The sequence below is a fragment of the Colossoma macropomum genome, unplaced genomic scaffold (assembly GCF_904425465.1).
Source record: "Colossoma macropomum unplaced genomic scaffold, Colossoma_macropomum, whole genome shotgun sequence".
NCBI lineage: Eukaryota > Metazoa > Chordata > Actinopteri > Characiformes > Serrasalmidae > Colossoma > Colossoma macropomum.
The window spans coordinates 33,460,165-33,530,102 of record NW_023494805.1 but is presented as its reverse complement, the minus strand read 5'-3'; the positions used below and the strand labels follow the sequence as shown (position 1 = coordinate 33,530,102).

The 69,938-nt window shown below is 36.7% G+C and overlaps 2 protein-coding genes and 1 gene segment (V, D, J or C); all 3 read right to left on the bottom strand.

The window, feature by feature from the left end:
• Positions 1-30,049: 30,049 nt before the first annotated feature.
• Positions 30,050-37,545, bottom strand: LOC118825414. The gene is made up of 11 exons (XM_036595999.1): positions 37,469-37,545; positions 36,876-37,244; positions 36,553-36,597; positions 36,193-36,294; positions 36,015-36,049; positions 35,759-35,857; positions 31,191-31,527; positions 30,868-30,912; positions 30,508-30,609; positions 30,330-30,364; positions 30,050-30,172 (listed from the first exon to the last, which is right to left on the bottom strand). The coding sequence occupies exons 1-11, from the start codon at positions 37,515-37,517 to the stop codon at positions 30,050-30,052; spliced, it is 1,341 nt and encodes a 446-aa protein (XP_036451892.1). The 5' UTR covers positions 37,518-37,545.
• A 3,896-nt stretch (positions 37,546-41,441) lies between these two features.
• On the bottom strand, positions 41,442-43,236 carry LOC118825413. Its single transcript, XM_036595998.1, has 6 exons — positions 43,158-43,236; positions 42,565-42,933; positions 42,242-42,286; positions 41,882-41,983; positions 41,704-41,738; positions 41,442-41,546 (listed from the first exon to the last, which is right to left on the bottom strand). Exons 1-6 carry the CDS (start codon positions 43,204-43,206, stop codon positions 41,442-41,444), a joined length of 705 nt encoding a protein of 234 aa, XP_036451891.1. The 5' UTR covers positions 43,207-43,236.
• A 4,131-nt stretch (positions 43,237-47,367) lies between these two features.
• Positions 47,368-48,915, bottom strand: LOC118825412. The segment is given in 5 exon segments: positions 47,368-47,417; positions 47,561-47,662; positions 47,921-47,965; positions 48,244-48,612; positions 48,837-48,915. Coding segments are annotated over 5 exon segments (615 nt in total).
• Positions 48,916-69,938: the final 21,023 nt, after the last annotated feature.

Genomic DNA, 69,938 nt, shown 5'->3' with positions numbered 1-69,938 from the left:
AGGTGCAGCTTGCTGCTTCTGGTGTAAATCAGTGTAAATATAAAGGCTATAACTGCAGCGCCATATATTTCATTCTCATAGAGGCCTCTGGTGGAGAGAAAGCAACAACACAGACCTAATGCTACATTTTAACATCAATTCTAAATTCATCTGAAAACAATGGCAGTGAAGTACTTCATGATCCAGCTTTGTGTTGAAGAAATGTGTCAGTTTTGCTGCAAGTTATAACTCCTCTTGGTGTCGTACAGCTCCATATATGACTTTAGTGTCCAAATTGGTCCTCTTCTGCATTGTCCTCCTCTGTTTGTTGCCAAAGGTCAGAGCAGCGTAGTTGACTTCTGCTGTCTTCTGTTATAAAAAGAGCAATAACATGTTAAATGTTCTCATCCTTTAATCATTCATTAGGAATCTTTTTTTGTAATTTAATATTTATTTGGATTTTACATAGAGAGTAAACATAGGCGAGGATACAATCAAGAATATCAAACATGATACAAATGTGTGTCCATCCCCCCAACCTGTTCCCATTCCACCCCGCCACTACATATTGCGCAGTTTCTTTAAAAGAAAAAAATATGCTGACTGTTACGTTAAAAGTCATTACATTTTCAATCCCAATCAGCCATATCCTAAGTGAAGATGGTTCAGCTTGATGAAAAGAGAATTCTTGGCCAAAGTGAATTCCAAATAAAAGATATCTAACAAGGTTTTCAGTTTTAGGAAGTGTATTAGTTCGGAGGGGTAGCTAGAGAGCAATTTTCATAACTTTTATATTTGAAATGTGATTTATTTCATTAATCCACATGTAACTAGCACCTACTTTGTCACTTGCAGTGCTGACCTCATCTGCTACTCCTGTGAAAACATACACATTACTGGGTAACACGTCTGTTACTGGGATGTAGATCAGTTACATTTGGTGATAAATGTGGAGTGTTAATGATTTTCCATTGTGTTTTTTTCAATATGTGGGTAATTATGTAGTGTTTTCTTTTCTATAGCAACATTTTCACACAGTTGTTCTTACGTGATCTTTTCTTCTTAAAGAGATGGATGAGTAAAATGATTAGAAAAATCGATGCCACATTAGTTGCTGCTAATACTGGAACCAAGTATTCAAACAGCTTTCCTAGCATCACAAGAGAAAGTAATTTAGTGTAAGTTTTAACTAAAATGTCACACTGTATTAAAAAAAGATCCCATATAAAACTATACTTGTTATCTTTAAATTATCTGACCATAATATTTGTATTATGGTACAATACATTGTACATTCAGAACTGTAAATAATAAATCAGGTGGTATGAATTTTCAGCAAGACAACTTTAGAACAAATGACTACAGATCAAAATACATTTTTGTTGAATGAAAGGCACTAATGATCACATCACGCTCACCATTTTTCTCTTCAATCTTTTCGTTGCTGTTGATTGGTGTGTTCGGTGAAACGTCTGTATAAGAGAGTTACTATGTTCAAAAGTCATAAAGTCATCTTTAGTTTTCTTTGAAAATTGGCAAAAGACTCTGATTGACATAATTAGATAAGTCTTAAAGAAAATCTTAAAGAAGGATGCAAACAATATGATCCTAAATGTATGTTAGGTTTATTTATATAAGTTTTTTCTGCATTTGTAAAGCCACTCTGTTATTATACAGTAAGACAATTCCAATGTTCTTTACAAAGCTAAATTATTCTCAAAAATGATCTGTCACTTCTCTCAAAAAAATGTCTGAATTCCAGCTGTTTCATACTCACCATCAGCATGTTCTTCAAGGATCAGCTTACTCCCGTTTCCAAAGAAAAGATGTTTATACCTAAACATCCCACAATAGTATGTTCCAACATCTGTGTGTTCCACTGATGAAAATGACAAATTGAAGGTCTTTTGGTCCCATGTGACTTTGATTCTGGAATGGTTTTCGAATTGTTCACACATTTCCACATGATTCACTAATGATTTAGCTGTAGCTATACAGACTGGAGCTTCATTATGAGGAATTTTTATCCAGGATATTGAAAAGCGACCTTCTAGCTGAACGTGGCACTCAAGACTGGTGGAGAGTCCAGGCTGGACCCTCACTGTTGGCTTCAGCTGTGAGACAAAGCTTCCAACAGCACATCCACCTTAAAATGGCAGGATGCACAAATGCAGAGATACTATATTAACCCTCATAAAGTGAACTTAAGGTCATATAATAAATGACTGAATTTAGAATGCGCAACTTCATAGCCCTACACTGTAAACTCTAAATCTGTCAATTTCTGTTCTTTTACAGGTTAAACATTTTCTTTTGTATTCCAAGCTTATAGAACAAAGTTTTCAAAGGATTAGATAAATGAGTTAAAGGTATGTACTCACACTGGGTCATTACTAGAAAAGTTAGATATAATAGTCCAGTCATATTCAGGTTGGCTTAGAGAAGACCTTCCTCTCCTCTACTGTAAATTCATCTTAAATGCAAACTCTGGTAAGACAAAGGACAGGAGGTGGGCGGAGCGTTGTCCTTTTTAAATTCAGCAAAATGATTGGCCAGTTGGGTTACATTTACATTAGATGTAATCACTAAGATACATATGCTACAGGGCAGTAGAGCTTTACCCAGTGAATTCTAAGCCTTCTTGTCGATTGTAATGATCAGGCAGCTTAACATTATTATGTTAAGCTATTATTATTATGAGTATGCTACAGTATGATAACCTAGTCAAAATATCACAGTTTCTCAGAATCACATTATCAATCACAATTATGTAAGCATTTAAAAACACAGAGGGAGGTAGTTAAATATTACTTTTCTACTATTTCTTTATCCTTTAAACCAAACATTATTTATTTCTGTATTGTTTTTTTGGGGAATTATCTGTGTAACTACAAAACATCACTGAATATCCCTATGTATGAAACTAAAAAAAACTAAAAAATAATGAAAACAAAGAAACTGGATCACCATCCACATATAAAGAGTTGGCCCAATTATCTAGTGTTTCTCTGAAGTTTTTTAGGACACAATGTTGTTCAAAGCATGATTCTCATAGACAGTCATGGATTTTTGACAAAAAAACAAAGCTAATTTGATAATTATGGCTGGATGTTGATTGAAATTTCTTGTTACCAATCTGATACCATGAATTCAATATCAGTAACAAAATTAAATACCTGCTTAGTAATTGTGACAAAACAGAAATGTGAGAAAGAAATGTAATTTATTAATAATAAAAATTCTTCCCTTCCTCTTGGCCTTTAAGACGGATCACTTCACCTTGATGCTGTAGTTAAAAATCTTTTGATCTACCGTGGTGAGGTATAATGTCAGTTATTATCACTGATTTGATAATAACCTGACTGTAGAATCTAAAAACACTTAAGCGCTAAATATAATCATGCAATAGAGGAAAAAAACACCTGTTTAGCTAGTTAGTCCACCTAAACCAGGGAGCTTAAACAGTCATAAAAGGCTGTAACAGTTCTTAATGATAAGTTTGGTTACTGCTCTGACATTCATCCCCCTCATAATGAATGATGTGGTTTCCTTGTGGATGACCACATTAATTAGAGAAGAGCTGATCCCTAGCAAGGTCAAAGCAAGGTCAAAAGACATGAAAACTACATGTCCTAGTTAATAGGACTCCTTCATGAAACCCTCAAAAAATGATTTAGTATGTACACTCCTGGGCAAAAACATGGGCTCAAGCCCAAAATATAATGATTTTTACTGATGGTTTTGGCCTGGTCAGAGTCTAGAATTAAACCCTACAGAGAATATTTGGAGTTACATTTAACACTAACTAGCCTGGCAATGTTTTTCAACTGTTTAAAGCCATCAGTACTCGGTGGAAGAATACTGCTTCTTCTCTCTGTAAAAAGTTGTCTGCAAATTTACACACAAAATGTCAACATTTAAAGAAATCAAAGGAAAAAGGTGTAAGACATTTAAGAGCCCATGTTTTTTGGCCCAGGACCGTTGTGTAGTTCAGTCTGGCAGCTGGCTGACCAGCTAATAAAAGCTAGTTTTTGTGCTAGTTGAATCCAGACATGCTTGCCACCCAAACAAACGCCACCATAGTTAACTTTTTCTTGCAAAGTTCTGAAATGAACTGTTGTTTTACCTGCTGATATGTCCTCACTGAAAACATTTGTGTCTGTGTTTGGTTGTGGTATATTTCTCCAGTGGGCATGCAGTAATGTTAGTGCTGCTCTTCTTGCAGTTTTCTTCACAGACATTATTTTTTTTTCAAATGCTTTATCAGTAAAGCATTTACTTCGCAAAGAGCTGCTCTCATTTAACATTAACTTACTTTTATGTGATATCATTCTGTGTGTTGTCGATTTCTGTTTTTACTCTCCGTGCATCTGCGAACCAGTCAGACTCAGATATTGCCTGATGTGATTTTAATAATAATTTATGATGTACTTTTAATTTTCAGTACTCAGTAAAGTGTTTGTCAGTGCCTTTTAGTCCTACTGACAGTATATTTTTGAGAATTACTTTTCAGTAAAATCTCCCAGCCAACTGAAATCCCATTGAAGGCAAGTCTCTCACCATCGCGGCTTGATATTCTGTGATTATAAGCTAAGTATGTTAAAACCTTGAGTAACGTATACATGTTACATCATTCAGAATGAATGAGCTGCAAAAGAGCTGACAAATGTTCGCAAAGTTGCAGTTTGGTTAATTTATGGCCAACAATGCTGTGTTTTTGTCCATGTGTGTGATATTACTAAGTCCATCTTCACTGCACTTGGAGAAATGTGAAGAAGAGCTCTAGAACAGTCGTCCTGAAAATGGTCCTCAGGGCTGACTAGACAGCCAACATTTTTGCTCCAACTCAACTTGCAACACATAGAGACAGAGCAAAACCACTTGGTACTGTGAACTGTCTGGTAGTTCCTGAGGACCAGTATGAGAACCACTGCTCAAGAGCATTTCATAGTGAGTTGAAAGGGAGAGGGTCATAGCTCAAATCCGCTCTCAGGAAAAGAGGTACTAAACTGTCTCTGGGGTGGTACCCCTTTTGTAGCTGTTGTGGTACTATCAAGGGTACGTCCTCAGTACCTTTTATTTAAGGAATGTAATTGTACCATATTCCATTGGAGTTATGCTTTTTAAGTTGTATTGACTCCACACACGCAGCAATTAATCGACTTAGTCGACTAAAATCGGTGACCAAATTAGTTGGCAGCTAATTTAATAGATTAGTTGGTCATGTCATTGTGCATGTTTCTTGCGCTTGCTAGGAATGTTTTGCCATTACCGCTGACTGGAGAGTCAACAAAAGAGTGATGGCAGCCTCAAGAACAAACAGTGGGGGGGGTCACACTTAACCCTGAAAAAACGTTTTCAGTTGTGCTATTTGTAAAGCCGACCTTAGCTGGCACAGGAGCACATCCACCATGTTGGAGCATCTGAAGAGGAAACACATCGGCTCACTGGATGAAGAAGATACATCTCAGTGAGATAGTTGTTCTAACTAGCTAGTTAGCTAATGCTGATGTTAAAAGCTGTCCTAGTTCATGTTGTGAGTTGTAACATCATCTATTCCGAAATGCATGTTCTCTGAAATCGTTAATGGAGCTTGAACATAGGAGAACATTTCTAAACAGTTGCAAACAGTTTTTTGTTTGCTTTGAGTTCTGCTCAAATGTTTGCCACCACTCGCAAACAGTTTCAGGTAGTAGTTCTCTGCAAACATACAGGGGAGCTGGACGAAGGGTTACTGTTGAAATGGAATGTTTAAACAAAATCCCTCACATTTAACTGTTCATAGAGAACAAGTTTGCCACAAAAATTTGACACTGCTTGCCGAATTTGAACAAAACTAACGTTTGTGGCTGGAGACGTGTTGCTCATAGATATACATACATAGATGCTGCGTCGGCTTCAGCCAGGCATGTCAACGGCGCTGCCATTTTGGGGTGGTCAAATTCGCTTCAGTACCATTACAGAGCAGCAGTTTAAGAAAGAAATTATACTATTTCAAGAATGTTGCACTCAGAAAGCAGAATAGGATTATATAATGGAGAGAACGCAGCGATCCACGCTAATGTTTGTGTGATGCTTATTGTTTGAGTGATGTTAATGCGTAGATATGGCCATGTGGTTGGTGAAGCACAGAGAACCTGTTGGTGTGATTAAGGAAATACTGATTTAGTTTTGTTAAATTTTATTGCTGCTTATTTTGACAAACATATTGTTTTATTTATCTTTTGTATTAGCGGGAAAGTTCATTAAAACAGTGAATTTTTAAACAAGGTATTCATCTTTATTGTCTCCATTGCTAGTTAACAAATGCATACAACAACCTCAAGCTAAACGTAATAGCTGATAGCTACACGAGTTATTTAGTAATTGAGCAGTTCATAATCTGAATAATCAATTATTCATTTCAGTAATTGATACATTATTCGACTATCAAAATAGTTGTTTGTTGCAGCCCTAGTTTTGACCCTAGTAGGGAATAATCCATCTAACACCTTATATTTAGCTAACATCTCTCTCTCTCTTTTTTTCTGTAATTTGATGATTGATGCACTATTTGAGACACAATTCAGCAGGGCCTGTGGCAGCCTATGGCCTCCATATTTGACAGGGGCCTCCACACCATGAGTAAAAGAGTATTATTTTCTCACTGGATACATTGATTGGTTGTCACTGGTCATAAAACCATATAATCTCCTTATTCAAGTTGGGCCCCACCCTCTTAATATATAAAGAGTTCTCCCCGTCCCTCCAACCATGGGGCAAACATTACTGGTGCGCCTACAGAGTGGGTAAATTTAATGATAAATTAAACACACTCAAACTAAAAATGCTGCATTTCATGCAGTGATGTTCCTAAATCAGTTAAAACAAAATTACAAATCTATATATTTTTTTTCTTGATCAGATAAGTCGGGGATTCTGGAAACAATACATTAAACATGCATTTGTTGTATATTATGGTTTGTGGAAAAGGGGTATGAATGAAATATCTGTTTTTCAAAGGAAACTCATTTTCAAATATTAAGCTAATTCTAGATATTAGCAAAATCTAAGTCAGAGGAAATTAAACCTAGGGAAAACTTGAATTGAAATCTGCTACATAACATTTATATACAATAGCCACAAACATGCCATGGCTGATGTATATGCTGCTGTGAGCTGTCTGGACAGACTTTGTTTAGTAATAAAACTGTGTCTTGTTGTCATTAGCGGTAATTGTCATGACATGTCGTAATGTTTGATGCTTTGAAAGCTTATGTCAGTATTTGTGCTTATGTTTGAAATGGGTAATCAAGTTGATGCAATGGCATCAAATATTAACAAAAATGTTACTGAAACCTACAGGTTGTAACTAGAATGCCATACATTTCATTCTCATAGAGGCCTATGGTGGAGACAGAGCAACAACACAGACAAAATGCTACATACCAACATCAGTTCTAAACTCATCTGAAAACAATAAAACAAAGGCTTTTATTTCAGTGTTTAAATTGCCCTGTAAAATATTATATAAAAAGAAATGGCTTTACTCATGAATCAGTGCTTAAACAATGCTGGGTGGGTGGGTTGGGGGTTATAAAGCATTACGAATGGAGCCCCTGCGCTTTACAATAAAGATATGTGTTTTGCTGCAAGTTATGAGTCCTCTTGGTGTTGTACAGCTCCATATATCACTGTGTCAACCCTGGTCCTCTTCTGTACAGTTCTCCTCTGCTTGTTGCCAAAGGTCAGAGCAGCATAGTTAACTTCATCTGTCTTCTATTTTAAAAAGAGTAGTCACATGTCAAACGTTTTCATTTAAATGCTTTTCAGAAACCATCTTAATTCTACAGTATCTAAAAGCACTGTGAAAATTTCTGAAATTAGAGATTTTAAATGTTATGTGTTTCATCATTTAACTACCACTTACATTGTCACCTGCATCGAAGACTTCAGCTGTTACACCTGCGAAAACATACACATATACAGTTGTGTGCAAAAGACTGGGTACTCTTTGTCAAATTTCACATTTTGTTGATTTGCGAAGTGAAAAGTTAACCCCACCTTTGCACTTGAACTTAAATATTATGTATGTCCTAATATAATATTTCTGCAAATTTCAATGGACACATTATTTATTTGCTATATTTAACATATTAGAAAAAAGAAAACACAAAATGTAACATCGGTACTTAGCACTTAAATCTTTTGGCTGAAATCACAGCATCCAAAAGTTTCTGTAGCCAGCTAGCAGTCTTTCTATTCTTTTTTTTTTTTGACATTCCACATTTCCTTTTTTTCCACTTCTTCCTTGACTGTGGGACAGTAGCTTCCAGGATTTATAGATATTTACAATCTTTTCTGCCCTCTATTCCCACAACATTTCCCGTGCCACTGACTGCTACACAAACCAAAAGCATAATACATCTACCCCTATGTTTAGCAGTTGGCAAAGTGTTATTTTTTTTCTCCTTTTTTCTCCAAACTTTGGTGATTGTAATTTTCAATTTTTGTTTCATCTTACTACAGCACTTGATTCCAGAATGCCTCTGATGTTGACTTATGCAATATTTATCCAGCAACCCTGCATAGTGTGCCAGTGCATAACTATTCTCATGCCAGCCATGTTTTCCTGTTGGTCTTAGGCAGTGATGTGGGGGTTTTGCTTTGCACACCTGACAGGTCTATGAGCAGTTCTGGGAGGGGGTTTTCTTGGTCTTCCAGAACTTGTCTTAGAAAGTGAAAACTGTAAGCAGGTAGTGTCTTCTCTACCTTTATTTTTAACTTCTGGCCCTCAGTTAGCCGCTTAGATGAGCCCTTGGATGTTGAGTGTATGCTAGGTTTTAAAGGTCACAGAATTTATTATGATCTGTAATTGTCTAGATATGATTTTAATTAAGACCTAATGGGTTAAATAAACTCTTAGACCTTAGAAAGCACTCTAGTGGGTATGTATTATATATGACAGATGTTATATGTTAAATTAAGCCAATAAACAATAATTGTGCAGTAACATTTGCAGAACTAAGCCATGTTCACATTTGTTCTATGCAGAGATGGCATTAACTTTTTTTTCTTTTTACTCAGAATATCAGCAAAATATGTACTTTTAACAGTCATCTGTATAATGCACACTGTAAATCACATTTGTGACCGTGATTACTGGCAATATATTTCATATATTACATTATTTTTTTATGTTGGAAATTAAAAAAATTACCACGTTTTATGAGATGTATTTTTTAAAAAGGTACTAAATTTTGAATGTTCACACTCTTTAATAAAAAAAATTCTCCAATTTTTTTTCAATATGTGGATAAATATGAAATATGAGATGCTTCTCTATAACAGCATTTTTACACAGTCATTCTTACCTAATTGTTTCTTCTTTAAGAGGTAACAGAGCCACATGATGAACAATATGGAGCCCACATTAGTTACTGCTAATGCTGGCACTAGGTATTCATACTGTAACACTTTTCCTTGTGTGACAAGAGAAAATGATTTAGGGGTTAAGTTTTAACTTGAATATTTCACAAACAAAAATCATCTCATTTAAAACTAAATATATTACTTTTATAATTGTGCAACTGTATTTTACACTGTAAATAATAAGTAAGTGGTACTAATTTTCAGCAGAAGAATTTTGAAACAAAAAAGCACAGATAATTATAGACAATGATGATGAGAGCTAAGAGTCAGATCACACTCACCATGATTCTCTTCATTGTCTTTTATAGTTGTGTTTGGTGAAACTGTAGCTGTAGAAGAGGTATACATTCACAAATAAGAAACTTTTGAAAACTGAACAAATTAACTTTGAAAACTTGTCAAAATAGCCTGATTGATAGAAATGGGTACATTTAAAAAATCTTAGTAATTAGTAATGAGTTATAGACTCATGCAGGTGCTGCATTTGAAAATATTGAAGGTAAAATGTATAGACTGCAAATGATGGTACTCAAGAGTCAATAAAGAAAACTAAAGTTAAATCTGTAAATTGTTTCTTTAAATTGTGACAAAGCTAAATTATCACCAAAAATTCAGTTGTTCTTTGTTGATGACAAATCTAAAGTAATACCAAAACTGATCTGTCACTTCGCGCAATAATGATGTCTTAAATCCAAATGTTTAATACTCACCATCAGCATGTTCTTCAAGGATCAGCTTACTCCCATTTCCAAAAAACAAATGTCCATAACTATACATTCCACAAAAGTATGTTGCAACATCTGTTTGTTCCACTGATGAAAATGACAAACTAAATATCTTTTTTTTCCATGTGACTTTGATTCTGGAATGGTTTTCGAATTGTTTACACATTGTCACATCCACATATGTTTGAGCTGTAGCTACACAGACTGGAGTTTCATTGAGAGGAATTTTTATCCAGAATATTGAAAAGCTGCCTCCTATCTGAGCCTGGCATGCAAGACTGGTGGAGTGCCTTGGCTGGACCCTCACTGTTGACTCGAGCTGTGAGACAAATCTTTCAGTAGCACATCCACCTTAAAAGGACAGGATGCACAAATAGAGAACTTAAGATCACATCATGAACTACTAAATTTGAAACTTTTGTAACTTCACATACTTCAAAACTCTAAGCTCTAAATATGTTATTTTCAATTCTTTTACAGGTTAAACTTTTTGTTTTGTATTCCAAACTAGTACAAAGGTAATAAGCATGTATACTTACACTGGATCATGACCAGACAAGTAAAATATAATAGTCCAGACATTTTCTGATTGGCTTAAAGAAGACCTTCCTCTGCTCTACTGTAAATTCATCTAAAATGCAAACTCTGGTAAGATAAAGGAAAGGGATGGGGTGGAGCAAATGGGGTGGCTAAATGCAGCTGGATGATTGGCCAGCTGGGTTTCACTTACATAAGATTTGTTCACTAAGATACATATGTTACTCATACAATGTAGTAGAGCTTTACTCAGTAAATGCTAAATCTTTTACGTCAATTTTAACATCATGGTTCCAGCAAATTAATCATGAATTGTTTAGAATAAGGAATGTAAGTTTAAGGTCCATAATAACATTGAAAACTGTAGTTTTTTGTTATACTCAGGAAAAAAATTGGGTGTGATAAATTTCCTGTGTAATATGTGTACCATACTGAAAGGATAAAAGTTATAAGATGAGGGAACTTTTAGATGTAACATTTGTTTATTTGATGTTAGTAACCCGTTTAGAGGGTGACGGTGAAACAAGTTTGTTCATTGAACCGACCCTCCTGTTGATGCTACTGCTGCACAGACTCAGAACTATTTAATCATAGCCATTATTCTATGCTTATATTACTCTTCTTATTGTTTGCTATTCAGTGTCGACCAGAGGAGGATGCGTCCCCTTTTTGAGTCTTGCTTCCTGTCAAGATTTCTTCCTCTTACTCTTAGGGAGTTTTTCCTTGCCACTTTTCCTTGCCAGTGTGACTTGACTTCATTTGATGTTCACTAATAACACCTTTAGAGGGCAGCAGTGAGTGATGTTTCTTTATTTGATGTATGGTAACAACACCTTTAAAGGCTGATGGTGAGCAATGTTTGTTTATTTGATGTTTGGTTATAACACCTTTAGAGGGTGGCAGTGAGTGATGTTTGTTTGTTTGGTATTCGGTAATAACAACTTTAAAGGGGCGGTGGTGAGCAATGTTTGTTTATTTGATGTTTGGTTGTAATGCCTTTAGAGGGTGGCAGTGAGTAATATTTGTTTATTTGATGTTTGCTAAAACACCTTCAGAAGGCAGCGATGAGTGATGTTTGTTTACTTGATGTTTGTTAATAAGACCTGTAGAGGGCAGCGGTGAGTAATGTGATGTTCGTAACACCTTTAAAGGCCGGTGGTGAGTAATGTTTGTTTATTTGATGCTTGTTAGTAACACCTTTAGAGGGCAACAGTGATGTATGTTTGTTCATTTGATGTTTGATAATAACACCTTTAAAGGGTAGTGTGTGTAAAGCAGGGTTTGAATAGCTACTGAAAAATTAGTAGTTAGCTACTTTGTAGCTACTTTCCCAAAATTTGTAGCTAGCTACAATTTAGCTACTTTTTCAGAAAAAAAGTAGTGGCTACTTTTTAGCTACTTTCAAAGCATGATTGTCAGAATGTTTGTGAATCTCCACCTGACACACCAAACAAGCCTAACTGAAAATGTCACCAAGACACTGCATTTAATCATGTACCAGAAAGAAACATACAACTGAAAAGCTGCAAATATACAAAAGAAATTACTAAAAAATAAGTTTAAGTGTAACCAACAATCAGACTTACACTACCAAAGGCGTGATATCCAACAAAAATTTAAACTAAGTAAAGTCAATCATTCCAGGGTTTTACTTACAAAAAGCAACAAAAATAACCAAACACATACAAACCAAACAATTTTGTGCAAAGTGTTGTCAACTGTTGAAATATAAGTGCTCCAATTTAAACATTTCAGCAAGACCCAGACAGACATGACATTCAGAGTCCTTTAAACTTCAGCAACACTTTAGCCTCAAAACTCTCACCAGTGACCCTGGCTCTGCGCAGTACTGTTAGTAATAGTCTATCACAAAAATGTTTTTCTGCTTTAGCTAAGTCAGTGGTCGGCAACACGCGGCTCTTTCACTGCCCTGTTGTGGATCCACAGCTGAACTAGATTTAACTAACTAACTAAAAGTTTCGCTGATTGTTAAAATATACAGTTCTATCACGGTTTTCACCTTTAACCCTGAAGATTGATGTGCAGACTACTGGTCACAGCCACGCAGATAACAGTTTTGCCTAGCTAGTAGCTAACGAAATGGCAAAGAGAAAGATGTAAGACGAAGATCGATAATTAGCTAATTTGATAACTATGGCTGGCTATAGATTGAAATTCCTTGATACCAATCTGATACCCTGAATTCAATAGGAATAACAAAATGATACTTTTTTCAAAACCAGCTTAGTAATTGTGACAAACAAGACAGAAATGTGAGAAGGAAATGTAATTTATTAATAATAATAAATAACAATTCCATCTTCCCCTCCTCTTGGCCTTCCACATGAATCACTTCGCTAATGCTGTAGGTAATAAAAATACATCTTAGATCTCCTGTGGTGAGGTATAATCATTACCACCGATTTAACCTAATAACCTCACTGTAGAATCTCATAAATACTTAACCACTAAATATAGTCATTCAAACAGAGGAAAATCACCTCTTCAGCTAGTTAGCCCACATAACCAGGGAGCTTAAACAGTTGACAAAGGCTGTAATAGTTCTTAATGATATGGCATTTACATGTCTTAGAAAATAGGGCTCCTTCATGAAACCCTCAAAAATGATTTTGTATGTACACCCCCGGACAAAGAAAATGGGCCAAGCCCAAAATATAATGGTTTTTATAAATGGTTTTGGCCTGGTCAGAGTCTAGATTTACTAGTTTGACAATGTTTTTCAACTGTTTCAACACTTTTTGTAAATGTTTGTAAATTTACATTTATTTACAATTTATATTTATTTAAAAGCTTCCCATATTAAGTTACTTTATCTATTTGTTTAAAGATTTGTTGTTAAGACCCATAAAAGACATTTTTTTGTGCAGGAGTGTGTGTGTAGTTCAGTCTGGCTGCTGGCTGACTAGCTGATAAATGCTAGCTTTGGTACTAGTTGAGTACAGATGTGTTTGCCACAGCAACAAATGCCACAGTAGTTAACTTTTTTTTGTTTTTTTGCAAAGATCAGAAGCCAGCCCGATAAACTTTAATTTAACCTGCTGATATGTCATCACTGAAAACAGTTGTGTCTGTGTTTGGTTGTAGTATGTTTCTCCATCGGGAAAGCATTAATGTTAGTGCTGCTCTTCATGCAGTTTTCTTCACAGAGATTAAACCTGTTTTTTTATCAAATGCGTTATCAGATTTGACACATTTCTTGTCTTGGCAGCTACTAGTTTAAAGCATTTACTCCACAAAGAGCTGTTCTCATCTAACATTAGCTTACTTTTTGAAGTACCATTCTGTGTGTTGTAGTTGTCTCTTTTTACACTCTGTGCATCCGTGAACCAGTCAGACTCAGGTATTGCCTGATGTTTTTTCACTTTTCTTTTTTTCTTCTGTCAAATTTTTGCAAAGTTGCTGTTTGGATTATTTATGGCCAGCAATGCTGTGTTTTTCTGTGCTTGGTAGCCACGTGTGTGATATTACTATCTATCAGTGTTGTGTCCCAGTGCTGTGAATTCCATCTCCCCTGCACTTGGAGAAATGTGAAGAAGCAGCTCTAGAGCAGTCTTTCTCAAACTCTTCCTCCGGGACCCCTAGACAGTCCACATTTTTGCTGTCTGGACTGCCTGGTGGTCCCTAAGGACTGATTTGCACTGCTGTAAAGTGACTCAAAAGGGAGAGGGTCACAGCTAAAACACACTGTCAGGAAAAGAGGTACTAAACTGTCTCTGGGGTGGTACCCCTCTTGTGGCTGTGCTGGTACCCCCAAGGGTACGTCTTTAGGACCTTTAATTTGGGAACGTAATTGTACCATATTCCATTGCAATTATATTTTTAAGTTGTATTGACTCACACACTCTTTTTTGTCTAGCCGTTTTATTTTATTGTTTTATCATATTGTTCTGTATTTTGGAACAGTCAACAGTGAGGTAACGGTCTGATCATACACCATGGCTAACCGTGTAACTGTGACACTGTAATGACCCCAGTAGGAAATAAACCATCTAACACCTTATTCAAATAAAATCTCTCTGTCTTTTTCCTGTAACTTGAAGACTGATGCACCATTTAAAACACCATTCGGCAGGGCCTGTGGCAGCTAATGGTGGAATAGGCGATTGCCTATGGCCTTCACATTTGACAGGGGCCTCCACACCATGAGTAAATGAATATTATTTTACTGGATAGATTGATTGGTTGTCACTGGTCATAAAACCATAAAATCTGTCTCACGTATTCAAGTTGGGCCCACATTCCTAATATATGAAGCGATCTGATAGGCCCACATAGAGCATGTCCCCTCCACTCCCTGCCCCTCCAACCACAGGGCAAAGATTACTGCTGTGTCTACAGAGTGGGAACATTTAATGATAAACACCCTCAAACTACACCCTCAAACCACCCCCAAAGTGCTGCATTGCATGGCAGGATGTTCCTAAATCAGTTAAAACAAAATTACAAATCTATTAATTTTATTTAATTTTATCAGATGAGTAAGGAGTTCTGGAAACAATACATTAAACATGCATTCATTGTATATTATGGTTTGTGAAATAGAGGTGTGAGTGAGATGTCTGTCCTTCAAAGGAAACTCATTTTCAAATATTAGGATTAAACTAATCCTAGATATTAGCAAAATATAAGTCAGAGTAAATGAAACATAGGAAACACTTTAATTGAACTCTGCTACATAAAATTGACATAACATGCCATGGCTGATGTATTTGCTGTCATGAGCTGTCTTGACAGACTTTGTTTAGTAATAAAGCAGTGGTTTGTCACCATTAGCTGTAATTGCCATTACGTGTCGTAACGTTTGATGTCTTGAAAGCTTAAGTATTTGTGCTTATGTTTGATATGCGTAATTAAGCTGCCATGGCATCAAACGTTAACAAAAAGTTACTGAAACCTACAGGTTGTAACTAGAATGCCATACATTTCATTCTTATAGTGGTCTCTGGTGGAGACAGAGCAACAGCACAGACAAAATGCTAAATGCCAACATCAGTTCTGAACTCATCTAAAAAACATTGAAACAAAGCTTATATTTCAAAGCTAAATTGTCTTGTAACATATTCTGTATAAAGAAAATCTGGTTTAATCTGGAGCTATGATGTAATTAATCTAAAGATGTTGTTTAAAAAAGTCAATCGGTGCTAAAACAATGCTGGGTGGGTGGGTTGGGGGGTATAAAGCATCATGACTGGACCCCCTACACTTGAAGATATGTGTTTTGTTACAAGTTATGATTCCTCTTGGTGTTGTACAGCCTCATATATGACTATGGTGTCAACACTGGTCCTCCTCTGTACAGTTCTCCTCTGCTTGTTGCCAAAAGTCAGAGAAGCGTAGTTTACTTGATCTGTCTTCTGTGTTAAAAAGAGCAGTCACATGTCAAACATTCTCTTCATTTTAATACTTATTAGAATCCATCTTAATTCTACAGTGTATCTAAAAGCACTATAAAATGTAATAAATTAGAGATTTTAAATGTGATGTATTTAATCAATTCATATTTAACTACCACTTTGTCACTTGCCACATTGTCACTTGCACTGAAGACTTCAGCTGTTACACCTGCAAAAACATAGACATATACAGTTATATGCAAAAGGCTGGGCACTCTTTGTCAAATTTCACATTTTGTTGATTTGCTAAGTGAAAACAGTTTAACACCACCTTTGCACTTGAACTTAAATATTATACATTTAAGCAATAGAACACGAGAGATCATGTGTTATTGTGAAATAACGATGTTATTCGTGATAACACATTACCTTGAGTGTTTTATTGGTTTTATACAACAGTTAAATAAATAAAGTAAGAAATAAATAAATTGGGCTGTAAACGTGGCATTTAATATGTTTTACTGTTAGCAATTCCTTCTGCCAAATTATAGTTGCTTAACAAGCAGCATGTTGCTATGTCAGAGTAACGAACTCCGCTCACTTGCTGCACAGTATGCTGTAAGCCTCGCCTTTTGAAGTACGGACTGAGCCATAAAACTGCCACAATATCAAGTTCCAACCAATCTGTAAAACATCTTACAGCCCATTTTGTTTGGCGAACGGTATTCGGTTAATTTCTGGCTGATTCCAGGTTGTTTAGATGTTCTTCCGTCACAGCTGCCAACTGAAAAGCTTGCTCAGTGGTGATGACAGTTTGGGAATTTAGTGTAGTCTCATCTTCAGAGTCTGACCAAATTGGCTTTCGGTCAAATATAATCTTAAACGTATCCATTTTCTGTTTGTGCGCAAAGTAAGAAGTAAAAATGTTCAAATGGTCTTGAGCGTTTCCCACAGCTGTCACAGTTGTTGCTTAGCAACGGCGTCTCAGTGGATTGATATAGTGTTTGTGAAAAAAGTTAGGACTCTTCTCAACTAATCAGCTTGTGTGGCCGGAACTACCTGTTGTATAAGACTTAATATAACATTTCTGCAATTTTTAATGCACACATTACTATTTCTTGAATTTAACATACTGGGGAAAAAGTAAAACATAAAATGAAGCATCAGTACGTAGTGTTTAACCCTTTTGGCTGAAATCACTGCATTCAAAAGTTTATTGTAGCCAGCTAGCAGTCTTTCTATTCTTTATTTAGGATTTTTTTCCACTTTTCACATTTCGTTTTTTTTTCTTCCACTTCTTCCTTGACTGTGGGACAGTAGCTTCCAGGATTTATAGATATTTACAATCTTTTCTGCCCTCTATTCCCACAACATTTCCCGTGCCACTGACTGCTACACAAACCAAAAGCATAATACATCTACCCCTGTTCTTAGCAGTCGGCAAAGTGTTAGTTTCTTCTCATTTTTTTCCTCCAAACTTTGGTGATTGCAATATTGAATTTTTGTTTTATCTTGCTACAGCACTTGATTCCAGAATGCTTATGGCTTATCTAGATGTTGTTTTGCATACATGTGATGTTGACTTTTGCAGTATTTGTCCAAAAACCCTGGACAGTGTGCTAGTGCGTCACTATTCTCATGCCAGCCAAATTTTCCTGTTGGTCTTAGGCAGTGATGTGGCGGTTTTGCTTTGCACACCTGACAAGTCTGTGAGCAGTTCTATGAGTTCTAATTTTCTTGGTCTTTCAGATCTTGTCTTAGAAAGTGAAAACTGTAAGCAGGTAGTGTTTAGATATCTTTTATAGGCTTCTCTAGCTTTGTTATTTTTAACTTCTGGCCCTCAGTCAGCCACTTAAATGAACACTTGACTGTTGAGTGTAAGCACAATATCTTGGAAGTTTTAAAGGGTCACAGAATTTATTACGATCTTTAATTGTCTACATAGGACTTTGATTAAGACCTAATGGGATAAATAAACTAGTGGTTATATGTTATATATGACAGATGTTATATGTTAAATTAAGCAAATAAACAATAATTGCACATTAAAATGTGCAGAAATGTGTCATATTTATGTTTGTGCAGAGGTGGTATTAACCTTTTTTCTTTTTATTTAGAAAATCAGCAAAATGTGTAATTTGACTAGGGTGTATAAACTTTCATAACTATCTGTATAATGCACACTGTAAATCATATATGTGATCATGATTGCTGGCAATATATTTCATATATTATTATTTGTTATGTTGGAAATAAATAAAAGTATTACCACATTTCATGATAATTCTCATTATTTCAATTTGTTGATAAATATGAAATATGAGATGCTTCTCTATAACAGCATTTTTATACATTCTTACCTAATTGTTTCTTCTTTAAGAGGTAACAGAGCCACATGATGAACGATATGGAGGCCACATTAGTTACTGCTAATGCTGGCACTAGGTATTCATACTGTAACACTTTTCCTTGTGTGACAAGAGAAAATGATTTAGGGGTTAAGTTTTAACTTGAATATTTCACAAACAAAAATGTGAAAAACAATCATCTCATTTAAAACTAAATATATTTTATAATTATGTGACTATATTTTACACTGTAAATAGTAAGTGGTACTAATTTTCAGCAGAAGAATTTTGAAACAAAAAAGCACAGATAATTATAGACAATGATGATGAGAGCTAAGAGTCAGATCACACTCACCATGATTCTCTTCATTGTCTTTTATAGTTGTGTTTGGTGAAACTGTAGCTGTAGAAGAGGTATACGTTCACAAATAAGAACTGAACAAATTAACTTTGAAAACTTGTCAAAATAGCCCGATTGATAGAAATGAGTTCATTTAAAAAATCTTAGTAATTAGTAATGAGTTATAGAAAATAATGCAAATGATGGTACTCGAGAGTCAACTGTGAAAACTAAATCTGTAAATTGTTTCTTTAAATTGTGACAAAGCTAAATTATCACCAAAAAATCAGTTGTTCTTTGTTGATGACAAATCTAAAGTAATACCAAAACTGATCTGTCACTTCTCGCAATAATGATGTCTTAAATCCAAATGTTTAATACTCACCATCAGCATGTTCTTCAAGGATCAGCTTACTCCCATTTCCAAAAAACAGATGTCCATAACTGTATATTCCACAAAAGTATGTTGCAACATCTGTTTGTTCCACTGATGAAAATGACAAACTAAATGTCTTTTTGTTCCACGTGACTTTGATTCTGGAATGGTTTTCGAATTGTTTACACATTGTCACATCCACATATGTTTGAGCTGTAGCTACACAGACTGGAGTTTCATTGAGAAGAATTTTTATCCAGAATATTGAAAAGCTGCCACTTAGCTGAACCTGGCACTCGAGACTGGTGGAGTGCCTTGGCTGGACCCTCACTGTTGACTCGAGCTGTGAGACAAATCTTTCAGTAGCACATCCACCTTAAAATGACAAGATGCACAAATAGAGAACTTAGATCATATCATGAAATTTGGAGCTTGTAGCCTAACATCCTCACACTCTAAACTCTAAATGTGTTATTTTACAGGTTAAACTTTTTTTGTATTCCAAAGTTTTAGTACAAAGCTCATAAAGAATGATATATATTTAATAAGTGGTAAGTATATACTCACACTGGATCACGAATAGACAAGTTAAATATAATAATCTAGACATTTTCTGATTGGCTTAAAGAAGACCTTCCTCTGCTCTACTGTAAATTCATCTAAAATTCAAACTCTGGTAAGATAAAGGAAAGGGAAGGGGTGGAGCAAATGGGGTGGCTAAATGCAGCTGTATGATTGGCCAGCTGGGTTTCACTTACATAAGATTTGTTCACTAAAATACATTTGTTACTCATACGATGCAGTAGAGCTTTACTCAGTAAATGCTAAATCTTTTACGTCAAATTTAACAACATGGTTCGAGCAAATTAAAAGTTTCAGGTCCCTACTTAGATTGTAAAACTGTAGTTTTTGTTATATTCAGGAATAAATTGTGCATATTGATTATAAAATTGGGTGTGATTAATTTTCTGTGTATTTGATGTTAGTAACCCCTTTAGAGGGTGACGGTAAAGCAAGTTTGTTCATTGAACTGACCCTCCTGTTGATGCTACTGCTGCACAGACTCTGTTTTTTTCCCTTATTTATATTTTAATATTTTATACTAATGTTAAAATCTTATTCTGTCTTTATATTGCTCTTTTGTTATTGTTTGCAGAGAAGGATGTGTCCCCTTTTGAGTCTTAGTTCCTCTCAGGGTTTCTTCTTCTTGCTCTTTTGGAGTTTTTCCTTGCCACTGTCACCATCGGCTTGCTCATGGGGGCTTGGACCCGTATTTTTCTGTAAAGCTGCTTTGCAACAACACCTGTTGTAAAAAGTGCTGTATAAATAAACCTTGCCTTGACTTCATTTCATGCTCACTAATAACAACTTTAGAGGGTGGCGGTGAGTAATGTTTGTTTATTTGATGTTTGTTAGGAAAGTTTGCACAGGAACACAGTTTGACACAGGAACAATAAATCACTAGAAGTAGCACAACAGCAGTAAAGTGTTTGTATTACTTTACATTGGTGAAAAACTGCCATATGTATTTAGTGTATTCTTCTAGCGGCATGGTGACTTGCAGCATGCGGCAAAAATTGAAGCATAATAGCCACACGCATAATAGCTGCATTTGACATGCAGATATGACATAAGGCTGGTAGCTCAAACGCTGTCAAAGCACTGGCATTGCAGATATTTAATGTCTTCATTTTCCACTATAAAATAGATTCACACTGTAGACATTTAGGCCATTTTAAAAACTGGTATTAGGCTACTGCTGCAGGTTGTAGATAATGTCTGACAGTGCCTTATAGGTTTGACAAAAGATTGAAACCAGATCAGGCTTAATATAGGGGATACCAATGCATTAAAATATGCCTGGATTGTTTCTGATATAATACCGCTATATTTTCTGTTTGAGCAGTAAACGTTTGAGAAAAATATAATTTTCCACTGTCATGTTTTCTAAGCACAATGCTTGGTCTCATGGGCACACCCTAGTAACCGTAGAAAGTAACCTAGAAAGCCCCCAACCCCCCCCCCACTTATGGGTTTCCTTGCCCTAAACCAAGTCTGCATAAACACAAGCACATTTCCAAGTTGCAATTCTAAAACACACTATGAGTTTGTGTTTGCATTTGAGTTTTGTATTTAGAATTATACACTTTAGTGACATAAACATTGTGCAGACATGCAACGCAAGTGACCTGAAGGGTGCTACCTTTAAGGGCTACAAGGAAAATGTGGCTCAATAAGAAGTGAACTTGATAAGCAAATGTATTTTAAATCCCACCTATAAATGTTTTCTTCTTCTTCTCCATATTGATCCTGGTCATGATCCATGGTGATGCACTCTGACTGGTTCTAGCCTGTATCTTAGGGAATTTTGGGTACAAGGTTGCTGCAGAGTCCACAGTGTGGCCATTGCCAAAGGCCAAATTAAGCGTGCATAAAGAGAGTCTACTAATCACTCTTGTTTTTTGGCAATTAGGGCTATATGTTTTTTATAAAAAGGTTTGAGTCTGATTTTTTCTTTAACTATGCAGTAAACAATTCAGTGATGTTTAGATTACAGCTGGCAAAGTAGGGCATTTCTTAATGTAAGAAAATGTGGGAATGTATTTTATACATGATATTAGAGAGAAGTGACAAAAACCTATTTGCAAGCAAAAAATGCAACCAACTTAGAAGACTAAATTTTGGAAGTGTGAAAAAGCATTCCTGCAGATTTGTTTGAGAAACTGAAAGCAAGTGTTTCAAAAAAGAAGCTGTATTGGAAGCTGTAATAACAGGTGGACACATCAAATATTGTATTTAGTTGTTGAGGCTTCTGAATAACTAAAACACAAATTATTAATCTATTCAGAAAATGTAATTTATTGTGAATAACAGCATAAAAAGATACAAATGAAATCCTTTTTTTTGTGTTAAGCAACCAAAGGCAATGTGTTGTGCTGCACACAGCATGCTTTCTGTTAAATGGTGCCCCTTGCATTCCCCTACAAATCGAGTTCAGTGGTTTTCAAACTGTGGGTCACAACAACTGATAGGTCGCTGTCTGCGCACAATTAGGTCGTGAGAAGGCCACACCAGTGCATTGTTTTTCCCACAAGAGCAGAACTAAATGGCTTTTTGAATCAAAGGTGGTAACAGCTCCACCGCTGTGTTATCAGTGTTTCATACTGGCTGCGCAGGCCACATATGATCACACGCATGTTCAAACTCATTTAACAAGCGTCACATGAGCATTGAGAGTGGGGCACACAGTTGCTGCACTCAAGGCTTCAAGTATCTTTATTGCTGCCTACTGCAACTACATGCCGCTATAAGCATGTACAAAATCCTTTATGTATAAAGCATGCTTGCTTTAGATATGTAATATCCAACAAAATATTAATGAAATTTGTTTGTTCATAAATGTGTGTATAGTGGGATGGATGGATTACATCTAAATACAGAACAAATAAGTGTGCTATTATTTTATTAGAAATGAAAAGCTGTTGTAAATGAGTTTTCTTAGTAAAATCCAAATTAATCCAACAGCCTATGTATTTTTTCACATATCGTGCATGAACAATAGGCCATCTGGAATTTTGGAAATTAAACTTTATGTATTCTTTCCAGATATGTTGTCCTTTTGGATGCCTAAACGACTAAAAGTTCAACTCATTACAATGGTGTTCATTTACTAGATAGAGACAGACTGCTGCTGTTGGTGACATGCAGATATATCCATGGTTGTGACATCGCAATCATGAGAAATTTGAAATAATTTATAGCAAACCTTTATTGTTTATGTGGACTGTATGGATCAATATGACAACTCTTTTGGCAATGTTTACATGACAGCATTGTGATTTAGGAAATTAACTGTAAGACAGTACTCAAGCTTGTGTTAGCTCGTTGCTTTGCTTCAACTTAAAATAGGTCAAAATGTCAAGCACTTGTGTTATTAATTTTTTCACATTGCAAGAGGGGCTTGGGGGTCTTGGCTTTCCTAAAGACATGAGCACTAAAACAGTGTTGGGGTGGATTTTACATTTTACTCCTTATTTGCCTAGATGTTATAATATAAGAGTTATAATTCTTCTTGGTGTCGTACAACTCCATATGTAACTGTAGGGTCCACATTAGTCCTCCTCTGTACATTTCTCCTCTGTTTGTTGCCGAAGTTCAGAGCAGCGTAGTTTACTTCATCTGTCTTAGGTGTGACAAAAGATGTCACGCATTAAATGTCATCATTTGGTCATTCATTAGAGAGCACATTAACTCTATGAAATATTTAGAGATTAATGAGGGTTTTCATAGATTAACAATGTTATATAATAGTTAATTTCATCAATCCACATTAGACTACCACCTACTTTGTCACCTGCATCCTTGGCTTCACTTCTTAGACCTGCAAGAAAAAAAATGTAAAAAAAAACAGTACAAAATTTAAGATACTGATTTTTTTTTTCAATCAATTGATTAATTAATTCATTTTTAAATTAATAAACAAATTAGTAAACGTTACAAAAAATGGATCCATAGTCCGTCTTTGGATTTTTTCAATGTATTAATGGAGAAATTTAACTTCTCTATAGCTGCATTTTTACACTATGATTCTTACCTGATCTGCTTTTCTTTAAGAGGAGACAGAGCCAAGTGGTGAGTGATATCAATGCCACATTAGTTGCTGCTAATACTGGAACTAAGTATTGAAACACTTGCATTTTTCCTACCATCAAAAGAGAAACTTAACTGAACACAAAATTTTGTAATGAACATAACATTTTGTAGATTAGGTTGTTTATATGAAAAAGCTACATTTCAATTTGTTGTAAAATCAGATACTGACTCACAACTAAAAAACCTTAAAACAAAAGGACACAAATAACATTAGAAGAAAATTAATTATTCTATAAAAAGAACTAAAGATCAGATCACACTCACCGTCTTTCTCTTCATTATCGCTGATTGCTGTGTTTGGTGAAACTGCTGTAAAAGAGATGAACATTCATAAGTAATAAAGGCCATCTTACGTTGAAAAGCAAACATACATCTGCTTCAAAACTTGGCAAAATAGCCTGATTGAAAGGAATGGGTACATTTTAAAGAAGGTCTTAAACAGCTGTGCAAATAATATGGTCAGATTCAAGAGTGAAAAAGCACTGAGGAACAAAGACTAAAATAAAAATCCTGAACTATGAAGGGCATTTTTGGGCTATATTTTCTTTTTAAATCCACTCTAAATCAATTCTTTTTAAATCCGCTCTGTTATAATGGAAAAAACCTGATTGGTAATCACAGTGTACATTGAAGGTAAACAAGTATTTTAGACACTTTTTAGACACAAGGTTTGTTATTTAATAAGTAGGAACAAAGAAGTATGTATTTATAAGCATAAACGAATATAAGTTTAAAAAGAAACTGATAGGGGAGAATTCATTTAATTATTCACACACCACAAATAAATGACATTACAACTACAGTAAAGATATAGTAAGAATTAATTAGCTTTTTGCAGCATTGTGGTTCAGTTTTGGTAAAATTATTTTCATTTCCTCATGGCTACGAGGTTTCCTCTGTTGGACCCACAATTTCAAAATTTCCCATACATTTTCTATGAGATTCAAGTCAACAGACTGGTTAGGACATGCAAGCAGCTTCACCTTCTTTTTTAGAAACCAGTTGTTAGTTAGTTGTCTTGTGAAAACTTCTTCCCCTTCCTGGCCGATGAGATTAAATTCTCCTCTAATATCTCCAGGTGCATTGCTCCATTCATATTTCATTTGATGACATGTAATGCTCCAGTACAATCGACAGAGAAGCAGCCCTATATCGTGATGCTCCTACCATCATACTTGACTGTGAGTATGGTGTTCATGGGTTCAACCCACAGTCAGCCCTCAGTATAAGCAACACTTCCTCTCCAAACATGAGCTCAGTCTTTGCCAAAGAGTTTTATTTTTGTTTTGTGTGACAGAGTACAATGTAGAAGAGTTCTGATTTGTCTAAATGCTTGAGATACCATTCATTGCTTACTGTTCTCCCCGCAACTGTAGTTTTCTCAAGTGTTGTTTTATAATGCTGTCCCAACCAATGGCAGTGGTCTTTTATAATAACACAAAGTGCAATTTGCACAAGAACATATTTATTTTTGCAGCATTCATGTGTAGAACTTTTATTTTTAATTTGTTCATATGTATACTTTAATATAGTGTCTTTGTTTATGCTTATGAATATACATACGTTTTTGTTTATATACACACAGAACATTTTGCCATTTGCTATTTTCAAATAAAAGCAAAGAATACTTAAAATGTCCTATTGGTCCTCTACGTGTTTTACAAAAGTCTTAATTCCAGCTTTCATACTCACCACCAACGTGTTCCTCAAGAATCAGCTTAGTCCCATTTCCAAAATACAAATGTGGATAACTACTCATCCCACAGAAGTATGTTGCAACATCTGTTTGTTCCACTGATGAAAATTGACAAATTGAAGGTCTTTTTTTTCCATGTGACTTTGATTCTGGAATGATTTTTAAATTGTTCACACATTGTCACATCTGAAAATCCTTTAGCTGCAGCTATACAAACTGGAGCCGTGTTAGGAGGAATTTTTATCCAGAATATTGAAAGGCGCCCTTCTAGCTGAGCATGGCACTCAAGACTGGTGGAGAGTCCAGGCTGGACCCTCACTGTTGACTCCAGTTGTGAGACAAAACTTCCAGTACAATGTCCACCTTATAATTGCATGAAGCACAAATACCATGAGTTTCTCCTAACCTCCTTAAGTAGCTTACTACTAAATTTGTACCTTAAAACTGTGCATTTCCATCCTTTTACATGTTATTTTGCATTATTTTGTTTACAAGCTTATAGTACAAAGTGTTTAAAATATTAGATAAATTTAAGAAGAGGTAAAGGTGTATACTCACACTGGATCACGACTAGACAAGTCAGATATAATAATCCAGTCATGCTGAGATTGGCTTAAAGAAGACCCTCCTCTCTACTGTAAATTCATCTAAAATTCAAACTCTCATATAATGAAGGAAAAGTGGGTGGGGCTGGGCTTTGGCACTTTTACATGCAGTGATATGATTGGTCAGTTGGGTCACACTAGTGTTCACTAAGATGCATATATATGTATTCAGTGAATGCTAAGCCTTTTATGTCAATTTTAATGACATAGTCCCAGCAACTTGATCAGAATTACGTAGAATTAGCTTTTGAATGTGAATATCAGGTCTGTACTGATATATCAGTCCTGTAGTTTTTGATGTATTTAGGAAGAAATCCTGGATGTTGTTTGCAAAATTAGGTGTGATGAACTCTTGGTGTGCACTATGTACACCGTAGTGTTGTACTGAAAAATGGAAAAAAAAAAATCCCAAAAGTATAAATACGTCTTTGAGGAGATTCTAAAACTTCAACGGTCTCTTTATCTCACATGCTGTTTTTGCCTACCCAACTCTCACATAACCTCACCAGTAGGATGACAGAGTGCTCTCTAGTGTGCATATGTAAACATGGTGAAGAGAATGAGGGATGCTGCTGTTGCTGTATGTAAATTAAATGAATATGCTGTGGTCAGTGAGGAGAACTGGAGCTGTATTTACTATTTTCTGGATTTCAGTTACTGATTGACAATTTCCAAATTGACCCTCTTCCTCGATAACCTATGAACAGATGATTGCTCGGCGTCAAACTTCTAGTGTTGCCAGTCTTCCGAACAAGCCATGGCCAGAATTTATAGCACTATCTAACATCTAACATAGTGACAATTGTGAATGACAAAATTTTGTGTAGTCTGATCCCAGCATAAGAACAGAGAAAATAAATACAAATGTAGGTCAGTTTAAAGACCAAAATATTCTGAAACCCATGTTAATCTTTACCACCCCAATTTTTTTTTTTTTGCTTCTGAAAGTTGCAGCAGCAGGTTTTAGTGTCAGTTCAGGAGGAAATAGAGACAGAGGTGCCCCCTCCTGATGAGCTAAGGCTAAAGAGCTATTCGGTGGAATTTAATATGCTGAAGAGGATTTATTGTCTTATGCACAAGGGCTTTTATCAAACCACAGTGACAGCAATGCAAAGGATGGCATGAGTATGAGTGCTTTAACATTTACCTGAACAAGAAATGCAAATGCAAATACAGTCCTGTTTAATCTAATATATTATTTGCTACTTGCAACCTAGGATGTTACCTGGTTTTAACATTGTTCTGTGTGTAATTTATCGTTGGACATCACATTTAAATTGGGTGTTAGCAAATACAATAACCTAGATAAAGTTTAGTTTTCTTTAGAACTGCTTGTTAGTAGTTTTGACATTGAGCTGAGTCTTCCATGTAGCTTAATCCAAAACTTGGCAGCTTTCATTTAGTCTATCTGTATCAAATATTTTAATTATATTATTTTTTTTTTTTTGTGGGTTCTTGTAACTCATCAGCTACCAATTTGTTTTTAGTATGCAGCAAATTAAGAAACTATAGAAAAGAATGGCACAGCAACCCATTTCGGCAGAGGAACAAGAAATCATACCATCTCTGCCTTTAGGGGTTGGGGTTTGAAACTTAAGCCAAAGCCCAGCTTTATTGCAACCACAAAGTTTCTTTCACCATTGCTCTAACTTTGAAAATTACATTACATTGCAGCTACCCAAGTACCCCTTAGGCCTCTTCCTGAAACCACCTCTGACAACACACAGAGAACAAAGCTATGGGCAGAGCAAAGGCAGTGGCGAGTGGGAGGAAAGTTAGCAGAGAGCAGTTTAAAAAGGAGGTTGAGGCTGTAGAGGAAGCTGTGTACTGTGTTATCCTATTTTAGGTTAGTAAAGGGCAAGCCCATGGCAGACCAAGACTCTTAATAAAACTTATGTTAGTAGAAATATAAATGCTGATGAACTAAAATGATCTATGTTAGCCAATTAGATATGTGAAGCTAACATTCATTTGCCCAGTTTATCCTAGATTAAGCAAAAAATGCCTCATTACTTACTTCTTTAGTGTGTCTAAACTTAGCACTGTAGTCATTCATTGTACTATATTATAAACACCATACTTAGAGTAGTGAAGGATTGAAGGACCAAACCCAGTGCTTTGTGTCTCATAACAGTAAAATTTAATGGCCTTGTTGAATATCTCGCAGTTCTATGACTTAGGTAACATTACTATATGTTTTGAAGTGCTGATAGAAAGACGTAGGTCTAGGCTATGTCACACAATGATAAGTTATGAGATGATAAGTAATGACAAAAAGCTAAAACACACTCAAATCTAGGCCTGTGCTCAGTGCCAGGTTACCAAGTTACTGCAGTCATAGCCCCTAGTTATGCCACGTGATGCCGTCTCATCTTTTGGGTGGCTAGGTTTAAAAGCATCCATTTGGGACACATTGTGTAATGTATTGGCTACGCATTGTACCATATCCATTGTGAGCATTCAAACATTTGCTAATTGCTAATTTGCTACAGTGGCTCAGGCTAGATTATAATCATTATGCAGATTTATAACAAGTTAAATTCATAAACAAGAGCAGTTTAATTCACACCTGAATATCTTCTCCACTACGTTGGTCAGGCTGCTTTAAACAAACCCATCCAGCCTCACTAAGTGTGGCAAAGGGTCCCCTAGAGCATGCTTTTAACCAGCAAAATGAGAATTGGGACAACCTATATAGGTAGACCTTGCAGGCTTGTGCAGGTTAGAACTGCAGCTGCAGCAGGGTAAAACCTGGGTTATTAACAGCTGTCATAATAAGAGTTAACTGCATTTTCATTTGTTAGTTTTTTTTGAAGATGGAACTGAAGTAACTAAATTTAATGTGCTTTGTGAGATGTGTCCTGTGTTCCCCTTTAAGAGGTAACCAATGGCAGCAACCTTCCTGGCTAATAATACAGGAGCAACATATCCAGATGCTAACAAGGCCCAATCCCATTTCTTGTTTTTACCCCTACCCCTTGTTTTCGAGTGTCACCTTCCCCCTTGGAACGGAGTCACTGGGGGGTTGGGGGTGAGGGTAAGGTTTGACAAATATTTATTATTGCCCTCCGCTAATTCTTTGTTTATATGAAGCTGAAGTCAGCTATTCGCCAGCTTCTTGTTCCAGTTTTCCTGTTCCACCTTAAAGCAGTTACATTCTGTCGCTTTAGCAGCACTGCTGGACTATTTAAAGTGAAACAGGAAATTTAGCTAACCAACTACCGAGACATTAGCATACTGTTAGCATATGTGCTTGTTATGAAGAAAAGTACTATAATACATCGAAACGACATTAAAATAGGAAAAAATACTTTTTTGTAAATGTAGAGTTTGTGGGGTTTCTTTGGTCGCTTACACAGCCATCTTGCCATTTTTTCTTTTTTTCCTCATGACGCTCCGTTTGGAGTGTGCCTCTAAAAAACCTGGGTCATGCAGGGCCATGTAGACCTAACCCTTTGCCATGCCCATTCATCTCAACAAAACTGAGGGCTAAGGGTTAAGTGGTAGGGGCAAGGGATGAAATGGGATTGGGTCTAAGTGTTGTAACACCACTATCTGTATCTGTTTTTGTATCTGTTTAATGTCATAAATACCTGTATCTGTGCCTGTATGTACCTGGTTATGCATAGGCTGGAAGTTGGTAGATACTATAAGTGTTTTTTTATGTTATCTGTGGATTAAAATTGGAAAAAAAAGTCAAATGAATTAATTATTACTTGATTAACTGTTTGGACCAATTATTTCATTGTTAGTTAACAACGGTGTTAAATTATTGTTGAATTATTCATGTCAAATGTATTCTTTCCCTAAAGACCAGCGGTGGAGACAGAGTAGCAAAACAGTATACTCAATATCACCATCATTCCTAAACTCGTAATGGCACACTATTTAGAAGTAAATGGTAATTATTTTTTATTTATCTATTTATTTTTTACTGTATGAATCACTGATTCAGTGCTAAAAATATGGTTGACTTTACAGAACATTATATAGACATGCAAAAGATAGGTTATAAGGTGATAGAGTTATAATCCTTCTTGGTGTCGTACAGCTCCATATACAACTGTAGGGTCCACATTAGTCTTCTTCTGTATGGTTCTCCTCTGCTTGTTGTGAAAGGTCAGAGCAGCATAGTTTACTTCATTTGTCTGTTGTTTAACCAGAGAAGTCAAATAGTAAACATGTCATCATTTAAGCACTAATTAGAGAGCACATTAAATCTATGACAGATGTAGAGAATATTGAGTTTTTTTCATAGATTAACGAAATATTGTAATTTCTTCAAACTGTTTAATTACCACATACTTTGTCATCTGCATCCTTGGCTTCATGTGTCACACCTGCAAGAAATATATGCGAATATGTAAGGCGAGGTTCAATTTGCAACATAAAAATTTAATTGCAGTTCCGTATTATTTTAATATGTGGATAAATATGGATTGTTGTTGCTACTTTGTAGCAGCATTTTTACAATCATTCTAACCTGATCGGTTCTTTTTTAAGAAGAGCCAAATGAAGAGAAGTATTGATGCCCCGTTAGTTGCTGCTAATACTGGAATGAGGTATTCAGACACTTGCATTTTTCCTAGCGCCACAACAAACATTATTTAGGACAATTATTTAACTGAAATACTTCTGAATGTTTTTTTTTTTTATTTTGCCGTTCATGTCATATAAAGCTACATACAAAAATAGCTACATTTGAATTAGTAATTTAAACATATCATGGTACATTTTACACTGCAAATAATAATAATTCAATGGTATTGATTCCCAGCAAAGTAACTTTAGAGGAAAACACATTTTATTGTGTGACAAGAGATGATAACCAGCTCACACCCACCATCTGTCACTTCATTGTCTTTAATTGTCATGTTTGGTGAAACTGCTGTGAAAGAGATGTACATAATAAAGTAATAAATTCATCTTATTTTGAAAACCAAACATAGATGGCAGATTAGCCAGACTCAAACTTCCTAAAGAAGATCTCAAATTATGCAAATAAACTGAGAGTAACAAAGACCAAAGTAAAGATCCTGAAGAACTATGACACATATATTTATATTTTCCTGAATATATGTAATAACAAAATCAAACAGAAATGTCATTTGCTTTATGTTTTCAAACGAAGCTGTTAATCAGTCCTCTGAATTGTTTCATACTCACCACCAGCATGTTCTTCAAGGATCAGCTTAGTCCCTTTTCCAAAGAAAAAATGTCCGTAACTAAACGTTCCGCAAAAATATGTTGCCACATCTGTGTGTTCCACTGATGAAAATGACAAATTGAAAGTCTTTTGCTTCCAAATGGATTTGATTCTGGAATGGTTTACAAATTGCTTACACATTGCCACCTCGTCCACAAATGCTTTAGCTGTAGCTATACAGACTGGAGCTTCATTAAGAGGAATCTTCATCCAGAATATTGAAAAGAGCCCATCTAGCAGAACGTGGCACTCGAGACTGGTGGGGAGTCCAGGCTGGACCCTCACAGTTGAGTCCTTCTGTAAGATGAAAGTTTCCGTCGCATGTCCGCCTTAAAATGACATGATGCACAAATACAGTGATTATCTATTAACCTCCATCAAGAGAAATGAAGATATCTAATATTTGTAACTTCACAAATATTTCATAATTTCACATCCTTACACTCTAAACTCTGTGAATGTTAATTTCCATCTTTAAAGGTTAAACTTTTTCTTTTGTTCTTTAAACTTTCCTGCAATAAGATTTAAGAAGACGTAAAAGGCATATACTCACCTACACTCTGGGTCATAACTAGAAAAGTCAGATATAATAGTGCAGTCATATTCAGATTGGGTCAAAGAGGACCTTCCGCTCCTCTACTGTAAATTCATCTAAAATTCTGCTTCTTGTACCATAAAGGAAAGGGGTGGGGTGGAGCATTGCCATTTTTACTCGCAGTGATCTGATAGGCCAGTAGGGTTACAATTACATTGTAGAGTTGGGCAGTTTTGAACCTGAGGGGAAAGGTTCGTAGTGCTGATCTTGCAGGCGGTGAAGGAGCAGGCAGAGGGGCAGAATAAAGAGGACATACTGAAGTCAGAACCTTAGAGGATTCTCAAGTACAGACTAGAATGGAGTGAAAGGGTATGACATGTTGGATGTTAGCAGGTGGGATGTCTGGGGATAGGGTGGTAGCATCAGATATTGTCAAACGGGAGTGCCAGAGGGTGGTGGAGAGTGTGAAGATCATGTTGATAGTGAGTGAAGAAGGAGGGAGTGGTTATGATGAATAAAGAGGGTTGGAATGAAGGAGTAGAGGAGCAAAGAGGGAGGGGGATAAGAGAAGAAGCAGGAGAGGAGAAGAGTGGTGTGATTGAACATCACTCATGTTGATAATCACTAATAAGCCAAACACAAGACAACTTCGCATCTGTTATGATCTCTCCTTAATACATTAACTGTATGCTGCTATATTTGCATATTTATGGCAATCTGAATTTTTTCTCAAAGAGGTCAGCTTCATGTACTCCTGTTATGTCCCCACCACAGGCTCAGGTCTAAGAGGAGGGAGGGACTATAACAAGAGGATGGAGGAGCATAATAAAGGGGTGCAGAGACCAGTGTGATGCAAATAAAACTGTTTATTATACAGACAAATGAGTCAAACATACAAACATGTTAAGCTATAAACAAAGAAAAACAGCAGTTTATTATAGGAAAATTGTACTGACAGACTGGGCTATTTGCTAAGAGTTAAACAGCTACGTTACCTAGCCAAAAACATTAAAGAGGACTCTAGCTGCTACTCTATGCCAAGCTAAGAAAAACACCCAGGGAGTGGCACCTGCCTCTGATCTAGTGTGCTTAGACAGTGACATACCTTCTGGTGTAAATGTAGGTGCACGCACAGTCTAACCTGTCCTCCCTCCCAGGAGAAAAGCAGCAGGTTAAGAGAATTTAGAGCCAGTACAACCCGACAAACATTTACAGACCAACAACAAAGTCACTCTACAGGAAGTAACAGGAAGAGACCTGGCTAACAAAGGCTAACAGGGCCATCAGGAGATCTGAAGCTAGCAGGGGCTAAAAATAGCGAGACTAAAGCTATGACGTCCATGAGGTAATAGTGATTGACACATCAAACAACGTATGAAGGAAAGAGAAGAGTGACCGAGAGAGGAGAGAAAACACACAAAGCACAGGCGCTGACACATAGCAACTCTTACAACAGTAGTTGTGATGTTTACCATGATGCTCAAAGTAAACATTGCTTTGCTTAATCCACAGAGTTTGTTGTGTGATGATGCTTGTAACATTATGGAGATATTATTCAGTCCACTTTGGCTTCTTACTGGTGAAATTTACCGTTGCACCAGTTCAGGTGTTAGGTTTTCTGTGACTTGGGGAGCATTACTATGTTTTGAAGTGCTGATAGAAAGACGTAGGTCTAGGCTATATCACGCAATGATAAGTTATAAGAAGATAAGTAATGACAAAAAGTTGAAACACACTCAAATCTAGGCCTGTACTCCAGGTTACCAAGTTACTGCAGCCATAGCCCCCAGTGATGCCATTTAAAAAAAAACAAAACAACAAAAAAAACCCCACTTTGCTCACTTATTGATCTATTTAATGCAAACCATAGCAAGAAACTAGTATTTCCACATGTGAACAAAATGTAACTTAAACATGTAGGGTTATGGTATCCTACATTAAAATGACATTTACTCTACTTAATACAGATGAGATTGTTGTAGAAGTGTGGCTGTCGAGCTGCACTGGTTGAACATACCTGGTGCAGCATGTTCTTTTTTAATACTAGATTTATCACAGTTTTGTGGCAGTCTGACTGTAGAGTATACACTACAGTCAGAAACGTTACTGAACAATGCTTTTATTACTTTCTTTTACTTGTCAAATATTAAGCCTCAACAAACTGTCACTGTGTTTGCTCTGCGTCAGCTTCACATACCATCCCATCTTTTGGGTGGCTAGGTTTAAAAGCATCCATTTAGGACACATTGTGTAAACCTATTGGCTATGCATGTACCATATCCATTGTGAGCATTCAAACAATTTTTTCTAATAAGATAATTTGCTACAGTGGCTCAATCCAGATTATAATCATCATGCAGATCTATAACAAGTTAAATTCATAAACAAGAGCAATTTAATTCACACCGGAATATCTTCTCCACTATGTTGGCCAGGCTGCTTTAAACAAACCCATCCACTCTGACATCTCCTAGAATTTTGGGTAGGAAGCTGCTCTTGAGTCTGTATTGTCAAAAGCCTCACTAAGTGTGGCAAAGGGTCCCCTAGAGCATGCTTTTAAACAGCAAAATGAGAATTGGGACAACCTATATAGGTAGACCTTGCAGGCTTGTGCAGGTTAGAACTGCAGCTGCAGCAGGGTAAAACCTGGGTTATTAACAGCTGTCATAATAAGAGTTAACTGCATTTTCATTTGTTAGTTTTTTTTGAAGATGGAACTGAAGTAACTAAATTTAATGTGCTTTGTGAGATGTGTCCTGTGTTCCCCTTTAAGAGGTAACCAATGGCAGCAACCTTCCTGGCTAATAATACAGGAGCAATATATCCAAATGCTAACAAGGCCCAATCCCATTTCTTGTTTTTACCCCTACCCCTTGTTTTCGAGTGTCACCTTCCCCCTTGGAACGGAGTCACTGGGGGGTGGGGGGGGTGAGGGTAAGGTTTGACGAATATTTATTATTGCCCTCCGCTAATTCTTTGTTTATATGAAGCTGAAGTCAGCTATTCGCCAGCTTCTTGTTCCAATTGTCCTGTTCCACCTTAAATGGAGCAGCAGTTACATTCTGTCGCTTTAGCAGCACTGCTGGACTATTTAAAGTGAAACAGGAAATTTAGCTAACCAACTACCGAGACATTAGCATACTGTTAGCATATGTGCTTGTTATGAAGAAAAGTACTATAATACATCGAAACGACATTAAAATAGGAAAAAATACTTTTTTGTAAATGTAGAGTTTGTGGGGTTTCTTTGGTCGCTTACACAGCCATCTTGCCATTTTTTCTTTTTTTCCTCATGACGCTCCATTTGGAGTGTGCCTCTAAAAAACCTGGGTCATGCAGGGCCATGTAGACCTAACCCTTTGCCATGCCCATTCATTTCAACAAAACTGAGGGCTAAGGGTTAAGTGGTAGGGGCAAGGGATGAAATGGGATTGGGTCTAAGTGTTGTAACACCACTATCTGTATCTGTTTTTGTATCTGTTTAATGTCATAAATACCTGTATCTGTGCCTGTATGTACCTGGTTATGCATAGGCTGGAAGTTGGTAGATACTATAAGTGTTTTTTTATGTTATCTGTGGATTAAAATTGGAAAAAAAAAGTCAAATGAATTAATTATTACTTGATTAACTGTTTGGACCAATTATTTCATTGTTAGTTAACAACGGTGTTAAATTATTGTTGAATTATTCATGTCAAATGTATTCTTTCCCTAAAGACCAGCGGTGGAGACAGAGTAGCAAAACAGTATACTCAATATCACCATCATTCCTAAACTCGTAATGGCACACTATTTAGAAGTAAATGGTAATTATTTTTTATTTATCTATTTATTTAAAAAAAATTTTATGTATGAATCACTGAATCAGTGCTAAAATATGGCTGACTTTACAGAATTACTATACAGCAAGCGTTGCACTTTCCATTATCATTGTATTTACATAAGATAGGAACTAGTTTTTGCACTGAGTTGTAATTCTTCTTGGTGTCATACAGCTCTATATACAACTGTTGTGTCCACATTGGTCTTGTTCTGTATGGTTCTCCTCTGCTTGTTGTGAAAGGTCAGAGCAGCGCAGTTTACTTCATCTGTCTGTTGTTTAACCAGAGAAGTCAAATAGTAAACATGTCATCATTTAAGCACTAATTAGAGAGCACATTAAATCTATGACAGATGTAGAGAATATTGAGTTTTTTTCATAGATTAACGAAATATTGTAATTTCTTCAAACTGTTTAATTACCACATACTTTGTCATCTGCATCCTTGGCTTCATGTGTCACACCTGCAAGAAATATATGCGAATATGTAAGGCGACGTTCAATTTGCAACATAAAAATTTAATTGCAGTTCCGTATTATTTTAATATGTGGATAAATATAGATTGTTGTTGCTACTTTGTAGCAGCATTTTTACAATCATTCTTACCTGATCTGTTCTTTTTTAAGAAGAGCCAAATGAAGAGAAGTATTGATGCCCCGTTAGTTGCTGCTAATACTGGAATGAGGTATTCAGACACTTGCATTTTTCCTAGCGCCACAACAAAAATTTTTTAGGACAATTATTTAACTGAAATACTTCTGAATGTTTTTTTTTTTTATTTTGCCGTTCATGTCATATAAAGCTACATACAAAAATAGCTACATTTGAATTAGTAATTTAAACATATCATGGTACATTTTACACTGCAAATAATAATAATTCAATGGTATTGATTCCCAGCAAAGTAACTTTAGAGGAAAACACATTTTATTGTATGACAAGAGATGATAACCAGCTCACACCCACCATCTGTCACTTCATTGTCTTTAATTGTCATGTTTGGTGAAACTGCTGTGAAAGAGATGTACATAATAAAGTAATAAATTCATCTTATTTTGAAAACCAAACATAGATGGCAGATTAGCCAGACTCAAACTTCCTAAAGAAGATCTCAAATTATGCAAATAAACTGAGAGTAACAAAGACCAAAGTAAAGATCCTGAAGAACTATGACACATATATTTATATTTTCCTGAATATATGTAATAACAAAATCAAACAGAAATGTCATTTGCTTTATGTTTTCAAACGAAGCTGTTAATCAGTCCTCTGAATTGTTTCATACTCACCACCAGCATGTTCTTCAAGGATCAGCTTAGTCCCTTTTCCAAAGAAAAAATGTCCGTAACTAAACGTTCCGCAAAAATATGTTGCCACATCTGTGTGTTCCACTGATGAAAATAACAAATTGAAAGTCTTTTGCTTCCAAATGGATTTGATTCTGGAATGGTTTACAAATTGCTTACACATTGCCACCTCGTCCACAAATGCTTTAGCTGTAGCTATACAGACTGGAGCTTCATTAAGAGGAATCTTCATCCAGAATATTGAAAAGAGCCCATCTAGCAGAACGTGGCACTCGAGACTGGTGGGGAGTCCAGGCTGGACCCTCACAGTTGAGTACTTCTGTAAGATGAAAGTTTCAGTCGCATGTCCGCCTTAAAATGACAGGATGCACAAATACAGTGATTATCTGTTAACCTCCATCAAGAGAAATGAAGATATCTAATATTTGTAACTTCACAAATATTTCATAATTTCACATCCTTACACTCTAAACTCTGTGAATGTTAATTTCCATCTTTACAGGTTAAACTTTTTCTTTTGTTCTTTAAACTTTCCTGCAATAAGATTTAAGAAGACGTAAAAGGCATATACTCACCTACACTCTGGGTCATAACTAGAAAAGTCAGATATAATAGTGCAGTCATATTCAGATTGGGTCAAAGAGGACCTTCCGCTCCTCTACTGTAAATTCATCTAAAATTCTGCTTCTTGTACCATAAAGGAAAGGGGTGGGGTGGAGCATTGCCATTTTTACTCGCAGTGATCTGATAGGCCAGTAGGGTTACAATTACATTGTAGAGTTGGGCAGTTTTGAACCTGAGGGGAAAGGTTCGTAGTGCTGATCTTGCAGGCGGTGAAGGAGCAGGCAGAGGGGCAGAATAAAGAGGACATACTGAAGTCAGAACCTTAGAGGATTCTCAAGTACAGACTAGAATGGAGTGAAAGGGTATGACATGTTGGATGTTAGCAGGTGGGATGTCTGGGGATAGGGTGGTAGCATCAGATATTGTCAAACGGGAGTGCCAGAGGGTGGTGGAGAGTGTGAAGATCATGTTGATAGTGAGTGAAGAAGGAGGGAGTGGTTATGATGAATAAAGAGGGTTGGAATGAAGGAGTAGAGGAGCAAAGAGGGAGGGGGATAAGAGAAGAAGCAGGAGAGGCGAAGAGTGGTGTGATTGCACATCACTCATGTTGATAATCACTAATAAGCCAAACACAAGACAACTTCGCATCTGTTATGATCTCTCCTTAATACATTAACTGTATGCTGCTATATTTGCATATTTATGGCAATCTGAATTTTTTCTCAAAGAGGTCAGCTTCATGTACTCCTGTTATGTCCCCACCACAGGCTCAGGTCTAAGAGGAGGGAGGGACTATAACAAGAGGATGGAGGAGCATAATAAAGGGGTGCAGAGACCAGTGTGATGCAAATAAAACTGTTTATTATACAGACAAATGAGTCAAACATACAAACATGTTAAGCTATAAACAAAGAAAAACAGCAGTTTATTATAGGAAAATTGTACTGACAGACTGGGCTATTTGCTAAGAGTTAAACAGCTACGTTACCTAGCCAAAAACATTAAAGAGGACTCTAGCTGCTACTCTATGCCAAGCTAAGAAAAACACCCAGGGAGTGGCACCTGCCTCTGATCTAGTGTGCTTAGACAGTGACATACCTTCTGGTGTAAATGTAGGTGCACGCACAGTCTAACCTGTCCTCCCTCCCAGGAGAAAAGCAGCAGGTTAAGAGAATTTAGAGCCAGTACAACCCGACAAACATTTACAGACCAACAACAAAGTCACTCTACAGGAAGTAACAGGAAGAGACCTGGCTAACAAAGGCTAACAGGGCCATCAGGAGATCTGAAGCTAGCAGGGGCTAAAAATAGCGAGACTAAAGCTATGACGTCCATGAGGTAATAGTGATTGACACATCAAACAACGTATGAAGGAAAGAGAAGAGTGACCGAGAGAGGAGAGAAAACACACAAAGCACAGGCGCTGACACATAGCAACTCTTACAACAGTAGTTGTGATGTTTACCATGATGCTCAAAGTAAACATTGCTTTGCTTAATCCACAGAGTTTGTTGTGTGATGATGCTTGTAACATTATGGAGATATTATTCAGTCCACTTTGGCTTCTTACTGGTGAAATTTACCATTGCACCAGTTCAGGTGTTAGGTTTTCTGTGACTTGGGGAGCATTACTATGTTTTGAAGTGCTGATAGAAAGACGTAGGTCTAGGCTATATCACGCAATGATAAGTTATAAGAAGATAAGTAATGACAAAAAGTTGAAACACACTCAAATCTAGGCCTGTACTCCAGGTTACCAAGTTACTGCAGCCATAGCCCCCAGTGATGCCATTTAAAAAAAAACAACAAAAAAAAACAACAACAAAAAAAAACCCCACTTTGCTCACTTATTGATCTATTTAATGCAAACCATAGCAAGAAACTAGTATTTCCACATGTGAACAAAATGTAACTTAAACATGTAGGGTTATGGTATCCTACATTAAAATGACATTTACTCTACTTAATACAGATGAGATTGTTGTAGAAGTGTGGCTGTCGAGCTGCACTGGTTGAACATACCTGGTGCAGCATGTTCTTTTTTAATACTAGATTTATCACAGTTTTGTGGCAGTCTGACTGTAGAGTATACACTACAGTCAGAAACGTTACTGAACAATGCTTTTATTACTTTCTTTTACTTGTCAAATATTAAGCCTCAACAAACTGTCACTGTGTTTGCTCTGCGTCAGCTTCACATACCATCCCATCTTTTGGGTGGCTAGGTTTAAAAGCATCCATTTAGGACACATTGTGTAAACCTATTGGCTATGCATGTACCATATCCATTGTGAGCATTCAAACAATTTTTTCTAATAAGATAATTTGCTACAGTGGCTCAATCCAGATTATAATCATCATGCAGATCTATAACAAGTTAAATTCATAAACAAGAGCAATTTAATTCACACCGGAATATCTTCTCCACTATGTTGGCCAGGCTGCTTTAAACAAACCCATCCACTCTGACATCTCCTAGAATTTTGGGTAGGAAGCTGCTCTTGAGTCTGTATTGTCAAAAGCCACACTAAGTGTGGCAAAGGGTCCCCTAGAGCATGCTTTTAAACAGCAAAATGAGAATTGGGACAACCTATATATGTAGACCTTGCAGGCTTGTGCAGGTTAGAACTGCAGCTGCAGCAGGGTAAAACCTGGGTTATTAACAGCTGTCATAATAAGAGTTAACTGCATTTTCATTTGTTAGTTTTTTTTGAAGATGGAACTGAAGTAACTAAATTTAATGTGCTTTGTGAGATGTGTCCTGTGTTCCCCTTTAAGAGGTAACCAATGGCAGCAACCTTCCTGGCTAATAATACAGGAGCAATATATCCAAATGCTAGCAAGGCCCAATCCCATTTCTTGTTTTTACCCCTACCCCTTGTTTTCGAGTGTCACCTTCCCCCTTGGAACGGAGTCACTGGGGGGTGGGGGGGTGAGGGTAAGGTTTGACGAATATTTATTATTGCCCTCCGCTAATTCTTTGTTTATATGAAGCTGAAGTCAGCTATTCGCCAGCTTCTTGTTCCAATTTTCCTGTTCCACCTTAAAGCAGTTACATTCTGTCGCTTTAGCAGCACTGCTGGACTATTTAAAGTGGAGCAGGAAATTTAGCTAACCAACTACCGAGACATTAGCATACTGTTAGCATATGTGCTTGTTATGAAGAAAAGTACTATAATACATCGAAACGACATTAAAATAGGAAAAAATACTTTTTTGTAAATGTAGAGTTTGTGGGGTTTCTTTGGTCGCTTACACAGCCATCTTGCCGTTTTTTCTTTTTTTCCTCATGACGCTCGGTTTGGAGTGTGCCTCTAAAAAACCTGGGTCATGCAGGGCCATGTAGACCTAACCCTTTGCCATGCCCATTCATCTCAACAAAACTGAGGGCTAAGGGTTAAGTGGTAGGGGCAAGGGATGAAATGGGATTGGGTCTAAGTGTTGTAACACCACTATCTGTATCTGTTTTTGTGTCTGTTTAATGTCATAAATACCTGTATCTGTGCCTGTATGTACCTGGTTATGCATAGGCTGGAAGTTGGTAGATACTATAAGTGGTTTTTTATGTTATCTGTGGATTAAAATTGGAAAAAAAACAATCAAATAAATTAATTATTACTTGATTAACTGTTTGGACCAATTATTTCATTGTTAGTTAACAACAGTGTTAAATTATTGTTGAATTATTCATGTCAAATGTATTCTTTCCCTAAAGACCAGCGGTGGAGACAGAGTAGCAAAACAGTATACTCAATATCACCATCATTCCTAAACTCGTAATGGCACACTATTTAGAAGTAAATGGTAATTATTTTTTATTTATCTATTTATTTAAAAAAAAATTATGTATGAATCACTGAATCAGTGCTAAAATATGGCTGACTTTACAGAATTACTATACAGCAAGCGTTGCACTTTCCATTATCATTGTATTTACATAAGATAGGAACTAGTTTTTGCACTGAGTTGTAATTCTTCTTGGTGTCATACAGCTCTATATACAACTGTTGTGTCCACATTGGTCTTGTTCTGTATGGTTCTCCTCTGCTTGTTGTGAAAGGTCAGAGCAGCGCAGTTTACTTCATCTGTCTGTTGTTTAACCAGAGAAGTCAAATAGTAAACATGTCATCATTTAAGCACTAATTAGAGAGCACATTAAATCTATGACAGATGTAGAGAATATTGAGTTTTTTTCATAGATTAACGAAATATTGTAATTTCTTCAAACTGTTTAATTACCACATACTTTGTCATCTGCATCCTTGGCTTCATGTGTCACACCTGCAAGAAATATATGCGAATATGTAATGTGAGGTTCAATTTGCAACATAAAAATTTAATTGCAGTTCCGTATTATTTTAATATGTGGATAAATATGGATTGTTGTTGCTACTTTGTAGCAGCATTTTTACAATCATTCTTACCTGATCTGTTCTTTTTTAAGAAGAGCCAAATGAAGAGAAGTATTGATGCCCCGTTAGTTGCTGCTAATGCTGGAATGAGGTATTCAGACACTTGCATTTTTCCTAGCGCCACAACAATTTTTTTTAGGACAATTATTTAACTGAAATACTTCTGAATGATTTTTTTTTATTATTTTGCTGTTCATGTCATATAAAGCTACATACAAAAATAGCTACATTTGAATTAGTAATTTAAACATATCATGGTACATTTTACACTGCAAATAATAATAATTCAATGGTATTGATTCCCAGCAAAGTAACTTCAGAGGAAAACACATTTTATTGTATGACAAGAGATGATAACCAGCTCACACCCACCATCTGTCACTTCATTGTCTTTAATTGTCATGTTTGGTGAAACTGCTGTGAAAGAGATGTACATAATAAAGTAATAAATTCATCTTATTTTGAAAACCAAACATAGATGGCAGATTAGCCAGACTCAAACTTCCTAAAGAAGATCTCAAATTATGCAAATAAACTGAGAGTAACAAAGACCAAAGTAAAGATCCTGAAGAACTATGACACATATATTTATATTTTCCTGAATATATGTAATAACAAAATCAAACAGAAATGTCATTTGCTTTATGTTTTCAAACGAAGCTGTTAATCAGTCTTCTGAATTGTTTCATACTCACCACCAGCATGTTCTTCAAGGATCAGCTTAGTCCCTTTTCCAAAGAAAAAATGTCCGTAACTAAACGTTCCGCAAAAATATGTTGCCACATCTGTGTGTTCCACTGATGAAAATGACAAATTGAAAGTCTTTTGCTTCCAAATGGATTTGATTCTGGAATGGTTTACAAATTGCTTACACATTGCCACCTCGTCCACAAATGCTTTAGCTGTAGCTATACAGACTGGAGCTTCATTAAGAGGAATCTTCATCCAGAATATTGAAAAGAGCCCATCTAGCAGAACGTGGCACTCGAGACTGGTGGGGAGTCCAGGCTGGACCCTCACAGTTGAGTCCTTCTGTAAGATGAAAGTTTCAGTCGCATGTCCGCCTTAAAATGACAGGATGCACAAATACAGTGATTATCTATTAACCTCCATCAAGAGAAATGAAGATATCTAATATTTGTAACTTCACAAATATTTCATAATTTCACATCCTTACACTCTAAACTCTGTGAATGTTAATTTCCATCTTCACAGGTTAAACTTTTTCTTTTGTTCTTTAAACTTTCCTGCAATAAGATTTAAGAAGACGTAAAAGGCATATACTCACCTACACTCTGGGTCATAACTAGAAAAGTCAGATATAATAGTGCATTCATATTCAGATTGGGTCAAAGAGGACCTTCCGCTCCTCTACTGTAAATTCATCTAAAATTCTGCTTCTTGTACCATAAAGGAAAGGGGTGGGGTGGAGCATTGCCATTTTTACTCGCAGTGATCTGATAGGCCAGTAGGGTTACAATTACATTGTAGAGTTGGGCAGTTTTGAACCTGAGGGGAAAGGTTCGTAGTGCTGATCTTGCAGGCGGTGAAGGAGCAGGCAGAGGGGCAGAATAAAGAGGACATACTGAAGTCAGAACCTTAGAGGATTCTCAAGTACAGACTAGAATGGAGTGAAAGGGTATGACATGTTGGATGTTAGCAGGTGGGATGTCTGGGGATAGGGTGGTAGCATCAGATATTGTCAAACGGGAGTGCCAGAGGGTGGTGGAGAGTGTGAAGATCATGTTGATAGTGAGTGAAGAAGGAGGGAGTGGTTATGATGAATAAAGAGGGTTGGAATGAAGGAGTAGAGGAGCAAAGAGGGAGGGGGATAAGAGAAGAAGCAGGAGAGGCGAAGAGTGGTGTGATTGCACATCACTCATGTTGATAATCACTAATAAGCCAAACACAAGACAACTTCGCATCTGTTATGATCTCTCCTTAATACATTAACTGTATGCTGCTATATTTGCATATTTATGGCAATCTGAATTTTTTCTCAAAGAGGTCAGCTTCATGTACTCCTGTTATGTCCCCACCACAGGCTCAGGTCTAAGAGGAGGGAGGGACTATAACAAGAGGATGGAGGAGCATAATAAAGGGGTGCAGAGACCAGTGTGATGCAAATAAAACTGTTTATTATACAGACAAATGAGTCAAACATACAAACATGTTAAGCTATAAACAAAGAAAAACAGCAGTTTATTATAGGAAAATTGTACTGACAGACTGGGCTATTTGCTAAGAGTTAAACAGCTACGTTATCTAGCCAAAAACATTAAAGAGGACTCTAGCTGCTACTCTATGCCAAGCTAAGAAAAACACCCAGGGAGTGGCACCTGCCTCTGATCTAGTGTGCTTAGACAGTGACATACCTTCTGGTGTAAATGTAGGTGCACGCACAGTCTAACCTGTCCTCCCTCCCAGGAGAAAAGCAGCAGGTTAAGAGAATTTAGAGCCAGTACAACCCGACAAACATTTACAGACCAACAACAAAGTCACTCTACAGGAAGTAACAGGAAGAGACCTGGCTAACAAAGGCTAACAGGGCCCATCAGGAGATCTGAAGCTAGCAGGGGCTAAAAATAGCGAGACTAAAGCTATGACGTCCATGAGGTAATAGTGATTGACACATCAAACAACGTATGAAGGAAAGAGAAGAGTGACCGAGAGAGGAGAGAAAACACACAAAGCACAGGCGCTGACACATAGCAACTCTTACAACAGTAGTTGTGATGTTTACCATGATGCTCAAAGTAAACATTGCTTTGCTTAATCCACAGAGTTTGTTGTGTGATGATGCTTGTAACATTATGGAGATATTATTCAGTCCACTTTGGCTTCTTACTGGTGAAATTTACCGTTGCACCAGTTCAGGTGTTAGGTTTTCTGTGACTTGGGGAGCATTACTATGTTTTGAAGTGCTGATAGAAAGACGTAGGTCTAGGCTATATCACGCAATGATAAGTTATAAGAAGATAAGTAATGACAAAAAGTTGAAACACACTCAAATCTAGGCCTGTACTCCAGGTTACCAAGTTACTGCAGCCATAGCCCCCAGTGATGCCATTTAAAAAAAAACAACAAAAAAAAAAAAACAACAAAAAAAACCCCACTTTGCTCACTTATTGATCTATTTAATGCAAACCATAGCAAGAAACTAGTATTTCCACATGTGAACAAAATGTAACTTAAACATGTAGGGTTATGGTATCCTACATTAAAATGACATTTACTCTACTTAATACAGATGAGATTGTTGTAGAAGTGTGGCTGTCGAGCTGCACTGGTTGAACATACCTGGTGCAGCATGTTCTTTTTTAATACTAGATTTATCACAGTTTTGTGGCAGTCTGACTGTAGAGTATACACTACAGTCAGAAACGTTACTGAACAATGCTTTTATTACTTTCTTTTACTTGTCAAATATTAAGCCTCAACAAACTGTCACTGTGTTTGCTCTGCGTCAGCTTCACATACCATCCCATCTTTTGGGTGGCTAGGTTTAAAAGCATCCATTTAGGACACATTGTGTAAACCTATTGGCTATGCATGTACCATATCCATTGTGAGCATTCAAACAATTTTTTCTAATAAGATAATTTGCTACAGTGGCTCAATCCAGATTATAATCATCATGCAGATCTATAACAAGTTAAATTCATAAACAAGAGCAATTTAATTCACACCGGAATATCTTCTCCACTATGTTGGCCAGGCTGCTTTAAACAAACCCATCCACTCTGACATCTCCTAGAATTTTGGGTAGGAAGCTGCTCTTGAGTCTGTATTGTCAAAAGCCACACTAAGTGTGGCAAAGGGTCCCCTAGAGCATGCTTTTAAACAGCAAAATGAGAATTGGGACAACCTATATAGGTAGACCTTGCAGGCTTGTGCAGGTTAGAACTGCAGCTGCAGCAGGGTAAAACCTGGGTTATTAACAGCTGTCATAATAAGAGTTAACTGCATTTTCATTTGTTAGTTTTTTTTGAAGATGGAACTGAAGTAACTAAATTTAATGTGCTTTGTGAGATGTGTCCTGTGTTCCCCTTTAAGAGGTAACCAATGGCAGCAACCTTCCTGGCTAATAATACAGGAGCAATATATCCAAATGCTAACAAGGCCCAATCCCATTTCTTGTTTTTACCCCTACCCCTTGTTTTCGAGTGTCACCTTCCCCCTTGGAACGGAGTCACTGGGGGGTGGGGGGGTGAGGGTAAGGTTTGACGAATATTTATTATTGCCCTCCGCTAATTCTTTGTTTATATGAAGCTGAAGTCAGCTATTCGCCAGCTTCTTGTTCCAATTTTCCTGTTCCACCTTAAAGCAGTTACATTCTGTCGCTTTAGCAGCACTGCTGGACTATTTAAAGTGAAACAGGAAATTTAGCTAACCAACTACCGAGACATTAGCATACTGTTAGCATATGTGCTTGTTATGAAGAAAAGTACTATAATACATCGAAACGACATTAAAATAGGAAAAAATACTTTTTTGTAAATGTAGAGTTTGTGGGGTTTCTTTGGTCGCTTACACAGCCATCTTGCCGTTTTTTCTTTTTTTCCTCATGACGCTCGGTTTGGAGTGTGCCTCTAAAAAACCTGGGTCATGCAGGGCCATGTAGACCTAACCCTTTGCCATGCCCATTCATTTCAACAAAACTGAGGGCTAAGGGTTAAGTGGTAGGGGCAAGGGATGAAATGGGATTGGGTCTAAGTGTTGTAACACCACTATCTGTATCTGTTTTTGTATCTGTTTAATGTCATAAATACCTGTATCTGTGCCTGTATGTACCTGGTTATGCATAGGCTGGAAGTTGGTAGATACTATAAGTGGTTTTTTATGTTATCTGTGGATTAAAATTGGAAAAAAACAATCAAATAAATTAATTATTACTTGATTAACTGTTTGGACCAATTATTTCATTGTTAGTTAACAACAGTGTTAAATTATTGTTGAATTATTCATGTCAAATGTATTCTTTCCCTAAAGACCAGCGGTGGAGACAGAGTAGCAAAACAGTATACTCAATATCACCATCATTCCTAAACTCGTAATGGCACACTATTTAGAAGTAAATGGTAATTATTTTTTATTTATCTATTTATTTAAAAAAAAATTATGTATGAATCACTGAATCAGTGCTAAAATATGGCTGAATTACTATACAGCAAGCGTTGCACTTTCCATTATCATTGTATTTACATAAGATAGGAACTAGTTTTTGCACTGAGTTGTAATTCTTCTTGGTGTCATACAGCTCTATATACAACTGTTGTGTCCACATTGGTCTTCTTCTGTATGGTTCTCCTCTGCTTGTTGTGAAAGGTCAGAGCAGCGCAGTTTACTTCATCTGTCTGTTGTTTAACCAGAGAAGTCATATAGTAAACATGTCATCATTTAAGCACTAATTAGAGAGCACATTAAGTCTATGACAGATGTAGAGAATATTGAGTTTTTTCATAGATTAATGAAATATTGTAATTTCTTCAAACTGTTTAATTACCACATACTTTGTCATCTGCATCCTTGGCTTCATGTGTCACACCTGCAAGAAATATATGCGAATATGTAATGTGACCTTCAATTTGCAACATAAAAATTTAATTGCAGTTCCGTATTATTTTAATATGTGGATAAATATAGATTGTTGTTGCTACTTTGTAGCAGCATTTTTACAATCATTCTTACCTGATCTGTTCTTTTTTAAGAAGAGCCAAATGAAGAGAAGTATTGATGCCCCGTTAGTTGCTGCTAATGCTGGAATGAGGTATTCAGACACTTGCATTTTTCCTAGCGCCACAACAAAAATTTTTTAGGACAATTATTTAACTGAAATACTTCTGAATGATTTTTTTTATTATTTTGCTGTTCATGTCATATAAAGCTACATACAAAAATAGCTACATTTGAATTAGTAATTTAAACATATCATGGTACATTTTACACTGCAAATAATAATAATTCAATGGTATTGATTCCCAGCAAAGTAACTTCAGAGGAAAACACATTTTATTGTATGACAAGAGATGATAACCAGCTCACACCCACCATCTGTCACTTCATTGTCTTTAATTGTCATGTTTGGTGAAACTGCTGTGAAAGAGATGTACATAATAAAGTAATAAATTCATCTTATTTTGAAAACCAAACATAGATGGCAGATTAGCCAGACTCAAACTTCCTAAAGAAGATCTCAAATTATGCAAATAAACTGAGAGTAACAAAGACCAAAGTAAAGATCCTGAAGAACTATGACACATATATTTATATTTTCCTGAATATATGTAATAACAAAATCAAACAGAAATGTCATTTGCTTTATGTTTTCAAACAAAGCTGTTAATCAGTCTTCTGAATTGTTTCATACTCACCACCAGCATGTTCTTCAAGGATCAGCTTAGTCCCTTTTCCAAAGAAAAAATGTCCGTAACTAAACGTTCCGCAAAAATATGTTGCCACATCTGTGTGTTCCACTGATGAAAATGACAAATTGAAAGTCTTTTGCTTCCAAATGGATTTGATTCTGGAATGGTTTACAAATTGCTTACACATTGCCACCTCGTCCACAAATGCTTTAGCTGTAGCTATACAGACTGGAGCTTCATTAAGAGGAATCTTCATCCAGAATATTGAAAAGAGCCCATCTAGCAGAACGTGGCACTCGAGACTGGTGGGGAGTCCAGGCTTGACCCTCACAGTTGAGTCCTTCTGTAAGATGAAAGTTTCAGTCGCATGTCCGCCTTAAAATGACAGGATGCACAAATACAGTGATTATCTATTAACCTCCGTCAAGAGAAATGAAGATATCTAATATTTGTAACTTCACAAATATTTCATAATTTCACATCCTTACACTCTAAACTCTGTGAATGTTAATTTCCATCTTCACAGGTTAAACTTTTTCTTTTGTTCTTTAAACTTTCCTGCAATAAGATTTAAGAAGACGTAAAAGGCATATACTCACCTACACTCTGGGTCATAACTAGAAAAGTCAGATATAATAGTGCATTCATATTCAGATTGGGTCAAAGAGGACCTTCCGCTCCTCTACTGTAAATTCATCTAAAATTCTGCTTCTTGTACCATAAAGGAAAGGGGTGGGGTGGAGCATTGCCATTTTTACTCGCAGTGATCTGATAGGCCAGTAGGGTTACAATTACATTGTAGAGTTGGGCAGTTTTGAACCTGAGGGGAAAGGTTCGTAGTGCTGATCTTGCAGGCGGTGAAGGAGCAGGCAGAGGGGCAGAATAAAGAGGACATACTGAAGTCAGAACCTTAGAGGATTCTCAAGTACAGACTAGAATGGAGTGAAAGGGTATGACATGTTGGATGTTAGCAGGTGGGATGTCTGGGAATAGGGTGGTAGCATCAGTTGTTTAGGGAGTGATGTAGCCAGCAGAGGGACAGAGCAAAGAGGAAAAGATTTGAGGTTCATGGCTTGGAAGATTTTCAGTTGCAGACCAAGAGTGACTGGAAAGAGTCAGATATTGTCAAACGGGAGTGCCAGAGGGTGGTGGAGAGTGTGAAGATCATGTTGATAGTGAGTGAAGAAGGAGGGAGTGGTTATGATGAATAAAGAGGGTTGGGATGAAGGAGTAGAGGAGCAAAGAGGGAGGGGGATAAGAGAAGAACTTCAGAGAAGAAGAAGCAGGAGAGGAGAAGAGTGGTGTGATTGAACATCACTCATGTTGATAATCACTAATAAACCAACCCCCCCCCCAGGCTGAGTCTGCTCCACTGAAGGACCATCGTTTCATCCGTCTCAAACAGTTCGAACTGTCGCGCAATGATCCTTCAGAGCCATGACTTCTTTGTGTTGCTGTTTTCCTTTGTTTAGACCCTTATTTTGTTTCCTGTTTTTGTTTATGGATTTGCCTTGTTTGTGCCTCCCTGCCTGTTTTTTGACCCCTGGCTGTTGTGGCTACAAGTTTTGGATTGCCCTTAATAAAGCTACTCTGTACATGCAGATTAGCCCCTTTTGTTACAGAATGTTACTGAATCCTCTGAATTAAGAGGACATTAAATATTCAAAATATAAAACATCTGTGCTACTAGTTCAACAGTTTTTATGCGCAATAATTTTATATTTGATTAACTTAAAACAAATACAATTGGAAAAAATGATAATTTAAAATGTGATTAAGAAATTATAGTTAAGGAGAACTGTTGGAAGTCAGAGGAAGATCGGGAAAACCAAGAAAACTTATATATAGAGATAGAACTGCTTATATACTGTTATGCTCTATGCTAAATGAATTATCTAAATGATATTTATGTAGTTGCTTATTTTATTGCTTATTTTCTAATTTGTCATACAGCATCTCTTAGCTGTCGTAAAATCACTGTATGCACATGATCTCTCCTTAATACATTAACTGTATGCTGCTATTTTTGCATTTTTATGGCAATCTGAAATTTTTCTCAAAGAGCTCAGCTTCATGGACTCCTGTTACATCCTGTTACGGGTGCTGAGACCAGTGTGATGCAAATAAAACTGCTAAAACTGTTTATTATACAGACAAACGAGTCAAACATACAAACATGTTAAGCTATAAACAAAGAAAAACAGCAGTTTATTATAGGAAAATTGTACTGACAGACTTATTTGCTAAGAGTTAAACAGCTACGTTACCTAGCCAAAAACATTAAAGAGGACTCTAGCTGCTACTCTATGCCAAGCTAAGAAAAACACCCAGGGAGTGGCACCTGCCTCTGATCTAGTGTGCTTAGACAGTGACATACCTTCTGGTGTAAATGTAGGTGCACGCACAGTCTAACCTGTCCTCCCTCCCAGGAGAAAAGCAGCAGGTTAAGTGAATTTAGAGCCAGTACAACCCGACAAACATTTACAGACCAACAACAAAGTCACTCTACAGGAAGTAACAGGAAGAGACCTGGCTAACAAAGGCTAACAGGCCCATCAGGAGATCTGAAGCTAGCAGGGGCTAAAAATAGCGAGACTAAAGCTATGACGTCCATGAGGTAATTGTGATTGACACACCAAGCAACGTATGAAGGAAAGAGAAGAGTGACCGAGAGGGGAGAGAAAACACACAAAGCACAGGCGCTGACACATAGCAACTCTTACAACAGTAGTTGTGATGTTTACCATGATGCTCAAAGTAAACATTGCTTTGCTTAATCCACAGAGTTTGTTGCACATGCATAATTTGCATGTGTGATGATGCTTGTAACATTACGGAGATATTATTCAATCCACTTTGGCTTCTTACTGGTGCAATTTACCATTGCACCAGTTCAGGTGTTGCGTTTTCTGAAGTGATATTCTTTTATGAATCACTAATGGTGCATGCACAAGGGAAAAGTGTTCTTGTGTCACATATCTAACTGTGAAACGAGCCAGTAGTTCTTGTTTATGAGTGAGAAAATATAACATATGCAACATATTTGCTTCTCACATCACATTAAATCTGGCAGTGCATTTTATGAATCTGGCCTTTATATTGCAACTACAATGTCATACACATAGTTGGTGGATGTAGGGGCAACAGACAAAATGCTAAACCGCACATTCAGGTCAAAACTCATCTAAGAGCACTGTCTACAAAGAAAAGAACTGTGTCTCATTTTCATTTATCACACATTTTACATTCTGTATCAGACAAATGTAATTGGGGGAGCTATAATGACTAATTTATCTCATGTTGCCAAGAGAGTCTTGGCTTTCACAAAGCATCAGAGTTTACACAATGCAGGGATTTAACAGAACTTTATAAATATGTACATTGTACTCTGTACTTTGAGATATGCACTGTTTTCTCCTGTGCGTTATAATTCTTCTTGATGTTGTACAGCTCCGTATATGACTGTGGTGTCCACATTGGTCCTCCTCTGTACCGTTCTCCTCTGTTTGTTGCCAAAGGTCAGAGCAGCATAGTTTACTTCATCTGCCTTTGTTTAACAAGAGAATATTAAACATATTAAATATCATCATTCAATCATTTCTTAGACAGTACACTAATCCAATTTAATATGTAGAGCTCAGTGACCAGATGTACATACAGCGTAGTGCAAATTGTGCCATGATGCAAGTGCAATATACGCTTATAATACACAGGTAATGAATGGTTTGTTTACTAAAGCCCTATTCAGATGGCATTAGTTTTATGTGAGGAGGTGGGGTAATCTAATTTTTACTGTCATTTCTTATTAATTTTAGTCTGGTCCGAATGTGCCATATCAATCATTTTTATAGAATATACATTCCGGCCTCAGAAATAGACAGAAACTTAAGTTATATTAATCCCTTGTGCATCAACATGTCTGTAAAAACACTATTGTATTCTAAGGAAAAGGAGTTTCTTAAGTATGAAGGCACCTGAAGGAAGCATTTACTTGTGTTCTTTGTGGCTAAAATTAAGTTGATATCTACTGTCATACATCAGTTGTACAAGTCACAACATTAAAATGTAATAAAACTACGGAAAAAAAAAGTTTTAAAGCTCAAATATACAGATTTATAAGCAACAGCACACAGATTGCAAATGCATATTGCATTCTCATTGCAGCACATTTCACACACATACATCTGATCGTGAGAGCTAAAATAGTGAGGTATGTTATAATAATGTTAATCTTTTAAAATCCAGTTGTATGCAAGTTTGGTTACCCCTGGCCCAATCACATATTTTGCTGATTTTATAATGAGTATAGTGAGAAGTAAAACATCTGCAAACATCAGCAAACAGTTTTTTTCAGAAAATGTTAGTGCAAAGTTACCTTATATTTGATTAACTTGGAAGAAAGTGAAATAGCAGTTGTGGCATGTGCAAAGAGTGTTGGTGCACTGTTCTACTGTGTAGCATTGCTTGCACAAACATGGAAGAGCTATCAAAAGAAAACTTGACCTGCAACCTTATCATAAAAGTCAGCTTCTGAAGTATGCAATTAACATTTAAATAAGCCAGAGGCATTTTGGAAACAAGTGCTGTGGACTTAAAGACTGAACCTTTTGGCCACAACTAACACCTTTATGCTGGATTAAAAAGGAGCAGTGTTTGATGAACGCAACACCTTGCAGACTGTTAAGCATAGAACTGTTATGCTTTGTGGTTGTATGGCAGCCAGTGGCACAGGAACAAAACATCAACAAATTCTGGAAATGTGACACAACCAGTCAAGAAAATGAAGATGAAACAAAACTGGCCTCACTTGAACATAATTGAAATTCTGTGGGTAGATCTTAAACATGCGTATGGAAGATGGACCAAAAATATCACAGAACTAGAAGCGTTCTGCAAGAAAGAGTGGGTGAAATTCCTTAAAGAAAAGACTCCTAGCTGTCTACAAAAAGTGTTTGCAAACTGCCATAGGTATATATGTACATATGTAATATGTAAATAAGTTAATCAATTACAAAGTAACTGTGCATTAACATTTGCAGAGATTTGCAAAAAATCTATATTTTTTAAATACAACCCCAATTCCAAAAAAGTTGTGACACTGGGTAAAATGTAAATAAATGAAAATTAAAACAGAATAATGATTTGCAAATCTCATAGACCCATATTTATTCACAAAAGAACATAGAACAGAGATGTTTAAAGTGAGACATTTTACCATTACATGAAAAACATTTACTCATTTATAACTTGATGGCAGCAACGCGTCTCAAAAAAGTTGAGACAGGGCCGTGTCTACCATTGTGTAGCATCCCCTCTTCTTTTAACAACAGTCTGTAAACGTCTGGGAAGTGAGGAGACCAATTGCCGGAGTTCTGGGAGAGGAATGTTGTCCCATTCTTGTCTGATGTAGGATTCTAGCTGCTCAACAGTCCTGGGTCTTCTATGCCGGATTTTTTGTTTCATAATGCGCCAAATATTTTCGATTGGTGAAAGGTCTGGAGTGCTGGGAGGCCAGTTCAGAACCCGGACTCTTCTTCTGTGAAGCCATGCTGTTGTGATGGATGCAGTATGTGATTTGGCATTGTCTTGCTGAAACACCTTTCCAGATGTGTAAGCTGCCCACGCCATAGGCACTAATGCAGCCCCATACCATCAGAGATGCAGGCTTTTGAACTGTGCGCTGATAACAAGCTGGATGGTCCTGCTCCTCTTGAGTCCACAGGACACGGCGTCCATGGTTTCCAAAAAGAAGTTCAAATTTTGATTCATCTGACCACAGAACAGTTTTCCATTTTGCCTCAGTCCATTTTAAATGAGCTTTGGCCCAGAGAAGATGGCGGTGTTTCTGGATCGTGTTGACATATGGCTTCTTCTTTGCATGATACAGCCTTAACTTGGATTTGTGGATTTGTGGATAACTGAGTTTACAGACAATAATTACTGGAAGTGTTCCTGAGCCCATACAGTGATTTCCAGTATAGAATCATGCCTGTTTTCAGTGCAGTGCCGCCTGAGGGCCCGAAGATCATAAGCATCCAATATCACCCTTGTCCCTTGTGTACAGGGATTTCTCCAGATTATCTGAATCTTTTGATGATATTATGTACTGTAGATGGTGGGATGTCCAAAGCCTTCGCAAGTTTTTGTTGAGGAACATTTTTCTGAAATTGTTCCTCAATTTTCAGACGCAGTTTTTCGCAGATTGGTGAACCTCTGCCCAATTTTGTTTCTGAGAGACTCTGCCTCTCTGAAATGCTCTCTTTATACCCAGTCATGTGGGTTAGTTGTAAATTGCTCCTCCACCTGTTTTTTTATTAGTACCACTTATTTTTCCAGCCTTTCGTTGCCCCTGTCCCAATGTTTTTGAGATGTGTTGTTACCAGCAAGTTCTAAATCAGTTATTTTTTTTCATGAAATGGTAAAATGTCTCACTTTCAACATCTGATATGTGTTCTATGTTCTAGAAAATTCCACACTAAACTGGAATACGGTATCAGCTGCACTTCCAGTTCACCCATTTTGTGGGATTGTCCCTCAAATACGTATAAATGAAAGAGAGAAAGATCCTGCACATTTAGACTTGTACATCAGTTTCATATATAACATGGGCTGCATCTGATTTGTGCCTGAGACTGACGCAAATAAATTAGTACAACGGGCCCTGAGGGTTTTCATTGATTATCATTGTACAGCTATTTATTACATCAATTCACATTTAACTACCACTTACTTTGTCGCCTGCACCCTTGACTTCATCTGTTACACCTGCAAGAAAAATGTGCAAGATGTTTCTGTGAGCAAGATAACTGACAACATTAATTCAGTAATATTACAATAAACAGTAGAATTACTAAGTATAATGTATCTTTTCAACATGGCTATACATGAGATAAATTTCACATTCTTAAACAAATCAATAATTCCCCACTATAATTTTTTAATATGTGGATAAATATGCATGTTGTTGCTTCTCTATAGCTTACCTGATCTGTTCTTCTTTAAGAGGAGACAGAGCCAAATGATGACACATAGTGATGCAACATTAGTTGTTGCTAATGCTGGTACTAAGTATTCAAACACTTGCATTTGTCCTAGCAAGAAAAAAATTATGAAATGTGAGATATAGATAATTTTTTAGTTCATGTCATATAAACTACATTTCAATTATGTTTGATACGTTATGATATATTTTAAATGAATAATCTAGTGGTGCTAATTCCCAGCCAAATAACTTGAGAACAAAAGAGGACAAATAAGTTTAGAAGGAGTAAGTATGACAGGAGTGGATGATCAGATCACACTCACCATTTTTTTTTTCATTATTTTTGATTGGTGTGTTTGGTGAAACAGCTGTAAAAGAGATCAGCATTTACAAGTAACAAAGTTGTCATCAATAAGCAAACATATAAATACTGTAAAAAGCTGGACTTGAGTGGGTACATCCTAAGAAAAGTATGCAAATAAAGTGATGGGTGCAGAGCAACAAGGACTGAAGATTCTGAATCTATAAGACATCAAACATTTTGGCATTTTGTTTTCAGTTTTCAAAACAATGCTAAAAATGACTTTTTGTCACTGACTCATGTTAGGGTCTAAATTCTTGCTTTTTCATACTCACCCTCAGTGTCTTCTTCAAGGGTCAACTTAGTCCCTTTTCCAAAAAAAAACTCCCCAAAATCGTATGTCCCGCAGAAGTATGTTGCGACATCTGTTTGTTCCACTGATGAAAATGACAATTTGAAAGTGTTTTTGTTCCATGTGACTTTGGTTCTGGAATTATTTTTAAACTGTTCACACATTATCACTTCTTTTGCAAACGTTTTAGCTGTAGCTATACAGACTGGAGATTTATTAAGAGAAAATCTGATCCAAAATACATAAAAATGCCCATCTGGCTGAACGTGGCACTCGAGACTGGTGGAGTGTCCAGGCTGTACTCCCACTGTTGACTCCAGCTGTGACACAGAACTTCCAAAAGCAGAACCACCTTAAAATGACAGGATGCAGAAATACTTTACTTATACATCACAAACTCTAAAACTGTTCATTTCCAAACTTCTAGTGAGTAAACCTTTTACTTTAGTATTCAAGGTTGACAGATATTAGATCTTAAATATTAGATCAATTTAACAAGTGATAAGCATGTGTACTTACACTGGATCATGATAAGAGTAGTTAGATATAATAATCCAGTCATTTCCCTGTGGGGTTAGTGAAGAGCCTCCTGTCTTTGAGTATAAATTCATCTAAAATTCAGTCTGTTCTTAGTCTGAAGGAAAGGCGTGGGGCGGGACATTGATGGTTTTGCATGCAGTTGTATGATTGGCCAAGAAGCAATTTTTTTTTTGAGAGGGGGGTTTACAGTGTTAAAAAAGGGCTGCCTGAGCTTGTAATTCAGAGCATAAAGCAGATACTCATACAGTGTAATCATGTTTCAGAGAAAAATAAAGCAGGAGAAGGGATGCACAAACACGATGATGGTCATAGAGTCTGAAAGTGCACAGTAGACTGGTGATACAGGATCAGTCCTCTGTAAGCCCACTCTTAATCAAAACATTAACTGATACCCTACAGGGCTGATCCTCAGTCTGTCACAGAAGATATAATCACTATACTTTTGCGAGAGTGTCATAGTTGATTAATTTTGGTTAGCCTTGTAAACATGGATCACTTTCTTATTCCTTCCAAAAGACAACAAAAATGTTTATAACTAAACAAAGAAGGTAAGGAGGGTGATACCAACTGCTGCCATTTTGAGTCAGTATGCTTCTTCATCGGTTACAGTAATGCTGTAGTGTCTACAAGTGTGTTTATATTGCCATAGCCTGTGTTTGTCTTTACATCTGAAGGGCTGCCACAACACAATACTGTGATGATTGGTCAATTAGATTGGCCCGTGATCAATCTGTCGTTTGGTTTAACAAAAGAAATCACATATTAACCCTGTGATGGATATTTATTGTTTAAAAAACATTACATTTTTCTAAGTTTTTTTTCTAAATACCGTATCATCTATATTAAAAAGGAACAGAACTGTCCACATATGTGGATGAAAAATTCTAGAGCTCACAAAGAGCCAGAAATACATACAGAGTAGTGCAAAATGTGGTTAATGTGAATGCAATGTGCATTTGCAATACATCTGGAATTAACATAAGTTCTGAATAGAGCCGGATCTACGTGGTGCTTGCTACCCCGCTTACCGTTTCAATTCTGAAGTCCCTAAAATGTGGCGCTAATTTGTATTAAGCACAATGTGTCTGTACTCCCAAAACTTTTAAAATTGACAAGACAAAAATTAAGACTAGGAACATTGTTAAGTGTTCAGAAAACATTTACAATAGGGTGATGTAATGATCCTTGGGTATAAAAAGAGCACCAAGAAAAAGCCTAGTCCTTTATGAGCAAGGATGGGTCAAGGCTCACCACTTTGCCAAAAATGAAACCAGCCAATAGCCCAACTGTTTAGGAACAACAATTATGTAGGTATTTCACCCAATAATATTACTTAAATATTCAGGTAATCTGGAAAACTCGAAATCTACAAACTAATAGCCGTCACTTTCGATCCCCCAGATGGCACTGCATTAAAAACCACATGGACTTGGAAACACTTTGACAAACCGCTGCTAATAAACACTGTTTGTCACTGCATCCACATAAGGAAGTTAAGACTGCGCTATGCACAGTGGAAGTCATATGTCAACAGTGTCCTTAAACACCCTTGATTTTCTGGGCTCTAGGGTCCTCTGAAATGGACTGATGCAAAGTGGAAACATATTGTGGACGAGTCAACCTTTCAGATTGTTTATGGAAATAATGGACCTGCTGTTCTCTGGGCCAAAGAAATTTTCCAAACCTATATTGTTTAAACTTTTATTAGTACCCTAGGTAGATTTTACATCAATGTTACATACATTGACAGGTAATAAGTATGTGTACTAACTCTGGGTCATGATAATAAAAGTTAAAACATACTAATCCAGTCATTTTGAAGTTGGCTTAGATAAGACCCTAAATAAGACCCTAAATTCATCTCAAATTCAATCTGTTCTTAGCCTGAAGGAAAGGTTTGTGTGGGACATTTTACATGCAACCTTATTATTGGCCAGCAAGCAAATTGGTGGTGGGGGCAACTGTGGTAACATCATGGTAATGCACAGCCTCTCGTGGCTTAATGCTTTAATACTCTTCTCCTATATTTTATTGTTGTCCAAAGAAAAACATATATCTTCAAAATAGTAAATTTACAGGAGAAGACAGAAACGTTCTTTACTTTCAATGTAAGTCAGTATAAAGAGGTATTATTTCAATTGATTTTGGAGCATGTTGATCCAAGCATCATAAATTTTTTACACTTTTTTACACAATGTAGCCGCGTGATGTAAAAAAAAAAAATAAATAACTCACAGTGTGCTTTACACAACTCCAGCTAACGCTTGTCTTTGTGCATAGAGACCTGGCTTGTGTGTAGCTGCTCGACCATAGAAACCTATTTCATGAAGTTCCCAATGCACAGTTCTTGTGCTGATGTTGCTTCTGGATGCAATTTGGAGGTCTGTAGTGAGTGATACGTTAGAGGATAGGTGATTTGTACGTGCTACATACTTCAGCATTTTGCAGCGTCTGTAAATTTGCATGGCAAACTGCTTCATTACTGGGTTGTTACTTCTTGACACTTCCATTTTGCAAGAATACCACTTCCAGTTGACCAGGGCAGATTTAGCTGGACAGACATTTCACAAACGGAATTGTTGCAAAGATGACATCCTATGACAGTGCTATGGTTAAGGTCACTGAGCTTGTCAGTTATGACCAGTTCTACTGCCAATGTTTGTCTATGGAGATTGCATGGCTGTGTGCTTGATTTTATACTCCTATTAGCAATGGATGTGGTTTAAACACCTAGAGTCAATAGTTAGGAGAGGTGTCCACTTAGAGTGGCCATATAGTGTGTATAAAGGTTTACCTTGGTTAATCCACTGATTGGATGCTGTTGATAACTTGCATGTGTGACCCAACATGTGACATTGTAGAAATATAATTTAATCCTCCATTAGCTTCTTGCCAGGGATTAGTTCTGGTGTTCTGTTTTGTGAAGTGGTGTTCTATTATGAATCACTAACAGCACATGCACACAGAAAGCATTTTAGAGAAAAGGCCAGAGGTTGGTCATTTGATTTGGTAAAATAGGCTGATGACACATTTATGAACGGGAAATTGTTACTACAGTGTTGTTTGCTCTTAATCTGACATTGCATTGTATGAATCTGACCAATAGTTTATTACAGTTTCATACACTTAATTCCCATAGAGACTGCAGACGGACAGACAACATGCTAAACCCCCCACTCAGTTGTAAACACATCTGAAAAATAAATGGCTTTTTTCTAATTTAATTTCTTTTGCAACATTTCACATTCTCTGTCAAAACATTTAATTTAATCAGGGAGGCTATAATGACTAATTACCTCACATTGCTAAAAGTGGCTTGGCTTTCATAAAGGGCGAATGCTAAAATCATATGAAGGTTGATATTACAGAACTTTGTGAAGACATACATTGTAATTTGCATTAGCATTACATTTGCATAAAGATATGCACTTGTCTTTGCTGTGAGCTATAGTTCTTCTTGGTGTCGTACAGCCCCATATATGACCGTGTTGTCCACACTGGTTCTCTTCTGTACAGTTCTTCTCTGTTTGTTGCCGAAGGTCAGAGCCGCGTAATTTACTTCTTCTGTCTTCTGTTTAACAAGAGAAGCCACATATTAAACATCATCATCATTTAACCCTTCACTCTAGAGCACACCTATTATACAAAATATGTGGAGATGACTGAGGGCCAGATGTACATACAGCACAGTGCAGTGCAAAATGTGCCTTGATTTGACTGCAGTGTGCCCTCACAATGCCCCTGAAATTAAGAGATTGTTTACTAAGGCTGTTGCTAAACACCTGCTAACTACAATATTGCACACTCGTGAGGTGCTGGGTTTAAAAGGTGCAGAGAAATAGTGGAGCCATCAGCAAGCTCATGATCAAACAGAAAGTAAAAGATTAGTGACTAGTTTGTGATAATGAAAGTTCTTTCCTCTAAAAACATTCTACATGGGGTTATATGGTTTAAAAAAAATCGATGTGGGAAATAATAATGCAATTCGCAGCCACATATTGCATGCTCATTGAAGCCTGTTTCACACACACACGTCTGAACCTTTGAGATGAAATAGTATATTCTGTTAAAATAGATGCAATTCTTGCAGCATTTTTTTCTTAAAAAACTAAAAAAAATAAATAAATAAATAAAGTAATTGTGGCATGTGCAAATATTTGGACACTTTTGCATTAAAGTGCTATTGCTCAACAACTGTGGACTCATCTAAGCAACTGACTGAGCATCTGGAAATGAAGCTAATTGATGCCTATAAAGCAGAGGAGCGCTATTTAAAGGTATCAAGGTGCTTCCAACTAGCAATTTCCACTATCTGAAATGTCATCAAATGGCACTTAAGGGGAACTGTCAAGGCAAAATCTGGAACACCAAAAAAGCTCTCAGAACTGCTTGTGTTCTGGCCAGAAAGACAAAACAAACCCTGTATGACAGCAAAGCACCTGCAAGAAGGTTTTTGCTTGCACAAACATGATGTGCATAGAAAAGATATCAGAAGGCAGCCTCATCAAAAAGGTAACATCTGAAGCACGCAAAACAACATCTACAACCCCGTTTCTAAAAAAGTTGGGATGCTGTGCAAAATAAAATAAAACAAAACAAAATGTAATTAAGTGCAAATCATTTAAACCATATATTTAATTGAAAATAGTACATATCGAATGTTGAAACTGAGAAACTTCATTGTTTTTTGAAAAATATTTGCCCATTTTGAATTTGATGCCTATAATACGGTCCAAAAAAGTTGGGACAGGGGCAGAAAAAGGCTGGTAAAGTTGTGTAATGGTAAAAAAAAAAACCTGGTGGTTGTGTGGCAACAGGTCGGTAACATGATTGGGTATAAAAAATCATCCCAGAGAGGCTGAGAAGTAAAGATGAGGAGGGGTTCACCACCCTGTGAAAGACTGCGTGAGCAAATAGTGCAACAATTAAAGAATAATGTTTCTCAGTGTAAAATAGAAAAGAACTTTTGCTTTTCATCATCAATGGTGCATAATATCATTAAAAAATTCAGATAATCTGGAGAAATCAAGGGACATGGCTGAAAACCAGTATTTGCTGGCCGTGATCTTTGGGCCCTCAGGCGGCACTGCATTAAAAACACACAATTCTGTAGTGGAAATCACTGCATGGGCTCAGAAACACTTCTGAAAACCACTGTCTGTGAAAACAGTTTGTCACTGCATCCACTGCATCCACAAAGAAGAAGCCATATATAAACAGGATTCAGAAACACCACTGCCTTCTCTGGGCCTGAGCTAATTTAAAATGGACTAAGTGTAAGTGGAACATTGTCCGACAAATCAAAATTTGAAATTCTTTTTGGAAATCATGGACACTGTGTCCTCTAGGCTAAAGACCACTCTGCTTGTTATCAGCGCACAGTTCAAAAGCGAGTATTCATGATGGTATAGGGGTGCATTAGTGCACATGGCAGGGGTGATGTGCACATCTGTGAAGGCACCATTAATGCTGAATGATATGTACAGGTTTTGGCAATATATGCTGCCATCCAGATGTCTTTTTCAGGGAAGGCTTGCTTATTTCAGCAAGACAATGCAAAACCACATTCTGCATGTATTGCTCAACAACAATTGCTCAACAACAGCATTGCTCCATATTAAAAGAGTCCAGGTGCTAAACTGACCTGCCTGCAGTCCAATCCTGTCACCCACTGAAAATATGCATTATGGAATGAAAAATGCGACAAAGGAGACCCCAAACTGTTGAGCAGCTGAAATCTTATATCAAGCAAGAATGGGAAGAGACGATAAAACACGGTGGTAAATATGCCCCCGTCCCAACTTTTTTGGAAAGTGTTGTTTGCATCAAATTTAAAATGGGCTAATATTTTTCAAAAAACAATAAAATTTCTCAGTTTCAACATTTGATATGTTGTCTTTGTAGTATTTTCCTTAAAAAACATGGTTTACATGATTTGCGCATTATTGCATTAATATTTTTATTTACATTCTGCACATTGTCCCATCTTTTTTGGAAATGGGGTTGTATATAAGCCAGAAGCATTTTGGACTGTACTGATAAAGTAAAAATGGAAATGTTTGGCCATAATCACCAAAGCTATGTTTGGAGAAAAAAAAAAAGAAAGGAACACTTTGCCAGCTGTTAAGCACGGAGCTGATCTATTACGCTTTGGGGTTGTGTGGCAGCCAGTGGCACACAAATCTTCGCATGGATTGATGGAAAAATAGATTCCATAAAATAATATATTTTATGTAATATATATAAATAATATTCAAATTACGACACAGGACAGTGAAAAAAAACAGGACATTGAAAAATTCCTTCATAAACTACTTCAAGAAATGCAAGCTGAAGCTTTTGGAATGGCCCTTACAGTCACCTGAAAATCTGTGGTAGATCTTATACAAGCTGTGCAATTAAGATGGCCAAAGAATATCACACAACTGGTTAGTAGTTGTGTGATATTCTTGGTTTTAGTTGTGTGTCTCAACTATTGCACATGCCACAATTTACTATATAGGTTATTCAACTATAAAATAACTCCGCACCAACATTTGCAGAAAAAAAAATGAGAGTTTCCTGTAGAGGTTTTTTCACTTCATAAATCAACAAAATATATAATTTGACCAGAGGTGCCCAAAGTTTTGCATACAACTGTAATACAAACAACATGCCTTTAAACATTACCGCTAATTTACACATAGTTTTAAAAGAACTGAAATACATAATCTGCTTCACTTCGATTATCTTAACCCATTTCTTGTGTAGTCTCCCCTTTTTTTTGTAATCCTCCCTCAAATGCATGTTCATGAGGGAAAGAAACAAACTGCTTGCTTAGACTCATACATCAGCAACCAATTTGTTCATGAGACTGGCACAAATAGATTAGTACACTGGGCCCTCAGGGTTTTCATGAATTATTAATGTACGGTTACTTATTTCATTAGTCCACATTAACATGCCACCTACTTTGTCATCTGCATCCTTGGCTTCATTTGTTACACCTGCATGAAGAATATGTGAGTATATGATGCACATTACAGATGCATGTGTGAGCCAGATAATTGACAATATAATTAAAACAAATCAAAATATAGTAAGTAAAATTAGTCTAATATATCTCCAAGAAATCGGTAACTATCCATTGTATTTTTTCCAGTATAAATGGATAAATATGACATGCTGTTGCTTCTCTATAGCTTACCTGATCTGTTCTTCTTTGAGAGGAGACAGAGCCAAATGATGATAAATATTGATGCCACATTAGTTGTGGCCAACGCTGGCACTATGTATTCAAACACCTGCATTTTTCCTAGCATCACAAGAAAAAATTATTTTAAGTAAAATAATCATTCTTATAGTTCATATCATAAAAAACCTACATTTAAATTTGGTGTAAAACCATGATATGATATTTTTAAATAAATAAATTCCAAATAAATTCAGAACAAAAGAGGACAGATAAGTAAGGAGTAAGTGTGATGGGAGCTAATGATCAGATCACACTCACCATCTTTCTTTTCATTATCTTTGATGGGTGTGTTTGGTGAAACTGCTGAAAAAGAGTTTAGCATTCAGAAGTAATAAAGTCATAATTGAAAATCAAGCCAACTTATTTTGAAAATGTGGTGAAATAGCTTGATTGAAAAGAATGGGTACATAAAGCGGTGGGCGCTGAGCAACAAGCACTAAAGAAAAAAAAGATACTAAAAATGATCAATGAGTCATGTTAGCGTCTGAATTCCTGCTGTTCTGTACTCACCATCAGCATGTTCTTCAAGGATCAATTTGGTCCCTTTTCCAAAAAAAAACTCTCCAAAATTATATGTCCCGCAGAAGTATGTTGCAACATCTGTTTGTTCCACTGATGTAAATGACAATATGAAAGTGTTTTTGTTCCATGTGGCTTTGATTCTGGAATTATTTTTAAACTGTTCACACATTGTCACTTCAGCTGCAAATGTTTTAACTGTAGCTATACAGACTGGAGCTTCATGAAGAGGAAGTTTGATCCAAAATGCATAAAAGTGCCCATCTAGCTGAAAGTGACACTCGAGACTGGTGGAAATTCCAGCCTGGACCCTCACTGTTGACTCCAGCTGTGAGATAAATCTTCCAAAAGCACATCCACCTTAAAATGACAGATGCAGATGCAATGTAAACTTAAGATCATACCATAAACCACTACATTTGGAACTTGTAACCATGTAACCATTACTAAGTGATAAGCATGTATACTCACACTGGGTCATGATAAGAAAGTTAGTTAGAAATAATCCAGTCATGTTCATGTTGGCTTTAAGAAGGGTCTCCTTGGTCTTCTGCAAATTCATCTAAAATTCAATCTCTTCTTAGTTTGAAAGAAAGAGGTGGGGTGGAACATTGACATTTTCAGATGCAGCTATATGATTGGCCAGCAAACTTTTGGGGAGGGGGGACAAGGACTACAGTGGAAAAGTGGGGCAACCAGAGCATGAATGAAATGTAATTCACAGCTTACAGCAGATACTCTTACCCATACAGTGTAATCATGCGTCAGAGGAAAGCAAACATAGTTTTTTCCAAAGCAGCTTAAAATACTGATATTCCTAACTGAACAAAGAATTGAACCCACACCTCCAACATATATTTGTTGTGACATTTATCACTACATTATCAGATTCCTACTGATTATTGAGTTTTAACTCTGTCTAAGGTGGTCTTTTTAAGAGGTTTACATTGCCTCACCTACATCCATTTTTACAAGGTGTTTCATTGGTATTTCCAGTGCTATGGTGGTGTGTACAATCCATGAGAGGTTGGAGTCGGTTGTGGTTGGTTGATGGAGTTGGGTGATAGGAACCAGACGTCCACAGCACTTAATTCCTCTAAAATCTCCTTCTCAGAAAGTTGTTACATGAAATGTTTATGAATATGCCATCTGATGATGGAGACATTCTTTTACAAATAGTTTTGAGAAAAGGTTAAGGTAAAATTTATTCTTGGCAGAGAGGTACATGCAGGGCGTTATAAAGCAAAACTGACCCAAAGAAAACTTATTGCCACTGTTTTACCATCATCCATATTACATATAAGAACTCATGATTGGTATATGCTTACTGTTTATTTTGCATAGTGAATGAAATGGCTGTTCCTTTAGACATCACAATGCCTAGTTATGATCTACTTCTTTATAATGAACTATTTCACATATAATAATTTAAATGGGCCAATAGACTGATGAAAAAAGAATGGAGAAAAATTAGTCTGGAACACTTTACTTGAACCTTGCTACATAACATTGACATTATGACAGCTACAAAACTTGTCATAACAGCTTAAGTGTTATCAGTTAGTCAATACTCTGGAAGGTACCATGACCTTATATGTTTTACAGTTCTATCTTGAAAGCTATAAAAATAGGCTACAAACATTTTTGTAATATTAGGTGAATTTACATTTTATTCATGTATCCTTACAAAAAAGTATGTTCACCGCTCCAGTTCACTTCAAATGTGTGTGACCAAACGTTTGAAAAAAATTATAGAAAATACAGTTCAATCCACGTTAGCTTTACTGTTAATTATCATTAACGGTAGCTCCACATGTCATGTAAACAGTAAAACAGGCCGATAATCTTTGTTTATGAAAGAAAAAAAATTACTGTGTTATTTGCTCTTAACATCACATTAAATCTGGCAGTGCTTTTCAGGAATTTGGCCTATCTATAAAAAGTTTGTGACTACAATGCCATCCACTTAATTCCTATAGAATTTCTTCCACAACATCTCACATTCTGTATCAAACAAATTTAATTTAATCAGGGGGGTATAATTTTATTTACCTCACATTGTTAAGAGGGGCTTGGATTTTATAAAGCATTAGACTTAAAACAATGCGAGGGTTGATTTTACAGAAAAACATTATGAATATATACACTGTACTCTACATCTGCACTATGATATGCACTATTGTCTTCTGTGGATTATAATTCCTCTTGGTGTCGCACAGCTCCGTATATGACTGTCGTGTCCACATTGGTCCTCCTCTGTACAGTTCTCCTCTGTTTGTCACGAAAAGTCAGAGCAGTGTAGTTTACTTCATCTGTCTTTTGTTTAACAAGAGAAATCACATATTAAACATCACTGAATCATTTTTAGAGCACATTAATGCTATGAAATATATAGAGATTACTGAGATGTACATACAACACTGCAAAATTTTCTTTAATAGGACTGCAGTATACGATCACAATGCACCTGAAATTAGCATTCAGTTTATTAGGGCTGTAGATAAACACCTACTAACCTTTTTTTACTGCACACTTGTGAGGTGGAGAATTTAAAAGAAGTGAAATAGTGGAGCCTTCAGCAAGCTCAAGACCAAACAAAAAAATTAAAGCTCAGTAATGAAGAGAGAGCATTACTAACAAAAGACTACTCCACCTTAAAAATTGCAGTTTGGGAAACAAGCAAGATTGCAAGATTTTGAGGCATCTTTCATCCATGATTCACACAAGATCTATCTGATCCTGAGAGAGTGTTATTCCCTTAAAATTGTGTTAAGGGCAGATTCACTAACATTTAGCGCCATCGCAAGACTCGTTTTGGTGTTAAAAAAATGGCTATCATGATGTACTAAAAAGGGGCAACAGCTCTATTAGTGTCTGTCATAATGAAAGGGGGACTGTGCACTTTTGCCTCATTGCTAATGCATTTATAGCAGTTTTCCTCTCAAAGAACAAAAACCAGGGAGGAGATTATTGTAATGAAGCACTTATTCTGTTTACTAGTGCTGACAGTAAATACTGACTGTGTGATGTTTAACACCTGTTAAAGGCTTGTATTAATTTTGGTACTAACATGGCTACCATTGTTGTTGAGAGTTTTTTTTAACACATTTATTGTTAACTTTGAAGAAAAAAAACAATTTGTGAATAGCTGTCTGTCTTATTATGGTGAGTTTTATGACAATAAAAAAACTGAACAAATTTTTTAGTAAAACAATGTGTTACACAATTATTTCCTACACTCATCAAAGTTTCTTAAGAGCAGGTTTTGTCCAAATAATGACTTGACTTGATTTGACTATTTTCTTTCCCAAACTATTGTGAAACTCTTTTGGCTCTGCACTCACTGCATTACTAAAGCTACTGCTTAGTTTGTGCTGTGGCTTCTGTTACAGAAATGTCACAGACATTGTTTGATGTACTGCACAGTGCTAAAAGGACACACACCCTGAGTTCAGGTCATACAGTTCTCAATCAAGCAAGAAGCTTGTTCTTTAGTTATTAGTCATTATTTTGACCTACTAAATTAAAATCTCAAAAAAGTAAGTCAGTATTTTAACCTAATGAGTTACAATTTTGAACTATAGGATAAAATTGTTTTGACTGTGTCCAAAACTATGCATTTCTAGATGGCGCCCTGAGAGGGTTTGGTGTCTGTGTGTTTGTTTATTTTACTTGTTGAACTTCCTCATGGCATCACAGTTCAACTTATTTTTGACTTGGAATGAGCTACTACACTTCAGGGCCTCAACACCACAAAATAATTTTCTGGACTTTGCATGTATACCCGTGGAAATCTTTCAGAGAAATTCATTGAGAGATCATCAGCCATCCTCCTGCGACAAAGAGACATGGCAGCGGAGAGTTCGCTGTAGGCGCTGTGACTTTGAAGATGTGGTCTTTGCTTGGCACTTTCTGGCATACTTATCTCCAATGTGTGCTCACTCAGCAACAAAATTGATGAACTGAAACTACTGGATGACAAAGGACTTGTCAACCACATCTGCCTTCTGTTTCAGTGAGATGTGTTTAAATGAAGCTACTCCCAGTGCCACATTGGAGCTACATGGCTTTTCATTGCACAGAGTGGACAGCGATTCCACTCTCAGTCAGAAAACCAAAGGTGGAGGAGTATGTTTTTTGACATTAACCACAGGTGGTGCAGGAACATAACTGTTCTGGCTGTAACAAGCTCTCCTGAAGTGGAAACTGTTATCAGTTGCAAGCCATTCTACTCACTTCAGGAATTTAACTTTATAATGCTGGTCAGAGTCTATGTCCTCCCACTAACAGCAGGCTGACCAGGTCTTATCATCATTATGAAAGACTTCAACCACACCAATCTGGATGTTGCTTTACCAAAATGTAAACAACTGATCAGCTGCCCCACCAGAGAATACAAAACATTTGACCGCTGCTATAGCACCATCAAGGATGCATACCATGCATCCTCTCATCCCCCTGACCATTCCCTCATCCATCTCATGCAGGGGATCACCTAATCAACAGACTGAAGACTGAGATCAGCTGATTAAACAAGTGGCATCAGGTGTGCTCCAGCTTGTCTGGAGTGAAAACCTGCAGCCCTTGGTCCTTTGCAGATACAATTGGAGACCCCTGACTTAAGGGAATGGCTGGGACTCCTTCAAATCTGCAAATAACAACTAGGATGACAATGCAGATGCAAACACCTCTTAGATAAGTTTCTGTGAGGAGATATGCATCACATCAAAGATTATATGTGCAACAATAGCAAACCCTGGTTCTTCAGTGAGCTCAGGAAATTGCACACAGCCAAAGAAGAAGCTTATGGGAGTGGTTACCATGATGAACAAAACAATCAAAACACAAATGCCAAACACAAATACAGGGAAAACCTAGAGCAGCAGTTCTCAATAGACTGTTCCTCAATCTGGACTCAATCTGACTCCAAATCATCACAAACTACAAGCCTAAAGTATCAAACATAGCAGTAGACCTTCTGCTCCCAAACTAGCTCAATAACTTACTTAAGAGTTGATATACAAAGGATATCTCCTTACTCCTACCAGTCTAGCTTACAGTCATGTGAAAAAAAATAGGACGCTCCATTAAATGTTTAGTTCTTTATCAAGAAATATGGACAATATTTGATCTTCTTTAAACCATATCCATAGATAAGTGTTATAATTACATCACCTTTGCAAAGTTTTCAAATTGCCCCATAGCAATCTAATAGGATTAATTACATGTTACAAATAATTTTTGAAAGATATTTCTTCAGTTTTATTTGTTTAGTTTTATTACCTTCATCTCACAATATTGTCAAAATGAAGATCTCCATATGTTTAAAGATGTAAAAAAGACAGGTTTTCATGGGTTGTCTTAATTTTTTCATGTGACTGTAAGTCTGTATGCTACACATTGCTACACTTTTCACACCTCACCCCTCACCCCATCTGCTTTCACCTCCACTACATATGACTCCCTCCCCACCACCTCCCATCACCATCACTCAACAGCAGGTTAACTGTGTACGGGAAACAGAAGATTAGGAAAGCAGCTGGCTCTAATGGTGTCTCACCTACAACACTCTGGCACTTTTCTGAACAGCTTTCTTCCATCCTCACTGATCTCTTTACTCAGTCCCTTACCCAGTCTGTTGTACCTGCATTAAGACCTGTCATCATACCAGTTGCAAAAAGGCAGATCTCCTGCCTAAATGAATATAGACCAGTTGCCAGCACCTCTTAGTCATGACTGATGCCCTCCAGGACCCTCTGCAGTTTGCACATAG

Bases quoted from the DNA above. Each gene is read 5' to 3' on its own strand.
- LOC118825414 (XM_036595999.1), bottom strand. From the start codon at position 37,517: ATGACTGCACTATTATATCTGACTTTTCTAGTTATGACCCAGAGTGTA. The intron at 36,050-36,192 runs GTAAGAATGATT...TATTTCTTGCAG, and splicing joins CTTAAAAAAGAACAGATCAG to GTGTGACACATGAAGCCAAG. The intron at 30,365-30,507 runs GTTAGAATGATT...TATTTCTTGCAG, and splicing joins CTTAAAAAAGAACCGATCAG to GTGTGACACATGAAGCCAAG.
- LOC118825413 (XM_036595998.1), bottom strand. From the start codon at position 43,206: ATGAATGCACTATTATATCTGACTTTTCTAGTTATGACCCAGAGTGTA. The intron at 42,934-43,157 runs GTGAGTATATGC...TGTCATTTTAAG, and splicing joins AGTTATGACCCAGAGTGTAG to GCGGACATGCGACTGAAACT. The intron at 42,287-42,564 runs GTGAGTATGAAA...TCTCTTTCACAG, and splicing joins CCTTGAAGAACATGCTGGTG to CAGTTTCACCAAACATGACA.